Here is a 72089-nt window from a genome sequence, read left to right as displayed (position 1 = left end):
TTTGATGTTTCTATCTCTCTCTCCCTTTGTCTCTAAAATCAATAAAAATATATTAAAAAAACACCTAAACCTAAAATGCATATTATTATGCATTGTCTGATTTATTTACTTTTTTTCACTGCATTATGTGTACTTTATTTATTTATTTATCTATTTATTTATTTATTATTAGTTAAGGTATTACAAATGTGTCCTCATCCTCCCCATTAATCCTCCCCATTAACCCTCCCCCGTGCCCGCACACTCATGCTCCCATCCCCCTGTTGTCCATGTCCATTGGTTTGGCTTATATACGTGTATATAAGTCCTTCGGTTGATCTCTTCCCCTTACTCCTGCCCTCCCCTACTTTCCTTCTGGGGAATGACAGCCTGATCTCTGTTTCTCAGTCTTTGGATCTGTCCCTTTTCATCAGTCTATGTTGTTCCCTATAATCCACAAATGAGTGAGATCATGTGGCATTTATCTTTCTCTGACTGGCTTATTTTACTTAGCATAATGCTCTCCAGTTCCGTCCATGCTGTTGCAAATGGTAAGAATTCCTTCTTTTTTTTTTACTGAAGCGTAGTATTCCGTTGTGTAGATGTACCACAGTTTTTTAATCCACTCTTTTGCTGATGGGCACTTAGGCTGTTTCAAAATTATCAGTGCATGCTCATCATATAAAAATGAGTAAAGAAAAGTAAACTTTGGGCAATAGACTGAAACATCTCAAAGGTAATCACATTCTAATTTCTGGAACTTCTGTGTTTCCTTATATAGCAAAAGGGCTTTTGTAGATGTGATCAAATTAAGGATGTTGAGATGCATAGATTATCTTGGATTATCTGTGTGTGTCCAGTGTAATCACAGGCAGGATACAGGAAAGTGAGAGAGGCTGACAGAAGCAGAGATTGGAGTGATGCAAGTCACAAGCCAAGAAATTCCAGCAGCCTCTGGAAGCTGGAAGAAACAAGAAATGGATTCATTCCAAAGCTTTCCAAAGCTTCCCAAAGGCACTGGGTTCGCTGATACCTTGATTTTAGCCCCACAAGATTTATTTCAGATTTCTAACTCCCAGAACTATAAGAGGACAAATCTATGTCTCTAAGCCACTAAATTAGTTTGTGGTAATTTGTTACAGAGGCTACAAAAAAACTAACATGGGGCATCTATTATACTTTTAAAGCACAATGGAGTGTGAATTATTTTATTATTGAATTAGATGCCCAAAGTCATGTTTATCACGCAGTGGCAAGATAGATGTGGTAAAAGACTACCCTATGTGATGGTATTACCAGAATGAGCACTCATCACAATATGCCCAATGCACAGGAAAGCAATGGTCAGGAAAACTAGAAAGTGTTACAGGAGTATCTCATTTCAGTAGAAATTCTTCACAATAGTGAAAACGAAACGTGAAGCTGCAAACAGCCAACTTTAGAATGACTTATTTGTTAACTAAGCAAGAAAAGTGACTTACCGATAGTGAGTTAATCATCACATCAGTTTGACTGGAACAGCCAAAGTAATGTATCTACACTAATAAAAGACAAACATGCAAATTGACCGTACTTTTGCTATGCATTAAGCCACGCCCACCAGCCAATCAGAGTGGCTATATGCAAATTAATCCAACCAAGATGGCGGTTAATTTGCATATACCAGCTGGGAGAGAAGACTGAAGACACTATGGAAGTGAAGCGCTACAGAAGGGAGCAAAGTAGAGGCAGCGGAGACAGGAACGGAGCCGAGGCTGCAGAGATGGGAGGCAGGAGGGGAAACCCAGCCACAGCGGCTGGGGGTGGGAGCGAAACCCGCCTCAGCGGGTTTTGCTCCCTTCTCTGCTTCGCTCCAGCCACAGGAAGCCCTATTCTTACAGGAATCTTCCTGCAACGGGCCTCTAGTTTAAAGATCATAAACTTGTTTAAGACTATATTAGCTTTTCAGAGAGAACAGTTAAAGAGTTGAGGTCATTTGAAAAACATCAAAAGTCAATTATAAAGTAAGGCAAACAATTTTGAGTGGATTTCTTTGGTTATTGGTGAGTTGACAGATGTTACCCTACTGCTCAGTTATTTATCTGAGGAATCAACACTACGTTTGAAGTCACTGAAAAGTTAGTTTGCATGGAATATTTACAGGCAAGAATTTTTTAAAAAGATTGTAAGAAAGCACTAACTCAATAGTGTATGAAGTGGAATCTGCTAAGCTATGTTATAACCGAAGGTGGTAAAAATATGTGTGGAGCAGGAATAGATTTAATTGGACAAATTTAAAAAGTTTGTGAAAATATGAAGTGTTTAAATAGCATGGTTATTCATTGTGTCATGCATTGGTGGGTACTTTGCAGAAAATATTTGAATCTATCATGTGTTATTAATCTGGTATTCTCATTGGTGAACTTCATTCACTCTCATGGACTTAACCATCATCAGTTTTGTGAACTTTTGTCAAAAATAGAAGTTAGATATCATGACTTACCCTACACTCAGGAGTCTGATGAGCTTACAGGAATAAAGTTTTACTGCATTTGTTTGAGCTCAGGATTGAGACTGAACATTTTCCAAATAAGAAGAACCATCTTGAACTTTTTTTGCAACACTGCGCATTTTGAAGATTAATTTGTTTTTGCTGAAGACTTGATAATGTTGTGTAATAAATTCAAACTAAAATTACAGAGCAAAACAGCACTTATATATAAAATTATTCTCCAATAATGATAGTTTGATGACAACTAACATTGCTTGAATCACAAGTAATGTCAAGTATCTTTATATACTTTCTGTATTATTAGGAGTTAAAACAAGAAGTAAGATCTTCAATCTGGCATATATTTACAACAGATATATTTTTCAAGCTCATGCTATAGATCTAGCAGCATTTTTGGACCTTAGTGCAAGTGAGAAGGAAATTTCCATGTTTCAAAATCCACTTAACTGTATAACTGAGTAGCTTCCACTTAACCTTTCAGTGGAAGTGATTAATTTACATTGTAATGACATGCCAAAAGACAAACACCAAGAGAAGAATCTCACAGAATTTATAAATGTCTTCCAAATAATGAATATCCTCAATTAAAATTATATGCTCATGAATTGGTATTAGTACTTGACAATACCTATCTCTGTGAAAAGACATTTTTAAAGATGAAATTGGTAAAATCTCATTACAGATCAGCATTAACAGATGAACATTTGAAACTGATTTTTATTTTAGGGAATACATGTCACATTAACTTTATCTCTCTGTACATTTATCTGTCTTTGCTAAATCATTTGCAAGTAAATTACAAACATAAGACCACTTTATGCCTAAATATTGTTGTGTGCATAGTCTCAAAACAAAGAATTCTTATGTATACCTAAGAACACTAGCAATAATTCATTAATATCACCAAAATATAGTCCATAGTTGAATTTCCTTTTTGTTTCATTTAATTTAGAATAGTTCCTCACATTTCTTTTTCCTTTTCTTTTATATAATACTAGTGACCCAGTGCACTGATTCATGCACATTGAAAGGAAATTAATTAAAAGGTGGCGGGTGGGGCAGGAGTGGGCGAGATGGGTGGGACATGCCCTTCAGCCAACCTCCCATGGTCCCTCCCTGGCCTCTGCAGAGTGAGCGGGGGTTCCTCCAGCAGGTGGGGTTAGCCTGGCCTATGGGGATTGGGCTGAAACTGGCTCTCCAACATCCCCCAAGGGGTCCTGGAGTGCAAGAGGCCACTCTGCAAAGTTGCTATCATACAGGGTAGGGAATGCAAATGCAAGTGTGCAGTAAACCAGATTTGGGCCCCCAGTGCTCCAGCAAACAACATAACCCACAGCCCACGGTGGAATTGTGCGGCCCTGCAAGGAATCGGGCTCCCTCCTCTCTGGTTTCGGGGGGCATCATCTGAGAACCGCCACTGCCAAGTCACTGCAGCTTGGCAGCTCCTGCATTGAGCATCTGCCCTCTGGTGGTCAGTGTGCATCATAGTGACTGTTCGGACAGTCAGACACCTAGCATATTAGCCTTTTAAATATATAGATTGACTTGTGAGGAGATCTGGTCCGTTGTCAAGCAAAAAAAAAAAAAAAAAAAAGCTCCATTCTGTACTGGTCTCTCTATTTCCCCATGATGTGAACTTTCCCATGCCCTGTCTTTCTTATAAATATAAATAAAATTAAATAAGTTTACAAGGATGGGACCCCAATCTAATAGGACTGTTGTCTTTATAAGAAGAAGAAGAGACACCAGGAATGTACACAAACAGCAATAAAAGGCCATATGAGGACACAGAGAGGAGATAGCCTTCTGCAAGGTGACGGACAATCTCACCAGAAACCAGCCCTGCTGGCACCTTGATCTTGGACTTATAGTCTCTGAATTGTGAGAAATCAATTTCCTCTGTTTAAGCCACCCAGTCTGTGTTATTTTGTATGGCAGCCCAAGCAGACTGAGAGATCTAGTCATTGCTTCTTTAGATTTAGCAATCCACACACCACTTTCTTTTCTCCCCACTCCTTCCCCTACGTGTTCCTTCTGAGTTTAACGTCCTCTTCCATGATGTGCATACTTAAATAGTTCTTGTAGCAAACTTTCTCTCATTCTTGACTAAAAATGCTTTCATTTTTTCTTATTCTAGAATAATAGTTCACCTGGGTAGTAATTAGCAACGATTTATTTTAATACGTTACTTTTATTTCCATCTATTCTGTATTTTATTGTTGCTACTAAAATTTTATTAAAAATATAATTGTCTTTTTTTAAGGTAATATGTTTCTTTCTATTTAGCCACTTTTAAGACTTGTTCTTTGTCTTTAAATTCCGAGAGTCCAGGGGTGGATTTTGGTTTGCTTTGCTTCCATTGTATTCTGTACATTTCCCAAGGCAAAGGATTCTTGCACTTAGTCAGTTATGGAGAACTTGCAGTTGTAATCTTCAGTATATCCCCTTTCCTATTCTTTGGATTCTTATCTTTGTGTATGACTACTAAATAGTATGCGCTTAGCCCAGTGGTTCTCAACCTGTGGGCCACAACCCTTTTGGGGGTCAAACGACCCTTTCACAGGGGTCGCCTAAGACCATCGGAAAACACATATATAATTACATATTGTTTTTGTGATTAATCACTATGCTTTAATTATGTTCAATTTGTAACAATGAAGATACATCCTGCATATCAGATATTTACATTACGATTCATAACAGTAGCAAAATTACAGTTATGAAGTAGCAACGAAAATAATTTTATGGTAGGGGGTCACCACAACATGAGGAAGTGTATTAAAAGGTCGTGGCATTAGGAAGGTTGAGAACCACTGACTTAGCCTCAATCTATCCTCCATATCACTTAACTTTTCTTCCAAGTGTTCTTCTATTTATGTGTGCTTATTCCTGGGTTATTCCTTTACATGCACAGTTTTCAAATTCTCCTTTCAGTGATTTTATTTTGTTTACTTTCAGAAATTTAACTTGTTTTTTAAATTTTGTCAGGTTTTTAAAATTGTTTCTTTTATTATAACTTATGCCCTCAATGTTCTTTTCTCATGAATATAATAATTTCAAAATACTTGACTCTGAGATCTTTATTATCTGAAGTTTTTTGTGTTTGTTGGGTCTACTGACTTTCTTCCTGGTCTATTGTTTCCTTGAATGTTCTGCAACTTTGTCTTTTTGTGGCCTTATTATTAGAAGACCTTTATTTGTAATACTTCATCTTTGTGTTTGCTTCTGAAAAATGTCTTAAATGATGATCATTGCTTCTTTAATATTAATTTTTCAGCTTGGTGTGGTCCAGATCAAGCAAGTAGATTATAATCAGAACCTCTGACCTATGAATTTTCAAAGAATAATTAAAAAAACAGAATCCATACATTTTTTTCTTACCTCCATATATGAGTTGTTAGGTGGTAACTCGTTTGATAGCATTTTACTGATTTAATAACCAGTCAAAAGTCCTGTCTTCATTCAAGACTCCATGTGATAACATCTCTTCCTTTTTATGATCCTTAAATCCTAAATCCCTTGATTCTGAGACCAATAACCTTCCATGTAGCTTCTATGGAGTCAACTCACATGCCAGCCCTGGATTTCCAGATTTCTTTTAGTTTTTGTCTCTTGGGAGATCTGAATGCATGCACAAGACACATGCAATATGTATACTTTTAAAAGATTGCCTGTTATATTCTAGAACTTCTTGTACTTAACAACAGAAGGTGTTCACTTAATAATACTATAGAAATGGAAGTTCGTAGTGGTTGTTACACAAATCCCCACTTGACTGGGCTCCCTTGAAAAAATCAAGTTCTCAGTTGAAAGAAATATCTGCACAGGGCTAAGGGCCACTTCACTGGAAATATGTACAGGGTTGAGTGAGATCATGTCAACTCTGAGATTCTTTGACAGAACTTTTACTTTATAATTCATGTAAAGATCCAGGACCTTTGCCTCTGCTCTAGAAGGCCATGATTATTGCTTCTTTACAACAAACTTTTGTTGAAATTTCTGAGAGATGATAAGAGAATCCTGGTTTCTGTTCCCTGGCTTCTTGAACCTTTTCTGCAATTACCCAACAAAGAGGTTTTCTCTGGTATTGTTGAGCTGGAACAGTCCATTCAATTCTGAAATCTTTGACATTATCTTTACAATAAGTGAATATATGTCATTATAGGAAAAAGATTTGATTTCTAGAATTTTCCTTTCAAAGTATCTTTGAGATATTTGTTTTTTCTTTTTTGACACTTTGTGATGGCTCCCCAAGTAAACCAAAACATTAGAACATATGGATTATGCTGTCCTTACCCAAATGCTTGAGGTTATTAATTTTTCTTTATATAAGAATGTTTTTACATCCTTACAAACAGGACTTAAGCTTACTTCCAGTGGTAGGTGAGGCTTTAAACCCCATGGCTTAACTGCTTTATATTATTTTAAGGACCGTAGAAATTGATGGACTATCATCAAGAAAATAAAAAGAGTTTTCAGAACTACTTTGCTGGGAGAATTGAGCCTTTTAAAACATACTCCCTTCTCAAGCACCAAGTATTATGTGGTTTAAGCTTCTGTTATTTCCACAAAGATCTTAAAATACTGAGAGACTTACATGAAAAAGCAATAGAGCATTAATTGAAATGATTTAAAATAACTGAGTTCTACGTTTGTTAAGAACATAATAAAGGATGTTATCAAAGTTTCACATGTGGCTATACCATTCTCAAAACTGCTTATGAAAATAATAGACTTTGATGCTAAGAATGAAAAAAAAAATATGTGCCCTAGAAATTCATTAGGAAACTTCTCATAAAAATGAACCATAGATATTTCTTCCTGACAGGCTGCAGTCATCAGTTTCCAGATTTGTGTATCATCAAAGCAACATTGCTGAAGATACAGGGCATTGTAGATTGAATATAGAAATTCCATTTCCTAACAGAAGTCAGAAATAGCAATGAGATCACATGAGATCAAATGAGAGAAGGAAAATGAAAATGAAAAATGTGTTTTTTTGTGTTATTTTTTTTTAATCTATAAACTGAGTCTAGGCAGCAGAATGGAGATGGTTGTCAGGTTAAACAACAAGAAATTAGAATCAAAGGCACTATATATATGTATATTCTTTGTTAAGTGATCTCCATGCTAGCTTATTTTAACTCAGAAATGTAGTCATCACAACTTTCAATTGATAACTATTTGATGTAAGCTGTTATTTGAGTAGTTAAGAAATCTACCTGTTTTTAAAAAATGAGAAATAGCTTTAAGATAAAAATCAATGCTTTTGTGTTTCTGACAATTATGCTGAATTTGATAATATCTTAAAGTCTCATCAAAAGATTTTGCTGCTGTCTTGGTGAACACTAAGAAATAAACATCTATTTTTTTTTAAAAAGAGTAATGATAATCCACACAGCGCATATATTCAAAAACAAAAAGCATTTTCTACAAGCCACCAATGGCTTACTTATAGAATATTATCTCTGGGTTATCACCCACGAATGACTAAACTCTATAGTATATTACTTCTCTTTGTGATAAAAGGACAAACCAGTTTACTTTTAAAATAATGTGGCATGCAAGGAAGGTATTCATCCATTCAATGAGCAAATGTTGAATGATTGCCTCTTTGTTCCAAGCAATGGAAATACAGCAGTGAATGAAACAAAGCCCATGTTTTCCTGGAGCTTATAATACAATGTATTGAGGAGGGGTTGGAGAGAAGAGAGTAAACAAAGAACATATACATCAGTTGATAATAAGTGTTAGGAAGAAAAATAAAGAAATAAAGACAGAATGTGGTTGCAATTTTACATAGGTAGTTAGAGACGTCCTTTCTAATGTAATATTTCAGCAAAACTGAAAGACTGTGTGATGATTAAGTTTATGTACCAACCTAACTGGGCTGAAGGGTGCCTAGATATTTGGGCAAACATTATTCTGGGTGTTTCTGTGAGGGTGCTTTTATTGAGATGAACATTTGAATTGGTAGACTGAGATAAGCTCATTGGCCTCCCTATGTGGGTAGGCCTCATTCAATCAGTTGAAGGGCTGAATAGAACAAAAAGGCTGACCCTTCTGTGAGAAGGAGAGAAATCCTCCTGACTGCCTTTCTTACAGCTATAGGCTTCTTTTTACTGTCTTTTGGCTCAAACTGAAACATTGGCTCTTCCCGGGTCTTGAATTGGCAATTTGTATGTATTATATGTTCATCCTGTCGGTTCTATTTCTCTGGAGAATCTGACTAACACAGATTGTGAGCAAATGAGACATTTGGAACTGGATAAGATGAGAGCTTCAGGCAGAGGGAGAGGAGAATGCTAAGACACTAAGTGGGGTGGCAAAGAAGAGATGTAAAGTTGTGGAGGTAGCTGAGGTGGTTTATCCCATGAAGCAGTAGGAGTTAGATTTAGAGAAGTAAGTAGGGTAGACTTGTTAAATTTTGTGTTGTATGCGAGAGAACTGGACTTTATCTAGAGTTTAGTGAGGAAGCATTTGATTCTGAGTAGGAACTGTTATATTCTAAGCATTAAGAAGAGTAATCCTATATAATAAAACCCTAATACTCAAATCAAATGGTGGAATGATGGGTTGCTGTGATGTGCACTGACCACCAGGGGGCAGATGCTCCCCCTTGTGGTCAGTGTGCTCCTACAGGGGGAGTGCTGCTCAGCCAGAAGCTGTGCTCACAGCTGGCAAGTGCAGCAGTGGTGGCAGGAGCCTCTCCCACCTCCGCTGCAGGTGGACATCCCCTGAGGGGTCCTGGACTGTGAGAAGGTGCAGGCTGAGCTGAGGGACGACCACTGCCCCCCCCCCCCCCGCCGCCATTACATGAAATTTCGTGCACCAGGCCTCTAGCTTAATAATAAAATAGTAAAGTTAGCAGAGATACAACACACAACTAAATATTATTGAAATAGCATTTCATTATTTCAATGTAGCTATAGTTGCCTGCTATTAAATATATTTGAAATTTTGATATTCTGCCAATAGCACGTTTTAAAAACCTGTCTTTATATATTAGACTGAGGTACATATGACAAAAGGTATACCAGGAAAATCTTGACAGTGGTTTACCCTAGAGGCTCAGGTGGGTTATGTGTAACACCTGGCATCCTTTTATTTATTTTAATTGCAACTGAGACATACAGGACATTTCTGCCAACAACTATATTAATGGCCATCATAGTTATGGTTACCTTGAAGCAATAGACATGCCCAAGGAAACTTATTACTTTATAAAAAGTTCATCTTTAAGTGTCTTCCAGACATGATAAAAACATTTAGGGTCTTGTTTATGTCTCAAGAGTATAGCAGGAGTATAGTAAATGGACTTAGAAAATGCAAAATTGCTACATTTCAGATGGTTGCCATAAGTCATCTGTTACATGCTGACTGCACCCATAAAACACCTCAATTTTGTATATTTCCTTAGGGACTGCATCTCTTCCACATACAAATCAGAGAGAGATTGGTTGGGGAAAGTTGTAACAGATGACCAAGCCGGATGGTACAAGTGAGAAAGATGGGAACTCTTTATCATACAGATGTTTTTCTCATCTTGCCTACTTAGAGGGCGAGGCCAACAGAATTCCTGTTAGTAACTTGTATCTGTTATATTTCTAAGAACTTTGTTGGCTTTCTTTGTTAGGGCCTATTTGGATCTAAAATATTCAGTTGTTAGTTTTCCTAAACCCACAAAATTGCACAAGCTATTTCTGTTATGTAGCCAATGGGCAGCTGGACTGATTTGGATATTTTGATGTGAAATTGTTTAGGCACAAAGTCAGGTGATTCCCATGCTATGAAGAATATGAGGGGCATTATTCAAAACAACAGTAAAAACCCTAGAAAGATTATGTTCACATCCACTGACTGCTTATACATTTCAAACTCCAATTAAAGGAAAAAAGCTTAGATCATTTCCTTCATTTTTACCACCATACATGTACAAGAAAAGATGGCTGATACAGCTCTCTATTGTAGAACTATTGCATTTGCCTTGATGTTTAATTGCACACTGATTGTCTAGAAAGAATGTTAGAATTCTGTAATTTTAATTAATTCTGGTTCATTTTCTACAAAGAACAACAATTAGCATTTAGTAAATTTATATTGTGATACCCATTTTCCTGCTACAAGAAATCCCCCATGAATATAGTGGAAACACTACCTGATACTGAATATCTTGTGAGCCGATGGGAATAGAGCCATGATTCCCAAAGTGGTCGCTACCGCCCCCTGGTTGGCGCTGCAGCGATCCAGGGGGGCGGTGATGACCACAGGTGCATTTGTTTTAACTTTTTTTGTATTACCTTTCTATTCTGAGTTCAATAAATAGTTTCATAATTTCAAACTTCAATATTTCTAATTTACACCTTTCTTTACTATATTTTATGAAAAAGGTAGAAAGATTAATACATATATCTTTCTGTTTAATTGCTATTAAAATTTTTAAAAAATTAATTTCCAGGGGGCGCTGAGTAATATTTTTTTCTGGAAAGGGGGTGGTAGGCCAAATAAGTTTGGGAACCACTGGAATAGAGCTACTTTCTGTTTACTTTAAAAACCTCTCTCAAGATAGCCAGTGCGGAGGGGCTCAGGATGGAAGAAGGGGGTGAGAATTCCTGGGAAGCACATTTTTGTTTTGGTAGATAGTGATAGTTTTACACAGGACTTAAATCTCAAGTCTGCAGTAGGTGATATGTGACTTAAGACCCTCAAGGGAGATGATTTCTCACTGAATGTCAAGTGCAACTCTTCAAAGGGACTAACAGGTGAAGTGGAAAGATATAATACTCTTGTCTTTGTTCAGAAGGGACCTAAATGAGCAGTTGTTCTGAAGTGGAGTGGTGGGTTTAGGACAGGATCACCACTTACCTGGATTCTTGCTGAAACATGCCACACGGTCATGTGTTCATTCCCTAGGAAGGGAAGAGTGAGGAAGCTTTTAGTTCTTACCTCTTTTGCAGGGATGGATTTTTAGGAAACTCGAATTGTCAGTGCTGTTGTTGTTGCTTCTATCCCTATAGAAGGTGCCATGGTGGCAGTTGTCTGGAGGAAGTCCAATAATTTGGCTCTTGTTGCATATTATATTTTTCTCTAACATAGCGTATCACTTTTTATATTTTGGGGGAAGATCAAGATGACAGGAACAATGGACTCTGTTTTCTTCTATGACTTTACATTAGTAGTTGTAATGTAATGTAATGTAGTTACACATGTGTTGATATGTCAATAGCCACATAATAGTAATTAGTTTTACCTGTTTCATTAAAAGAGTGTGCAGGAGTCTATAGTTTTATAGAGTATTAAAATATGTAAGTACACTTTGAACACTTTATTTAGCCTTTTGTGTGTGGATGGAGTAAATAGATGTTAAAATTATGTATTTTTAGTTAAGAGGGCATGCAGTGCTTGCTGATAAAAACTATTATCTGCTCTACCATCATCTTGTAAATACCAGGAATTCTAGCAATAGTGGTATGTTCGTTTGCAATATGCAGTATTTTTTTCAAGTGGTTTCTTAGGATACAATTAAAGCAATAATAAAACCAGAACACTTTCTTTAAGGAGGGAGTGTTAGAGACACAGCATGGACACAGACTACTGATTTTGTGGTAGATGAAAGGTATCCATGATGTTTCATAATTTTGCCTCTATTCCTCATTCTACTTACAATCAAGGTCTATCTATCATCTATCTATCTATCTATCTATCTATCTATCTATCTATCTAAATAAATAAATTGTGTGTCCCCCAGATTTATATATATATTTTTAAATATATTTTATTGATTTTTTACAGAGAGGAAAGGAGAGGGATAGAGAGTTAGAAATATCTATGAGAGAGAAACATCGATCAGCTGCCTCCTGCACCTTGACCAGAATTTAACCTGGGACCCCTCAGTCTGCAGGCCGACACTCCATCCACTGAGCCAAACCGGTCAGGGCCAGATTTATATTTTGAAACCCTGATCCCATTGTGATGGTATATAGGACCTGGGATCTTTGGGAACTAATTAGATCTTGAGAGTGACACTCATGAGTAGGATTAGTACCCTTATGAGAAGAGGTCAGAGAGCTAACTACCTCTTTTTCTGCCATGTAAGGTCACAGCAAGAAGGCCACCAGTCTGTAAATCAGGCAGAGGGATTTCCTTGAGAACCCAAGCATGCTGGCACTCTGACCATGGATGTCCACTTCCTAGAACTATAAGAAATAAATGTTTGCTGTCTAAGCCACCCAAGTTATTCTAATTTGATATAGCAGCCCAAACTATGACAGCATACATATTAGCAGTATCTCAATTTTAAACCTCCTTTAGTTTATATATACATTTTTAGAGCTTCTCCTCTAATTATTAATGGTTTGGCTATGAACCCTAGTAATTTTACTTCAAAAAGAGAAGGGGTTATTTGAGAACTATACATGGGATGTTAGGAGGACTATAACTCCCTACAAAAAAAGACACATACTATTCATTAAGGAGTCCTGTACTAGGAAGATAAAAAGTCAGCCTGTGGTTAAAAGCAACATGAATAGGTGGAATATTTCTTTTTGTCTTTTTGTAAGGCAAGATAAGTAGGCACAAAGATTAGAGAGAAGAATAAAGTTCTCTTATTTTTAATTTTGCACTAAATATTTATTTAAGTAAAGAAGCAATTTAAAGAAAAGCAGAAAAAAATCATTAAGATTATCTCTTTAAAGTAAATGCTCAGCCAAATGAAAGAACAAAATACAGACAGTGGGCATAGATTTCCTACAATCCTGGGCCAAGTGTTGGGGCTATAAATTATGCAAGTAGCCACATCACAAAGCAGCATGAAGCCCACCTGTGATTACAAAGGAACATTCTCACCAGGCCCTGGCAACATGAACCTAATTTGTACTGAGACTGAATGACTGATAAAAGATGATTGCTGGAGGGTATTATGTGTTTATCTTTAAAGTGTGACATATCTTATGGCAATGCAAGATGTTCAAAAACTGCTGTATAGGTAAGCAGGCCAGTCCTCATTTTGCTATGCAAACTACCTGAAGCTGGGTCTGCAGACCTGGTTTAGTTGCTCCTCCAGCAGATTTGCCCAATAGGGCACCCAGCTGATTATGGTGAGTGTAACCATTGCTTCCATGCGATTGTGACATTTGACAAACTCTGTGGTACAATGGTCATTACTGAAAGGGAGGATTTGACTGTAATCTGACTTTATGAGTTCCATAATTTTTTTTCTTGCTCCTGAAGCAACCTGAAACTTATCTGCTATCTTTTTCAAGCTATGTCCATGCTCTTCCCAGCCCTCACATTCTTTGTTTTTTTCCTTTTCTGTTCCTTTCCCTCCCTCTTTCTTTCAATCTTTTTCCTTCTTCTCGCCTCCCTCCCTCCCTCCTTTCTTCCCTTTCTTCCTCCCTTCCTTCCATCCTTTTTTCTTTTGAGAGAGGAGAGAAAACAAACTAAGGATTCCTTTTCAAGGTACAGATGATTAATTAATGTTGCACTCTACAAATTTAGCATAAGGGCACTCACCAAACAAGATTGATTAGCTTTAATCCTGTAACAATTCATCAGGAAAACAGAATATTTTGTTTCCCATGGCCTGAAACTCCTTTGCTTAATTTTTCTATTATTTCAGTTAAAAACAAATCTCCATCAGGACCAATATTGTGCCGTCCCCACCCTGTTTATGTTATTAGACTGCTTGTTGCAGGAGAGAGTCATATATTACAATCTATTTTATGAATATTTTATCCTATATAATCACACATAAACATGAATTAAGCTTATTTTGTTATTCTCACAGAGGAGTACAGGTTATGATAAATTCTTAAAAATCTTTAAATTGAGCAGAATTGCAGGGGATTTATTTTTAAGGATATGTAAATGCTAACAATGGAAATGAGTTATATGTGTTCATAAACATTAACAGTGTTTATAATATTGGCCAATAAGGACTGTATGAAAGTCTTGATTATGTTCATAAAGATATCAGAGGAAAAAGAAAATGGCCTGTGTTTGAGTTTTATGCTTATGCTGATCAGGATTCTCAATCATCAGTGGGTTATGGAATAATTTTACATGTTCTCTATTGTCTGGGCGCTTAATTTATATTTATAAGTATAGACTTCCTTTTTCTGCTTCCTTGTCAAAATAACTTACAGTCTATTGTAATGTAGCAAATGGAACTAACTTGGAGGCAAGACAGTTTTTCTAATAAGGTATTAAGCAACAAAACACAACACATTTTACAAACTCTCCCAACTGTCAGGACCCCTGTAATACATCAAAATGAGAAACACACAGTGATTGTGTTATTAATTATAAAGAATAAAATTGCAATGGCTGAAACATAAAATACTTTTACATCTCTAGGAATAATGTCTCAGGAAGAAATGATAGTAAATTTCAATTAGAAAATAAATCCCACACTATAAATTTTGTTGTTCTAAAATGGAAATATACGTAGCGTAACTGCTGTTTTATTGAATGCAGCCATATGCTTGAATGTTTACCTCGTCATCAAGGAAATAATGGGCTTCAGGGGGAATGCTGCTGTGAATAAGTCAGGGGTGTTGTGTATACACTTTAGATTTTTCTATCCCAGGGTTTGGAAAAGGATTTCTTGGTCACCTATCAAGTTGAATGTAATAGTTTTGATGAGCTTGAGGTTGAAAGTTGCTGTGACTTTGAAATGTGTCACAGGGGTTAGTGTTTCTCAAGCTCTTCTCTCTGTCTACATTAATCACTATTTGGAAGGCTCATATGCAAATATCTTAGCATGCCTGGACTGTTATGACCGGGAATTGAACCTGCAACCTTGAGGTGCATGGGATAACGCCCAACCACACTGGTCAGGGCAACAATTGCATTCTTTATATTTTTAAAATAATGTTAACTAATTCCTAGGAAATATAGGATTAAGTAGGGACATTGGAATTAAAGAAACATGATATGAATCATGTCCAGTAGCTTTCATGCCTAGTATCCTGTGGTGGCTACTCATGTCACATAAAATAAAATCCACATGTTTTTATCACCGTCTGTAAGATGTTCATGATCTGCTTCAGTTGTTAACTCTTATTTTATTCTCTATTATTTACCCCTTGCTCACTCCAGACACCAGCTTTTCTGTCTGGGCCTTGAACAACCCAAGCAAGCTTTATCCTGCCTTACGGGCCTTTGCACAGTCTATTCTTTCTAGAATTTTCATCTCCCAGTTTTTGTATAGCCCTCTTCATGTCATTCAGGTTTTAGCTCACATGTCACCTCATCTGAAAAGACTTTTTCACCACCCTAACTAGATAGCAAATTCCCACTCACAGTCTCTTCCATTGTTAGATTCTGATGCTATTCCTCACAACATTAACACGATTTGAAATTATGCTGTTTATTTGTCTGTCTTCCCCTTCTTCATCCACCTGGACTTCTATTGAGTATAACCTACATGAGGGCAGGAGTCCTGTCTGTCTTGCTCACACTATTATCCCAAGAATGTATCTGACACAGAAATGAACTGTTCATCCACATTTGTTTACAGGGAAATATTTCAAAAAGGAAATTTTTAGAAATGTTTTTAAGGTCTATTATTGCTGAATATAATATATATCCAGATGCCTCCCTTCTCGTTGAATGCTACCCAGGCCTCCTTGGGAAGATGAGCAAGCAGAGCACTTCTGATAACAAAGTGTTAGAAATAGATTTGTATTCCTTTATCTCAAAACATTTACTGAAACCCAAGAGTGAGGCTTAAAACACACAAATCCTATTCTTTTTTACCCCCAAAATAACACATACTCTAATACCTCTACAAATGTGTCATCTGAGATTTCAGACTTAAGTGAATAATGTTTAGCTGTTTCCTCTTCTTATTTGCCAGGTATGAAAATATTTTAAGAGTGAGAATTATCCACATCCCACAGCTTGAAAGTGCATTACTGATACCAAAAGTACTTGCAAAGCCAAGTAATAGATAAAAACTCCACAGAACTAGATTTTATTTGACAGTCCTGAGACGCTTTTTCAATGACTGCACAAAAGCATTAAATAGAAATAGCCTAAAGATAGACATTGAATCAATACGCACCAGTAAGTTTGTGAAATCAATTTTTTTTGCTCCTCAGATACAGGAAAATTGATGTAACCGATGCTGTGTAACTCCTATTAATTGCCCACTGTGACAGAAAATTTATCAATTGCTTATTGACTTCTTCGGGACCATGGGAGAACGGTAGTGGCTCCAAGGTGAAGTGTATAATATGGAAGTCTTCCCTCGCTAAAGGGAAGTGTGGCTGGAAACCAATCAGATTTTAAGATGTATATCTCTATGGTTGGTTTTACACACACGTGTCTCTTTCCCATGCATGTCTTGCCTCAGATATTAGGTATCAGAGATGCTTGTCATGTAAGGTTTGTGATAGGACCCCTGCTCATAATATTAATAGTACACATTTTATGACACAGTGTGCTAAGCATTGTGCCAATGAAAAAACACAGAGATCGGTACAATTATGTTCTTCAGATAGAATCGGAAAAGGAAACTAATAGAATGTGGTCTGTTTCAAGGAATGGGAAACGCAGAGAACAGGAGCTTAAGCAAATGAGATGTAGTTTATAGGTACGGTGTCCAGGACTGGTGGGTTTACTCCATTGATGTTGGGAGAAATCCTTTGATCTTCCTTCTTCTCCATCCTTAGTAAGGGATGTGTTTCCTCATGGGCAATCCGGCTGCTTCTCCTCCAGGTACTGTGTCTACATCCTCAGCAAGCGCCAAGGGGAAAGGTAAAGAACGAAGAACCAAAATGCAATGCCAGGGACTCTGCCCTTTTTGGAAAGATTTATTGGAAGCTCCACTGAGAAACATCCCCGTACTTCTCACCGACTCACCCAGGGAAAGCTGAGTACTAACTGGGCGCACCGATAACCCCAATTAATTGGTGTTCATATCTAAGGACAAGAGGAGAATGGATGGATTAGGCAACTTAAGAGCATTTGCTACTGAAACTGAGACTCAGGTGAAGTAACTGGCCAGAGTCACGAGGCACGTGGAGGGAAGGCAGAGCTGGGTTTGGGGCCAGGTCTGTCAACCTTCAGAGCACTGCTCTCTGCGAGTTTAGGAGTAATGGTTCTGTGGGCTTTGCAACTTTGAAAATGAAGTTGCTTGACAAAGAAGATGAGGATTGTGGACTGCAAACACTCTTGGGGAAAGGAAATTTGAATTATTTGTTATTGACCAGAATAGAAAGAAAATATCTTTTTTAAAAAAAATATATTTTATTGATTTTTTACAGAGAGAAAGGGAGAGAAATAGAGAGTTAGAAACATCGATGAGAGAGAAACATCGATCAGCTGCCTCCTGCACATCTCCTACTGGGGATGTGCCCACAACCAAGGTACATGCCCTTGACCGGAATCGAACCTGGGACCTTCCAGTCCGCAGGCCGACGTTCTATCCACTGAGCCAAACCGGTTTCGGCAGAAAATATCTTAAAACAGTAGGAATAGGCACAAAATTGAAAATGCAGCCCTGATTTTGACACTCTGTTTTGTTCTGCAATAGGCACTCACCTTTTCTATTGTAGTGTGCGCAGGTGTGGTGAATGTATTTCTTTTCTATTTAAAAAAAATGCATAGTTTGATTAAATCAGTTTAATTTTTGAAAGGCGTTTTCCACTCTTTTCTATTTAAATTAAATAAACACTATAATTATTCAAACATCAAAAGTGACCCAAATGTTCTGGAATAGTTGACAAGTAGGAATAGTGCATTTGCATTGCCGAGGGGAGTTAGCAGAGACAGGTGGCCTTTGACTGATGGTGGTTAAGTGTCCAGGTTGAGGTTACTCTATTGACCGCTGGAGCTAAGATTACACTGAAGATATGCCACATCTCTTCTCTAGATTTACTTGCACTTTATTTACTTCATTCTTTTTAAAAGTTAAATTTTTAATTTTTTAATTATTTCTTATATTCAGTATATTCCTCTTGCTTTTCTAGGTGCTCAATTAATGTTAGTTGAAAAAAATAAATTCTCAAGTTGGTTATTGTTCATAATATAGAATACATTAGTATATATGCACATGTGTATCTCATGCTACTTTACACTCTTCTTTAACTATAACAACTTAATTTATTTATCATACAATTTACTCATTTTAAAGTATATAATTCAAAGTATATTCACAGATTTGTACAGCCATCACCACTTCTATCCTAAAAGAAACTTCTTTTCCATTAATAGTCACTCCTTATTCCTTTTCATCATCCTTCCTTCTGAGGCAAACACTAATGTATGCACTTGCTGTTTGTATAAATTTGCCTATTCTGGACATGTCATATAAATGAAATCATACAATATGTCACAATTTGTGACAAGTTCTTTGACTTTGTATAGTATTTACAAGTTTCACTCCACGTGTAACGGCACTTCTCATTTTTTGTGGCTGAATAATACTCCATTGTATGGATATAACATGTTTATTTATCCATTCTCAGTTGATGGATATTTGGGTTGTTTCTACCTTTTGGGGTATTTAGCTAATGCATTCATGTATAAGCTTTGTGTGAATATAGGTTTTTCTTTCTCTTAGATTTATAACAAGGAGTGAAATTGCTGAATCAGATGGTAACTACATTTAATTTTTGAGGAAATGCCAGATAGTTTTTCAAAGTGACATACTGTTACACATTCCCACAATCAGTGTGTGGGGGTTCTATTTCCTATGGTTTGAATGTGGTTTATCATGAAATGGATGCTTTCTAGAAAACACTGTACACATTTGAAGGGCAGTTTTTCTGATGTTTTCCTGGGGGGTGGGGCAAAGGGGGCAGGAAGCCATTCTCCTTGGAAAAAAGCCAGGTTGGCCACAGGTTGGCCAGGAGAAGAAGATTATGACTGATGAGATCAATTAACATCAGCAATGACTAGAATAGTTCCAAAGGGGGTGTGAGAAGAGGGCTGTGAAATGCCCAAAGACGTGTTTAAATGGCTGAGGACAAGATTCAGGGCTGAAGACCATCTGTGGTGTTTTCATGAGAGGTAGAGTTTGATTCAGTTACCTTATGGCAGAGAATTCTCTATGAAAAAAACAAACTCTGAAGTTTTAGAGCAGTGGTTCTCAACCTGTGGGTCGCGACCCCTGAAAATACATCCTGCATATCAGATATTTACATTAGGATTCATAACAGTAGAAAAATTATGAAGTAATGAAGTAGCAACAAAAAATAATTTTATGGTTGGGGGTCACCACAACATGAACTATATTAAAGGGTCGCGGCATTAGGAAGGTTGAGAACCACTGTTTTAGAATGTTTTTAAATAGATATTAACAAGTCTAGAAATATTATTGATTGAAGCTAAGTAGAGATAGGACCTACACATTTATATTTAGTGAAAGATTCCACATGTGTCCTATAAAATCTCAGCCTTGTAATCATGGAAGCAGAAAAAATTTCCTGGAGACAGTACCTAAAGATGCAGGCTAAAATTCATTTTCAAGGTTCATTGTTGGAAGCTTGGCCAATTAAATTAACTTAAAAGAGTGTTGGACAAAATGACATTTAATGAAATTTGAAATGCACAACATAGACACATTGCTTATTTAGTAAATGCCCAGCAGGAAAACAAAACAAACTTTAGGTGTACTGACCAAAATGTATGGTTAGATTCTTTGCAGTTTAAGATGCTATGAGGTTAGTTTTGTGTTGCAAGAAAGAAAAGAACGGATGCAACAACAAATAATAAATAAAAACTACCTCAAAATAATTTTGTAATACATGTATAACAGATAATACAGGGTAGTATTTATTTTGAACTATAAATATGTTCTGCCATACTATCCGAAAGGTAAATTCTTCCTGTAGAACATACTTCGTTCCAGGAGGGAAATCTCCCTCACAAACGGAGATCAGAGGTTTTCTTTGTTGTTATTTTTGCAAATCTTGCCACTGGTTTTCCCACTGAACTCCTTCTACAAATCCATGGAGTGACTTCCGCTCTCATGTGTTATTTAAATTAGAAAAGCACCTTTTCATCTCCATCTCTGGTTTAAGAGACAGGTCCAAATTCTCTTTTCTTTCATCAGGTGACAGGAAGATAAAACTCATAATTTTATGGGTAGCCACCTAGTTCCTGCTTTTATCTAGGGCCCCTTTTCAACACCTTTTTGAGGTGCTTAATCCATTTAATTCCCTTGCTAGGAATGCATACTAACACCTTGTTAAGTAAGACAATGAAGCTATTACTCTTTGCCAATTTTTCATGCCTTCTAGTATGTATAGGTTAAATTTGACAAACTGATTGAAAAGTAATCCTTAGTAACATGATTTTAATGGTAACGAATTATATCTCTGACACTCCTATGTAACAGTAAAAATCCTCAACACTTAAGTTTGGGGTGCAGGATATATTATATGTTCAAGGATAAACTAAAAACAGGTGTTTCAGCACACAGTTCATTGGTGATGAATGAAAGGTAATGGATGTAGAAATAATTGGTTAAATTAGTGCTTAAAGAGAGATGGAGTTAAATGTGAGTTATTGAGGGGAAAATATTTTATTTAAGTCTTGGGAATACCAAACAACTAGCACAATCAACAGTGAGAAAACTGTGTTGCCTGATTTTTATATGGTTTTACTGTATAATTTATCATACAAACCATGTCACTTTTTAAGAGTAAAATGGACTGGGGCACTATTAATAATTATGCTAGAAAAATAGATATAGAGAGGGATGTAGGCAAACTGGGGCATATGGTCACTCAATAAATGCATAGTTAGCCCTGGCTAGTGTAGCTTAGTTGGCTGAGCATCAACCCAGGAACCAGGAACCAGGAGGTGGATTCCTGGTCAGGGCACATGCCAAGGGTGCAAGCTGGATCCCCGACAGGGGGCATATAGGAGGCAGCCAATTGATGATTCTTTCTCATTATTGAAGTTTCTATCTCTCTCTCCCTCTCCCTTTCTCTCTCTGAAATACATAAAAATATATTTAAAAAATACCCTATAGGGATAAGGAAAACCTAGAACTTGGGGATACAGACCTGTATACCCTACTGAACATTGTAAAGAAGGGGGGGGGGGGAGAAACTTATACATTCTATTGTTTCTTCATAGTAAATCAATAATAATAATAATAATAATAATAATAATAATAATAAACAATTTGCCAATAAGTTATTCATGAATTTCTCAAGAAAATTTCTAATATTGCAAGTATTGAATTTAATACTTATAACATTACAATACAGAAAGTATTGACCCATTTTATAGGTGAGGAAGCTGAGGCTTAATAAATGGAAACAACAGTTCACACTTCACATGGTTAATAGGTGGGGGAAACATTAAATCTAGCTTGCCTGATTGCAGAGCCTGTATTCATAGTCTCCATAGCAGTGATGGCGAAACTTTTGAGCTCGGCCTGTCAGCATTTTGAAAAACCCTAACTTAACTCTGGTGCTGTGTCACATACAGAAATTTTTTTATATTTGCAACCATAGTAAAACAAAGATTTATATTTTTGATGTTTATTTTATATATTTAAATGCCATTTAACAAAGAAAAATCAACCAAAAAATGAGTTCGCGTGTCACCTTTGACACGCGTGTCATAGGTTCGCCATCACTGCTCCATAGCCTACCAACTTCTGGAGCAGCGATTTCAACCCTTTTAATCTCATGGCACACATAAACTAATTACTAAGATTCTGCAGCACATCACAAAATATATTTTTGCTGATCTGACAAAAAATAAGTACGATTTTTATTTATTCACAGTGAACAGCTATTGTTATGTTGTCTGTTTACGTTTTTAAAATTTGACAGTCTAAGGGAAAAGAGGTCAGATATTGTATATTTTAAAAATTCTTGCAGCACACCAGTGTGCCTCTGGTGTTACACTGGTTGAAAACCGCTGCTCTAGAGTACCAGAACCCTGATTATGAACAATTCACCCAGAATATGCTGAACGCCTGTATAAGAGGTTTTTCAATCTTTGTCCTTAAATGGACATAAAAATGAAGTAATGAACACATTTGAAATCATGTGGCATGCTTTAGATTAGAGTTAACTAATTAGTGTCAACACTGAAAATAAATTAAAAAACATCTTAAGATATAAAGGGAGAGGGGTGACTTAGGGTTAGTTAGTTATTTCCAGATTTTCCCATTATTTAAGAGAAGTCAGAATCCAGTGCATTTGTAAAAATCTACAGAATTTTTCAAAGTAGGCAACTTAGTAATTTCAACAACAACCTCAAAAAAAATAATAATGTCTCAATCTCTCTCTCCCCTCCCCGCCCTCCCCTCTCTCGCTCTCTCTCTCTCTCTAATATATATAATATGTGTACACAAGATATGGCCTATAGGTTTCTACTTTCTATCCTCTGATTTAGCATTTTTCTAAGAGAAACAGGTCTGAGAACATTCATACAATTTAATGGGATTACAAATGATTCAAGTAGCTTAATGTTCCCAGAGATATTCATTTTCATTTCTACTATTCATTAATTTTCATTCTTGTTGAGCAATACTATAAAAAGGACCCATGTGTACATTTTTCCTGAATGTTTGAATAACAGTGGATTAAAACGTACTGAATGCAGTGACACTTAAAAACTAATTTCTTGTTACCATAACATTTTTCCTTCATTATTTTTTTGGCAGCCATTAGCTACTTATGTTTTGTGTTTGAGAACTCAAATTTAAATCACTGATTAAAAATGACATCTAAAAGAATGGATCAGTTTTGACTTATCCAAGTGATTTTACTGACCTGTCAGGATTAGCATTCTTCCACTGGGATTTAAATTGTACCCTTGAAGAAGTATGCATATTTCAGGCAAATAATATAAGAAAGAGAAAGTTGTTGTTCATAACAATGGAAAATGTAATGGAAATATTGTTCTATGTGTACCCAGAATTGAAGATTTTGTGAGGAGAATTCATGTTGTTAGAAGCTCATATTGTGCATCTTAAAATAAACTTCATATTATATATAAAGTGATAAACTCTAGCCTTTTTTTGTCTGGAAAGCTCCTTATTTCCCCTTCAATTTTGAATTATAGCCTTGCTGGATAGAGTATTCTTGGATTCAGTCCCTTGGTTTGCATCACTTTGTAAATTTCCTTCCATTCCTTTCTGACCTGATGTGTTTCTGTTGAGAAATCATTTGATAATCTAATGGGAGATCCCTTGTATGTAACTTTTTGTCTCTCTCTTGCAGCCTTTAAGATTCTCTCTTTGTCCTGAACATTTGCCATCATGATTACGAGGTGTCTTGGTGTGGGTCTTTTCGGGTTCATCTTGTTTGGGACGCTCTGTGCTTGTGTGACTTTTTTCTTCCCCACCTCAGGGAAGTTTTCTGACATTATTTCTTCAAATAGGTTTTCTAACCCTGTTCCTCTTCCTGTTGTTCTGGCACCCCTATTATTCATATGTTGCTTAGTTTCATGTTGTCCCAAAGCTCCCTTAGGCTCTCCTCCTGTCTTTTAATTTTTTTCTCCAATTGCTGTCCAGTTTGGGTGTGTTTTGCTTTCCTGTCTTCTAATTCGCTAATTTGGCCCTCCGCTTCTCCTAGTCTACTGTTGAAACTTTCCAATGGGGTAAGCGATCGATTGAGCCAAGTAACAGCTGTCCCCTTCAATAGGGCAAATGCTCACCCAATCTGAAATCATGAATTTTAAGAATCACTGGTAAATGCATGATGAAAGCAATGCTTTTGGAAGCAAATATAGGGACATCAGACAAAATAATACTCAGAAGGAATTGAAAATATAGATCAGTTGGAAATCTATTGTATTAATCAATATTAATTGAAAAATTCTAAATTAGAATCATAGACAAAATGACATAACGTGATTAAAGGAAGCATGGTATCATTTCAAAGATCAAGGGTCATCTTCATCACTCACCAATCTAACAAATGAGAGTAAGGCCCAGATTGGGTAAGTGACATGCCCAAGATCATACAGCTCAAAAAAAGGACAAACTTTGAATCCATTTTTACTGACTTCTGATCCAACTCCTTTGCACCACTGCTTTTTCCCCTTTTAAAGTCACCATATTAGAAGATCATACCCTATTGAGACTATATGCTGACTGCTAAGCAGCTGTGTAAAAAAAAAAGTCAGTAAGTTCTTTTAAGATTGAGCCCTGGAAGAGTTGAACACTCAAAACAAACTGCCTGGCATAGAAATGGCATCCTAGAGATAATTTTTTTGAATGAAGGAGTCATTATTTACCCCAGACAAGTCCCAACAGTTCATTTTAAACTGCATGGTTCTCCTCTGATGTGTGATAAAGCAGACAAGCCTCATAATAGTCCCTTTGAAAGACAGTTGGGATGGATGGAGGGAAGTTGCTTGTATGTGACCTTAAGGAAAGTCACAATTAATTACATTAAATAATTTCATTTAATAGGAAGAGATTTGAAATTATGGAACAAATATTGGCTAAAGTTTAGGTGACACATTTCTCATTAATCACCCCAACTGTTGATTGTGTTCTTTCTTCCTCTTCCTCTTCCTCTTCCTCTTCCTCTTCTTTGTCTTTGTCTTCGTCTTCGTCTTCTTCATCTTTTAAATCCTCACCCAAGGATATTTTTTCATTGACTTTTTAGAGAGAGGAAAAGACCAAGAGAAACATTGATGTTAAAGAGACACTTCAATTGATTGCCCTCTGTACGTGCCCTGACCAGGGCCTGGGCTGGGGGGGGAGCCTGCAACCAAGGTGCATGCCCTTGACCAGAGTCAAACCCAGGACCCTTAGGTCTGGTCCACAGGTCAAAGCTCTATTCACTGGATCAAACTGGCTAGGGCACGTTCTTTCTTCTTTATTTATTTTCTATCTTGGAGCTCAATCAGGATGGAAGGCTATATATACTGTTCTACAGAGTTTCATAATATTAAAGACTGCTTATTCATGCACCATACTGGTTGGGAGAAAATAACTTGTCTTATTGAAATAGGAACTTTTATAAATATTTATAACAGTGGCTTGAAATGATAATAGCCTAAACCCACCTGCTGTTTATCAAGGTATTACAGCTAAGGATAACATGGTTGACATCAACTTTATTGAAAATAGAGGACTGCCATTTTTAAACAAATGTAATGACATGAGGTGAGCAATCTCATTACACTTCAGGGGATTTTTAATTTAGGTGTTTTGGTTTTTTTTTTTTTTTTTTTTTTTTTACATAAAACCACATTCTAGAGTAAGAATTAAACCTACTTAAATTTACCCAAACTAAATTTTGAGGATGGCTTAATTCATTGTTATATATGAGCTAATTTCTCCCTATATTGGGGGAGAGAGGATTTCTCAGATAAAAAGCAATATTGCAGAAATGAGAAAAGAAAGCATATATGCTGTTTCTCATATGTATTTCACGGAAACAATGACCAGAATTGAATTTGCATGATTAGAATGATCTTTCTGTTATTATGTACCAAAGAAATAGCTGCGACCTTGCTCATTGTCTGGAAGGAATATTGTACATATGGAAGATCACATATTTCATTTATAATTTCAGAGAACATCTTGCACAATATTCTTTCTAGCAATCCTATTTTCAACCTAGGGTAATCATCATCATCATCATCATCATCTTGAAAAGCTAATAAGATTCATTAGCGTTATTGCAAGCTTATATTAGTCTTGCCATTTCCAAGGGAAATAGTTGAAATATCTATTAGCACAGTGTTTCTCTCATTCTTTGGCTGTTAGCTTTGCCACTCTAATTCCACAGATAAGAAGTCAATGTCTGAGTATATCTTCTCTCTTGTAGTTAAGTATTTTGTTATGGGTGTTTAGTGGGACTCTTTATGGGGCCAGAAGCCTGAGACAAATTTATTTTAAAAATTTTACTTAATGAAAATTAGACTGGAAAGCATGCAGGTTTGAAATGGACTTAAATTTATTTTATAATAATTTAATGCTCTCTCAGAGTTAGAGGCTCTTCTGACCTAAAAAAGTTAATCAAATTCCATTAGCATATCCTTAGAGCAGGTACTATGGCTAAAATATATTTTAACAGCATTGTCGAATATTGGATCCAAAGCCTCTTGATACATTTATGATGAAAGTGTATACTGATATATTAATGGATGATTTATTATGTGAAATCAACCCTAATAGGTCACCTATTTTCACATGCAGAAACTCACTTGAAGTTTGTTGTGTTTTGATCTTTGTAATTTAAAGATCATATTGTGACTACTCTTTACTCTTTACAAATGCCAAAAAATTAAATTTTTATGATCAAGAATGCTTCTGTATACACTGTTAAAATACAAAATAGAAGTGTGGGTTAAGTTGAAGATGGTTTGATTAAATTTGAATGAATGTGATTTTTTGAGGGTTTTTTTTGGTTTTGTTTTGTTTGATCTGAGCTTCTTCACCAAACCTCATTTGTACTAATTTATTTTATTTTCTGTTATGGACATGCTTTTCTCTGTATCTTTTGACCCCTGAAATTTGAACCTGTTTTGTTGCAACCACTTTTACTTTATATTAAGTTTTCATTACTCAGCTCTCTCCTTCTACAGGAAATTGTATGACTTCTGTTCATTGTTGGATTGTTTTTTTCATGTTGGCTTTATTTTTTTTCCTATTTATAGATGACTAGCCTTTACAGGTTTACTTTTCTGTTCCACAAAGAGTTCCTCTGCTTTCTTCATCTTTTAGCAATACTACCTATAAAATATAGTTTTCTTTCAGAGATATAATCAATATAAAAGCTAATTATATTGATACTAATTACTAGAAGCTACTTATACTTTGTCTGCTATTTCTGTAGCGATATTCAGTGAATATATCTTTCTCAGTTTCTGTTGAAATATAGATTAGAGAATACACTCCCTACCATCTTCATTAGGTCCTTCTTTTATCCTGTACCTTTTCTCACAATAAGAAAAAACAACAAAGAAAATTAAAGGGGAGAGGAAGAAGAGAGAAATTATAAGAAAGAGAATTAGAAATATTGATTAATGAAAGGCCAATGAAACATAGACAGGAAATGGTGAGAAATGAAATGTGGAAGAGACTAATGAAAGGCCAATAAAACATAGACAGGAAATGGTTAGAAATGAAGTGTAGAAGTTTCCACACTGCTGTTGAAACACAAAGAGGAATAAAACAGGTGCATAACTTCTCTGATCTTTGTGACTATGCACAGGCTTCTGCACAGAGATGCAGCCACTGATTATAATTAGTTGAGGATTTTATTTCCAATTTCCCACCTTTCAAATGCAAATTAATGGTTTCTATGACAAAAAATAAAAGTGCTTGACACCCTCTTGAAAAAGGACTAAAGTAAAATGAATAATCATTCGAGATGAACAGCCTAAAGTTACCAAGAAAAGATTCACAGATTCCACTTTTCCAATAAAGCAGGAGGAACTATTGGAAGGTAACATTTGTTTCAAAAGAACCGTTTTATTATGGGCAGGCAGAATAATAACATCTGATCAAGATCTAGTGAAGTGGAATGCCTATGTGTGCCTGGGCTGTGTCCACATTATTTTGATTATGCATGGCTCTACCTTTACACCAAACATTCAAATATTCTTATTTATAGGTATCTCCCAAAAGAAGTTAATCCTAAAATATTATATTACTGGAAAGAACACTTCCATTCCGTCTTTTTAACAGCAGCATGTGCTGTTAAAAAAATAAAAACAAAACAAAACCATAATTTAATTGCTTTTCTAGGCAGGTAATTATCTTTCCAGTCTCCTCTAACTTATGCTTGATGTTAATTTGATTGAAATATTTGCACGATTCTTCTACCCCTCCCTCACAGGTTTTCTCTTTTCAATGCATCTGTGACAGATTAAATTTCTATGATTTATCTTTGTTTACTTTCTCTTCCTATATGTGAAATGCTTTTCCACAAATGTTTCCAATAAGGATGAGGTAACTTCAAAATGTTAAGAGGTTTCCTTCTGGTAGAACAAGCTGACATACTCGTGAAGGACTGACAAGATTTCTCAAGCTAATTCCAAATGGTATAAAAGCAGGTGTAAAAATTTAATATCTCCACAGATTTTACTCCTTTCAATGGAAACTTATTTTTACTGTGTCCGAAATAGTTTCTTTAGGGGTTTGTGCACATTTGGCTCTTATGACAGATAGTTATGAAAATGAAAATATATTAATACTATCATTGCAAAGAGCTACCATTTGGTAAGTACCTATGATGTGTTAGCAACTGTGAAAGGCATTTTGTGCATATTATTTTATTGAAATATCAGAGTCCCATGAAATAGCTTATATTATTCAATTTTTATATAAGTAAAATAAAATGTAGAGAAGTTAATACTACTTGTCCAAGATAACATAGGCAAAAAACCCTATACTTTCAAAAAATTTTTACACATATACATATACACACACATATATGTATATATATATATTTGAAATATGCATATGTATTTAAACTAAGCCATTATGACAGCAAAATGCATGCTAATTCAGCTGAAATAAGATTAATTATTTTTAGAGAAATAACCCTATGTGACAATTACTAATGGAGGAACTTCAGCCATCCACAAAAATATATGTAAGTATCTTAAAAGGCTGAGAAAGATTGAATATGTGGGTTGTATAGTTGTTCTGGTTATGTATGGCTGTACAGCAACCATCTAAAACTTAGTGGTATCAGCAACAACCATTGACTATGCCCACAAGTTTGTGGATCAGTAGAGTAGGCACGGCACAGTGGGGATGACTTTACTGTGCTCCGTGATGACGTGGGCTTCAGCTTGGCCAGCTCTAATGTGGCCATATGCTAAGTGCCTTGGTATTGCTGTTGACCAGATTCCTCTGTTGTTGTTTTTTTTTCATATCATGTCTGTTGGGTCCAAGAAGGCTTCCTCTCGTATGTCTAACTGGGACAGAATGATTAAAACTTATCAGGCATCTTTTTCTTTTTTAAAAATATATTTTTTATTGATATGAGAGAGAGAGAGAGAGAGAGAGAAACATCAACGATGAGAGAGAAACATTGATCAGCTGCCTCCTGCATGCCCCACACTGGGGATTGAGCTCACAACTCAGGCATGTGCCTTGACCTGGAACCAAATTGTGATCTCATGGTTCATGGGTCAATGCTCAACCACTAAACCACTTCAACCAAGCATACAGAGTCTCTAGATAGTAAGCTTAGACTTCTCCACAGCATTTTAAGTAAAAAAGATATAGTGGTTATATATTATATATTTATAATACACATTTATATGTATTTCTTTTTTTTTTTTTTTTTTTTTTTTTTTTTTTTTTTTTTCTTTTACGTCAGACGGGTCATGTGCCGGAAGCGTAACAAGACTTATGGGTGGCACATCTCACACAGCAGCGTGAACACCCAATCATCACGCTTATGAACTCCGAAAGGATCTATATATGTATTTCTTATATATTTATTCTGTAGTATATATAAATGTAATTTATAAATTATATATATATATATATTTTTTTTTTTTTTCAATTCTCCACTCTGACTCTTTCAGTTCACATAATGGAATATGGCCAGATAAGAACATTTAGCTTCTATTATAGTTATGAGTCTGAATTTAGAGAATGACATAACCTCTGGAACAGCTGCTGACTTGGGGGGCAGGTTTTATTTTACAGGGTATGGGTGAGGAGGCATGTGTAAAGAAAAATCCATTTCATGGAGAAAGACAAAGGCTAGATGAGGTGAGGAAGAGAGGAGATGCCAGACTGATGACTCCTTTCCCATTCTTGGTTCTAAGCCTTCCTAAGGATTAGCCTTATTTCGTGATGTTGACCTCCATTAGATAATTATATATCCTTAAATGCAGTCTACATGGCAAATGACAAGTAGAAACAACTTAAACAGGACACCAGGTTGTTTATTGGAAATTTCTGCTAGACATGTCTCTAAAAATATTCTTGGTTTGAGGCCAACCTACTGTCTGAAAGCAACTTCTCTGGAAGGGAAATGAGGTGGCCAGACCACTGCTACATCTAAAATCATATAGTATCTATAGAAATGGAAAAATGTCATTTTTCATTCCCAGAAATTATACTTATCAGAAACTGTTCTATTTTTCTTCCTCTTTTAGGCCCCTCTATGATTGAAATGGACCAGAATCTATCAAAGAAAAATTCTTATATTTAATGTAATTGTGCTAGCCAATCAAGGAGCTGGGGGGAGGGGGGGAACAGAATATATCATTGTTATAAGAAAAAATCAATCTTCCAACTCTCTACGCTGTTTTTCTTACTTATTTCCATTTGTTCCTATTTGCCATTACCTGTTGACTTCCAAGGGCAGTGCCAGTATTTATCTTTTGATGAGGTTACTTTATTTTGGACCCAGAGACTGGAACAAACCATTATTCACTAATAAGTATCATTTATTTTCATTTGGGCTCTTGGGTTCTTACTAGGTGAATGCTTATTGTATTGAAAATAATAAATACACTTGAGGACTAGCATATTGCCAAGCATTTTTTTCTCTCGGTGTTCTTGAGATGAAAACATTTATAAGCGTGTGTGACCCCTGGATTTGATTTTCTCTACCGCTGCTCATGAGTGACCTTGGGCAATTATCTCTCAGCTTGCTGTGGCTGCATGTCAGCTGAACTCCAGAAACCAGCTAGAAACTTCTGAGCCTCGGGAGCTCTTTAGAGATCCTGAGATTGAAGCTGTTAACTTTAAGCAACAAAACTGGAATTATGGCTCCATTTAGTGACAACTAGGATGTTGGTATTATTGACCATTTGGGATGCTAAAAAGGGCGTATTCCTATATATTCAACTGGCTTTGAGTTCTCTTTTAGCTCAGTTCCAAATGAATGTTGCATGCTTTTTATATTTATACTAAAGGCCCAATACACGAAAATTTGTGCAAGAATAGGCCTTCCTTTCCCCGACTGCCGGCACCGGCTTCCCTCTGGCACCTTGGCTTCCCTCCTCTGGCCACCCGCAGGCACCTGGGACCCGGGCTGGCTTCCCTCCAGTTCCGGCTTCATCAGGAAAGATGACCAGAATGACGTCTGGAAGACATCTGGTCTAATTAGCATATTACCCTTTTATTATTATAGATTTGCTGAAAGATTCCCACCCCAACATAGAAAAGCATCTATAAAACTCCTTGGCCACCTTCTCCAGCTTGAGGATGGTAAAGGGGGCGGGTAGAAGAGGGCAGGTCAGTAATTTCTCACATATGTTTGTAGCCCAAATGTATATATTTGACTGATGTATTAGATAAGTTTAGAACTAATTTATAGCAAGTATTATCTAAAATTACTGCTCTTATAATTAGACACTCAAATGTTCTTTTACAAAACTCAGTTGAAACCTGCATTTCATGTCCTGGTAGACTGTAATTAATTTGCTTTCCTCCAACAGTTTTGTATGGTTAGTGTTTTCATGAAAATCAAGGGCATCTGCTATTCTGATGTGTCAGTCACTGGACTGGACAGGTGATTGAATATACTTCCAGTCCCTGATTTCATTTTCTGTCAGTTATTAACTTTTGTTGGACCTTTTTATTTCCCCAAATAGTTCTCAGATTGTGTTCTGGAATTTTGAGATTTTGATTTCTCTTAATGGCTTTTCACACTGCATATAGCTGAAAGGGGATGGGGAGAGATTGCAAAGGTTGCATTTGCTATGGGATGCTAATTTTCACAGAAGGAACTGTCAGAGGAAGAGCCACTGGGGACATTAACTGTTCTACAGAGGAAGAGGCCACTAGCATGTGTAGCTGGTCTGAATTAGGGTCTCACTGTCAGTGTACAATATTTACTAGATTTTTTTTAAAAAATTTGTTTTTTGTTTTTTTAAAAATATATTTACAGAGAGGAAGGGAGAGGGATAGAGAGTTAGAAACATTGATGAGAGAGAAACACTGATCAGCTGCCTCCTGCATGCCACCTACTGGGGACTGAGCCTGCAATGAAGGTACATGCCCCTGACCGGAATTGAACCCTGGGCTCTTCAGCCTGAGGGCTGATGCTCTTTCACTGAGCCAAACTGATTAGGGCTATAGACTAGATTTTAAACACAGTACCAAAACGGTCAAATGTCTCAATAACTTTTATACTGATAAGCCATTGAAACTATGATTTTAATATATTAACCTATATAAAATGCAGTATTAAAATTAATTTCACCTCTTTCTGTCCACTTTTCAATATCTATTTACTATGTTGTTTTTTTTTCAAATGGCACATGGGGCTTCCATTACATTTCCACTGGAGAATGCTGCTTAGAAATTATTGTATGTACTGAGTGAGTTTAAAAAGTCATAATTGGTTAACTGTGAGGCTTGAATGATTTAGGAGTTAGACTAAATAAATCTGGTGTATCATTAAAAAGGAAATTCTAAACTATGATTAAAAAGAATTCCACTTGTATATACACCGAGCTCCAAACTCATTCAGTTGCATATGTTAGATATGTACAGTTTCTCTATGTAAATCAGACCTTAATTATTAAATAGTTTTAAAACATGAAAAGAATCCCAGTTTTATCTGTCTATGGCTACTCAGAAATTCATACATAGGTATTTGTGTGTGTGTATGTGTATTAAAGGTCTCAATATCTGACATTCCTAGTTTGCTTGGTTTAAAATTATTTAAAAGAAGCTACTTCTATAATAAAATCACCTGTGTATCACACTTAAACTAACTGTAACTAAAACATTATCCACCTGGTTCTCTTATTTTCAAGTTAATTTAGCCAGGGTAACTAAGTCCTGCTGTCCCTGTTTCATTTTGCTTGTCCTCATTTCTTTTTTTTAAGTGTTATGGACAAACCTAGAAGTGTACTTGGTGATGCTTCTATTTGAATGCTTCTTTTTTTTTTTTTTTAATAGGATATTATATATATATATTTTTTTATATTTTCTTTTTTTTTCTTTTTTTTTAATTAAATCTTTATTGTTCAGATTATTACATAAGTTACTCTTTTTTCCCACCATAACTCCCCTCCCCCCAGTTCCAACCCCACCCTCTGCCCTCACTCCCCACCCACTGTCCTCATCCATAGGTGCACGATTGTTGTCTAATCTCTTCACTCACCCCCACACCCCTTTCTCCCCCCCCCCCCCCAAGAATAGTCAGTCCATTCCCTTTCTATGTCCCTGATTCTATTACAATCACCAGTTCATCAGATTATTTATTCACTTGATTTTTAGATTTACTTGTTGATGGATGTGTATTTGTTGTTCATAATTTGTATCTTTACCTTTTTCTTCTTCTTCCTCTTCTTACAGGATACCTTTCAGCATTTCATATAATACTGGTTTGGTGGTGATGAACTCCTTTAGCTTTTTCTTATCTGTGAAGCTCTTTATCTGGCCTTCACTTCTGAATGATAGCTTTGCTGGATAAAGTAGTCTTGGTTGTAGGTTCTTGGTATTCATCACTTTGAATATTTCTTGCCATTCCCTTCTGGCCTGCAAAGTTTCTGTTGAGAAATCAGCTGACAGTCGTATGGGTACTCCCTTGTAGGTAACTGATTTTCTTTCTCTTGCTGCTTTTAGGATTCTCTCTTTGTCTTTTGCTCTTGGCATTTTAATTATGATGTGTCTTGGTGTGGTCCTCTTTGGATTCCTTTTGTTTGGGGTTCTCTGTGCTTCCTGGACTTGGAAGTCTATTCCTTTCACCAGGTAGGGGAAGTTTTCTGTCATTATTTCTTCAAATAGGTTTTCAATATCTTGCTCTCTCTCATCTTCTGGCACCCCTATAATTCGGATGTTGGTACGCTTGAAGCTGTCCCAGAGGCTCCTTACACTATCTTCATATTTTCGGATTCTTTTTTCATTTTGCTTTTCCGGTTGGGTGTTTTTTGCTTCTTCGTATTTCAAATCGTTGACTTGATCCTTGCGACCCTCTGGTCTGCTGTTGGGAGTCTGTATAATATTCTTTATTTCAGTCAGTGTATGCTTAATTTCTAGTTGGTCCTTTATCACAACATCGAGGGTCTCATTAGTTTTCTTGAGGATCTCACTACATTTATCGGCGGTCTTACCAGTCTTTTCGAGGGCTTCTAAACAGTTCTTTAAAGACCTTTAAAGTGTGGTTTTGAACTCTATATCCAACAGTTTGCTTTCCTCCAATTCTGTCGTTTGTGTCCTGTTTCTTTGTCTCGGCATTTTTTTATGCTTCGCTGTGTCGATAGAGTGCCTTTCTGTGCTAAGTGTCCCAATTACCTAAGGTAGACACTCTTGGTGCACCCCCTTGTGGGCTTTGTGCACAGTCTTGTTGTGGTTATGCCTTGATTGTTGTAGTTATCACTGTGAGGAATTGACCTCCAGGTCAATTGGCTGTGAGAATCAGCTGTGTCTGCGGTGGGAGAACTTCTGTGCTGGAGACACCCCTCTGGGGCTAGACTTGCTTCAATGGGGCTTTGGTGCTCACTGAGTCTGCCTCCTGAGTGTGTCTTTTATGGTTCCACGGAGCTTAAAGCTGGATGGTCCCACTCTGACCTCTGGGCTTCCTGGCTCCTGGATCTCTAGGGAGGTGCTAATCTAGCCTTTGCCTGAGGCTATCCAGCAAAAGCCTCCCTGCAGGGCTTGGGCGGGGCGGGTCCCACGGGATCAAGAGGGCGGGGTTAGCAATTATGGCTGCTCTCAGTCTTGCCCTCAGAGGCTCTGCTTCTCAGTGTCCCAGTAGTCGCTGCAAGCCCCACGGAGAGAAAGCTGCCCTAGGGTTCTGAGCGATGCCAGATAGTCCCGCTTCTCCCGTATGAGTCTGGGTCCTTAGAGACTCGCCCGGAACTGGAGCTCAGAGCCTGAGACTCCCTCCCGATTGAAAACAACCGCGCCCAGTGCATGAAATTCGTGCACTGGTAGGGTCCCTAGTGGCTGCCGGCTGCTGGCTGGGTACTCCCTCCCTTCCCCCGGCCACCTGCTGCCACCACTGGCCAGGGCCTCCTTCCCTTCCCCCAGCCAGCCCCGCCCCCTGGTCGAATTCCCGGACAACTCCTGGTTGAGGGGACAATCTGCATACTATGTTTTCATTATATAGGATAATAATGTGATTTAAATTCCACAGAACATAAAAAATATATTTAAATATAAGATTTTCATATAGGCTAGGCACATTTTGTACATTTCTGGTTTTGAAATTATACACCTGAAGGAAATAATTAGAATACTTTGTGTCATTGTTAATTTTTCTCTACAACAGAGAGGTGTGAAAATAGGACACAGAACTTCAACAGAAAGTCCCCAATTACTTTCATTGGTCTTATTCTCAAGTAACATGACAGCTTCATACAATGCTGTTCAGTTCAACCCAATTGTGCCAGAACATGTTTCCCCAGAACACTCATGTATGGTCCAACTGATGTATATGGTGTTCCTTTTTGTGTCTAAGACTTCATTTGAAGTGCTATACCTTGGAATAGGAAAATGATTGACAAGACTGGACATGACCCAACGCATTTCTCCTCCCTACTCTTAGCCTTGTCACTTAGGGTTCAAACTAGTTCCTCAGGCCTGAGAAAAACAGGAGCTACTGGGGAGCAAAGTTGGGACCCTTGTGGCCCTTCCTCTGGTTGGCATCCATATAAGCGTTTCTGAACTCTCAGTGTAATTTATTATTCTTCAGCAAATATTTCCCGTTCAGTCAGTAATAAATTGTGCTTGGCCCTGTGTTGAATCTTTTACATATTTTATTTTTATTTTATTTATTTTTGTTTATCCTCACTGGAGGATAATTTCCATTGAACTGTCTTTCATGGACAAACATTCCATGTTCTCAGGACCAAAAGTGTCTAATCAACCTAGAGTGACATTATTTCTGAACATAGGCTCATCTTAATACAATCATATGGTTTCATTTATTGTATCTCTCTCTTTCTCTCAATATATGTTTCTGTATCAGAGAGAGAAAAAAACTCTAGTGAGGCCAGAAGGAAATTCAAATAGTAAAGGGATTATGATGTACATTCTTTATAACACTGCATTATTCATATATGACATTTAATATTTGTGTCTATATGAAGAGCTTTAGCAATGGCCCTTAAAGCACTCTCTAATGGTGATCAGGTACAGATTTATTCTCAATAGTTAGCCCTATGGTATCCCATCTGACCTTAAGAAAATGCCAAGTAATTCACTAGAAATAGAACTATAAAACGCTAACCTCTTAGAACGACAGCTGTCCCTATAAAGGATCTGCTAATCACTTATATTTCTCGGTAGAAATCAATAGCTAACTATTATTTAATTGGTGAATGTAAGTGTGACCTAATCATCTCCATGAAGTCCTCCTCTCAGGAAATTTATCCCGTGGGATACCAGGAATGAGCCTGAGGAATGGGAAATTAATTGCAGAAAGATAATGAGCATGGTTTCAATCAGGCTGAAGGGAACAATGGGATAGAGAATTTAAATCTCAAGGCTCTGATTTATCTATTTTATTATTAATTAGAACAAAACATTAATCAAGCGTGACATCAAACTAGGTACTGTGCAAAGTTATAGACTAGACTTAAAAGCAGAGTCAGAAAGAGACACACTTAAAAATGAAACCTGGTCTCAGAGCTTTCATTTAGATTCTGAGTAGGAAAAACTGCACCCAGTGTATGTAAAGATTGGAGATGCTTTCAAATTCCTTCTTTTCCATAGACACTGCCTTCCCCTCTTCTTTGATCTAAGTGGAGTGTCACAACTTTGTCAGAACACAGAGGTAGGCATTGTCTCTCCAAAATACCTTTAATTTGCTCATGTCAGAAAACAAAACATAGATAAATAAGAAAAAAAAAGATTGTGATTAGTGATGGTGAGTGCCTATTCATATACCTGTGGCTGTTTGTTTATTAGACATTTGGGCTTGTCATATGTGGCTCTTATTATGTTAAAGTACATTCTTTCTATACCTTGTTTGTGGAGAGAGTGTTGAATTTGTCAAATCATGACAGAGTGTTGAATTTGTCAAATGCTTTTTCTGCATGTATTGAAACTATCATGTGATTTTTGTCCCTCATTTTGTTAATGTGGTAAATCACATTAATTGATTTACAAATGTTAAATCATCCTGTATCCCAGCGGTAAATCCCATTTGGTCATGGTGTATGCCAGTATTTTCTTGAGAATTTTTGCATCTATATTCATCAGGCATATTGGCCTGTATTTGTCTTTTCTTGTAGTGTCTTTGTCTGGCTTTTGTATTAAGGTAATCTGGCCTCACAGAATGAGTATCTAGAAATGAGGTAAAACTTAGCTGAGAAAGTTCTTGAGTTTCTGAACAATCCAATCCAACTTTCTCTTAGAAAGTTAACACTGATAGTGATAAAGACAAAACTTCATCAAGAGGAGATATTGGGGGCAGGAGCTGAGATATTTCAGGTATAAACTAGAGCTGGACTAAAGAGGAGAGGAGAGCTTCTGAATTTGGCAAACAGGGGGTCATTGACAAGGCTTTCTAGCTAAAAGTTGGGGAATTCTGACATTAGTATTCAGAGGATTAAGAAGGTAAAAATGAGAAGTCTGTGAGAATATTCTATTTAAGGAGTTTGATAATCAAAAAGAAGCAGAGAGGTGGGGGTAGTAAGCTTGAAGTGAGGCTGAATAGATGAAAGCTTTTCTTTATAGGAGAGACTTGTGATATTTGTAGATAGATGGAAAAAGATAGAGGGAGTTAGGATGCTAGCAAAAGTAGGTAATTGATAAAGAAAATTCTAGGAGAAGTAGAATAAAACCAGTGGCAACAATGCCTGCCATGTCTTGGAAGAGATTGGGATCAGATTTTTTTTCCCTAATAGATAAATTGGATGTTAATAAGAGTAATCTTACCTCCACTATTATTTTGGTTTCTTTTTGGATACATTTGATGCGATGAAATTCTGAACTTTGCACATAGAAAGCGATTGAACTACCAAGTCATGCGGATATGGATAACAAGGTAAATACGTTTTAGAAATGAAGGAAAGAAGCAGTTGGTGTGGATCGCAGCTTGTGTTCCTTTGTACAATCAGCAAGAAGCATCAAGTCATGTGTTAAGTCCAATTTCAATTATATAAGCCCCAGGAGGTAGCATATTTACATGTTGTACCTCTCCACGGCCCTGAATTCCTTTTTATGTTTGTTACAGTTACAAAATTTATCTCCCTTGTTATAAGAACACTTCAAGTCCCTTTGAGAAAGTAGTGGATAAAATATGAATAAACACTGAAGATGTTTGAGAAATAGTCTAGATATGGGAGCGATCGGGGGCAGTATCGCTGTGACTTAAAAATGATCAAAAATTAGAAGAGATACCAGGGACCTTTGTGTTCAATCTGGACATCTTGAAGGTAAGAAAAGGCCTTGAGACTCTCGCAGGCGTCTGCCACAGAGCAGCGGCCGTCTGGGAGAGCACAGAGAATCCTGTGGCACTCAGAGCTTTGAGGGTTATTGTGTGTCATGGCTTGCTCCAGCAATTCAATAAGTCAAGTTCAGGGTCTCCTAAGACCATCCAACTCTCAGTCCTAATTTGTTCCTCTCTGTGGTGGAAATTACCTTTAATGCTCAAAGATACAAACCCCTCTTGGTATGGTCATGAATTGACTGAATCCGAAGCCAGCGTAACTGACATGAAGTTTAGCACTGTCCTTTCTAAGAGACGAAGCACTGGCATAAATCTCTAGACGTGGAAAGATACAAGAAAATTATTTTTCATAGTCTGATTAAACACAATAAATTCGTTTAACGCTGCCACTGAGATTTGTGCCGTAGAAGTTGAGTTCAGAACTCCAAGCTTGTTGGGCACCTTAAGAAAGGAATAAATTGCATCTGAGAGAATCTTACCTTTCAGCAAAGAGATAAAATAGATTACAAGTACTCGTGGAGATACGAGAAGCTGTAAATGGGGTTTTTTGTTTGTTATAAAAATCTAAGGGGAGGGCCTTTATTTTGCAGGGAGGCTTAAGATGACATTGCAGGAGCTGGAGAACAAGTGGCGTAGACAATAGCATTCTCCAGGCATGTGCCCTCCAGACAAGAGTCATTTAAAATGACAGAGGAATCACAACACCCTTTCAAAACAGTCATGTCATGTAATTTCTTTTGCTTTCAAACATCCCTTCACTGATTTACTATGATCACTAAGTGAGCATTACCCCCCTTTTCATCCCTTTTATCAATAATACCCAGGTGGTTCTTCATAACCCCTCCCGTCAGGATTTTAAGTGCCCCCCCTCCCAAACCCAGGTCTTCTAGTTCCATAAAAATGAAATGAGAAGACAGCCCTTTGTTAACTTTCTGTAGGAGTTAGAGTTCCCATTGGGCTGCAATTGGTAACCAGAGCTGAAGGCTTAGCAATTAAATCCCCCCCGCTCCCCCCCACGAAAATAGATGAATAAAAGTAGAAATGGTATGGGCTGATTTTTTGACTAACCTTCTGCCAGCTCTTGCAATGTTTTATGAAGAGATGTCAGCACATTCAATAAATCTCAGCTGGCTTTTGTCCAGGAGAAATTATCACCAGCCTGGTGAAGGCTCTCTGGCTTCTTCTTAAGAAAGGGAGGGGAGGAAGGATTGTTCTGGATCATTCTGAGTGGTGCATTATACATTAAATTAAAATATATGTTTCACCCATTTAGCAGCCTGAATAATAAAAGCTGTATACAGCTGCAACAATTCTCTGCTCTATGCATTTTAATGACTGATTTGTGAATATACTAGAATTATAGCTGCTATTCAAATATTTTCCTTTTTTTTTAAGAAGTCACAAATCCCTCCCTTTCAAAATTCACAGACAAACACTTTATAATCTTTTAATAATTTGTACTAAAGAGTTTTAAAGCCTAGACTGTGTGGAAATTACTTGTTTTAGGACCAGTAAATATAATGGGCTTGTCAATATGGTATTTAAATAACTGTCAAAATATTTGGAGTGTCTCCAAGGAAAGGAACCTAATTTGATTTTTGCATCCAAATGAATTCCAAATAGAAAGAGAGACACACAGTTCAAAAGGAAGCATTAGGCTATAAAGCACCTTTCCATTTCTCTGAAGAGTTGTGATCACCTGCTCAAATAGACTTTTAAATGGCTGCCAAGTTTTCAGATATTCATACTTAAATCAGTTTGAACTAGTTAAGTGAAGTCACAATTAGAATAGTAATTTCTTTTCTTTCCATTTTAAGAAAGCTAATAAAATTGGGGAGTGAGCATCTTACATCTTTAATATGATAACTAGGTCTTGGAGGGGTAAAACAATGCTTTCTCCACCTCCAGAGGTGGTTTTTCTAAGCATAATGCCAGTTTTGACATAGTGGCTCTGTACTTTTTGTGTGATGACCCATAAACCACAAACCAGAAGCTTTTCTCTAATGAGTTCTAAAAACCAGGACATTTAGATACAACGGATAAGAAAAAACATGACATGTTATGACAAAGGGGATAATATTCTCAATTTCTCATAGAAACTTCCAAAAATATTATTAACGAAGCAGCCAAAAGTTTAGGATGCCTATGGTCAATGAAAGGAAATGGTCAGTAATTTACCACTATTTCAGATGATGTTCATTCTTCGGTTGGAAACATGTTAGGAAAACACGATGCTCTGTGGAATCTTTTCCAGAGCAAATGATTGCTAATTACAGCCTCACATAACCCTCAGTCTCTTAACACTGTCCCAGGATCATTTTACAAAGCATCGTTTCCATAAAAACTAGTTGAAGATTTTAAAAAAATATATTGATTTTAGAGAGAGAGGATGGGAGAGAAATAGAAACATTTATTTTTTCCCCCACTGATTTATGCATTTATTGGTTGACTCTTGTATGTGCCCTGACCAGGGGTCGAACCTGCAACCTGGTGCATTGGGACGATGCTCTAACCATCTGAGCTATCCAACCAAGGTCAATATGAAGCTATTTAGAAGCTGGAAAAAAAGTGTCTTATTTCAGAACGTATTAGAGTTTTGTAGCACTGATGATTCAAGTTTTGTCCTGAGCAGGTTTTGCATCTGTAAACTGATCTAAATGTCAGCTACAAGGATTAACTTAGAAAAACTCATTTAGAATTGTTTTTCTAGAGCGGGAGTCAGTGAACTTTTTCTGTCAAGGACCAGTTAGTAAGTAAGTTGGTCTTTGGGGAGCCTGGCTGTCACAATCACTGAACCCTGCCATTGTGATGCAAATGTCTGTGTGTGGCTGGGGGATTTGGCTCCTGGGCTGTTCTACAGCAGCGATTCCCAGTTGGTGTTTGTGTGTGATGAGGAAGGAACCTGGGGAAGTTAGTTCACAGGAGGGTATAGGTCAGGAGAATCTCTACTGAAAATTTTCATCTTTTTTCCTATCAACAGTCAACAGGAAAATTTCTTTGGGCTGAAATAATAATTTGGTGGAGTCTATAGTTCATTAAAAATTGTGTAAATAATGTGAGGGTCAGAAATCACTTTAAATATTGCAGTATCATAAATATGTGTAGTATAAAATAATGATGTCCAATAGAAATATCCTATGAGATATATGTGTTTTCAAATTTTCTAGCCACCACATTAAAAAAGTAAAAGAAATAGGTGAATTTAATTTTAATAATATACTTTATTTAACTCAATATATTAAAATTATTGTATTGTATAATCAGTATTAAAATTATTAGTGTTTTACATTATTTTTTGTACAAAATCTTTGAAATCATATATATATATATATATATATATATATATATATATTACTTAGTGTATTTCAAATTGGACTCGTCACATATCCAGTGCTAAATGGCCATGTGTGGCTAGTGACTACCATATTGGATAGTATAGGAAAAATATAATTTAATATTTATACTCACTGAATTATATTTTTTGGAACAAGTGATATAGGACATAAGGCAGATAAATGCTCTCTTTCTCCTCCTCTCTAACTAAGCCCAGCAGCAGCCTAAAAATGTCTTTATTACACAGCACTTTGGGAAGTCACTGGCAATCAAGAGAGCTGGCATTTAGGATTAAAACTCTCTGTCAGTCTATATAGAGGCCTTAAGATTAATTCAACCACACAATTGATTGTTTCAAACCTCAGGACTCATTTCTTTTATTTGCCTACCAGGGCTCAAAAATCTCAATATCAGGAAAGAGCAGAGAGATAGACGTGAGAGAATCCAGCTGGGTGATGATAGTAGTGCGTGACAGAGTGAAGGGACAAGTGACAAGTATGTGACCTCTGCAAAGTTCTAAAAACTAACCACTCTGTCACCAAGCAAAGCACATCTGCAAAGCCACCACTGGCCGCTCTAGACCTATTGGTTTGCATTGTCTGGCCACACACACCTCGCCTGAAGATGTATTACTAACCTGAAAGAATGGTAACACAATCAGGCTCCAGCAGCTCAGCACTTGCCTGATCTCTGACAGTTTTGTAGCATCAGGTGATCTAACTGCAGCGTCACCTCTCACAGGGATAAGTATCCTCCTGCTCACTTCGACCAGAGAGTCTGTCCCAAATTCCTTTGTGCACAATTTCCACACTCTTTACCAACCAGGAAATAATGCCCCTCTCTGAAGCCTTCCCGATCTCTCTCCAATGTTCATAGCCGAATAGGTCCTCAAAGCCAGAATTCAAAGAGCTCTGGAAATGAAAAGCTTAGCGGGAAGGCTGGGGAGGGTTGGGGGCTGGGGTGGGGGGAGGTAAGAGATCAACCAAAGGACTTGTATGCATGCATATAAGCATAACCAATGGACGCAAGATACTGGGGGGGTGGGGGGTGAGGGGATGGGGAGGTAGGGAAGGTCAATGGGGAAAAAAAGGAGACATATGTACTACTCTTTGCAATACTTTAAGCAATAAAATAAAATTAAAAATAAAATAAAATAAAATAAAAACTCATCTGCTGATAACATCTTTACCTGACCTGAACTCATTTTTTCCACAAAATCTGACTTGACTGGACTTGAGTCTCTTGATAGGTCTTTATTTGTAAGAATCTATCCTGCAGAGATATTATGTGTGACCCCCTGCTGCCCCAGATCCCACTGGGATGACTGTGTCATGGATGGTGTTCAAGCCATGCTATCCTTCGAATATCAGAAAAATTCTGAAACACAACTGGTTCCAGTAATGCCTTTATTAGTGAACCTTTCTTTATTAGTAGTAGAAGTAATGCTAGAGGTAAGGAGTCATTTAGCACTAACTATGCTCCAGGTACTTTACCCCTTTATTCCATGCAACAACTCTATTAGGTTAATGTTATTATTACCTTCTTCAAGAGGTGTGAAAAGTAAGGTGTAGTGGAGTTAGGTAACTCGCCCCAAGTCACACCACTGCTAAGGGAATGCCAATAATCAAAGGCAGGCAGCCTAGTTTAGAGTCTGTGGTCTTTACTGCTGTGCAAAGTGCCTCTCCACGGCTTTGTTATGGGCCCTCTTCACTTGACATTTCTTATGTGGATGTCTGTCTCCTGAACTAGAATCCCTGCTCCTTGAAGGCAGGGACTATCTCCTTGATGCTTTCCAGCTGATAGGCGTGAATATAACAGCATTGACAGCAAAGAGCCACTGGGTTTAAAAAAGACTTAAGAATTTCAGGAACCTACTATAGATTCTACAGATTGTGTTCCATCTCCTACAAGCAGTTGTTCAGGAAACTCAATGAAAACAAGCACAGGCATGACCACAATACATAGCACGTCGACTACAATGAAGATGAGTTTTGTTTCTGGTTGCACCTACTAAATGTTTACCTTGAGCTATGCAGTAAGAGCTCTCTGTAGGTATCTTACCTCAGCTTATCTCCTACAGTTTCTGGGGAGGTGCTATTTCTCTTCTCCAGTTACAGATGAGAAAACTAAGATTTGGAAATGTGTAATCATGACGATAGGAAGTGCTGAAATTGTATTACATTTTAGGCAGTTTGACCCCACAGTCCATAATCTTTCCCAGTTTCCTTCTTTACCTCTGGCTTTCTATGGAGACTACTTTCTAGGATGCTGCTAGAGTCATCTTTCTAAGATACAAGCCACTTCCTAACTTTGGTTTTCTTTCTACTCACATCTCTTGCCACTTCAATAACATTGGAGGAATTAAGAGTCTCTGAATATTCTGTTCTCTCACCACAGACAATCCTCATAATAATATTATGGATTTATGCTGTTGGTGTGTCCATTTAACAGATTAGGGAATCGAGGTTCATAGATAGACTTTAAGTCATTTACTCAAATTCACTTAGATAATTTTTAGCTGAACTGGGATTCAAGCATAGTTCAGCTGATCTAAAATTTCACACTCTTACAGTACACATTATACTGCTTCTCACTGAACTAGTTTCTGTAATTTCATCACTCCAAGGAAAAAATTACAATTATTAAGAAAACACTAAAATAAACTATGGAACTTGTTCTAATTGAAGTTCCTACCTACTCTCTCAATGAAGAAACGTGAATTTAATTGGCTATTCTCAGATTCACAAGGGATGTATTTTTTTTTTTATCTTTACACAAAATGTTTCCCTGTGCCTCTGTTCATTCTATACATTTCATTTTTAAACCCAGAGTCTTTTTTTCCATTAATAATATTTATAGCAAAATACAATCCAAGTCATTGAAATACAAACTAAATAAGAGGACAAAGTTGAACAAAAAAAGTTCTGGACAAAAGCCTTTTGACCACAGATGGATGCAAAATTGGGAATTTTGTTTTTCTTCAAAAGTGATTAACCATAGCAATCACGAGTAAATAGTAATACATAGTTGCGTGTCATTTCTTCATGCATTTAAAAAAGATCAGAAACACTCAGCTCCAACTCATCTGGTTTGACTGTGGGGACATCAGTGTAGTTAAAAAATATTTTATAAGTATTCTGATTGATTGGAAGTGAAAAAGAAGAGCTTGGTCTTGAGTCCTGTAGGGATGTCTCCATATCTTCAAATAAATTCCTCCAAGGGAGAAAGACTCCAACATTAACCATATGCATCTTCAGTGCTTGGGGACTCCCTTCACCTCCAGTTGGAAGTGTTCAGTGAGCTATGCAGATCTCGAAGATTGGGTAATAAAATCTCACCACCGTCCAACCAGGGAAGTCTATTACTCACCTCTTCTGTTAATAGAGTTAGAGCTTCGATTTCACACTGCAAAAAGCTCAGATTTATTTTGCTTACTTGGATCTCAAAGCTTGAATGGTCTCTGATTTGGGGAATGTAAATTCTGCTTCCCTTTAAACAAAATAATAGTTCTATTTACAACACTTGTCATAGCCTTTATACTCCTGTTTGCATATAAAATGATGCAATACATATACCCACTCTACTGTTTTCAGTAGGGTTTGTTTAGCACACCAATTTGCTAGAAAATATCCAAAAAAAGAGAAAACCATGCTCACCTGGGTGGGGGAAGGTGGTGTCCATTCCACCAACTTACAAATGAGAGATGAAAATCCATTCTGTCCATTTGTAAACACATGTGGAGTCTTTCTTTTTTGTTGAGCTTTTTGATTTGATAGCAGAAATGTGCTGAAGGTTTTTTTTTTTTTTTTTTTTTTTTTTATTTTCCTCTTAAAGTATTACAAAGGGTATTACATAAGTATCCTTCCCCCCCCCCCCCCCCCCGCCCTTGACAAACCACTACCCTCCCTTACCCCCCAGTGTCTTATGTCCATTAGTTATGCTTATATGCATGCATACAAGTCCTTCGGTTGATCTCTTACTCCCCTCCCTCCTGCCCCCCAACTCTCTCTGGCCTTCCCACTGCAGTTTGACAATCAGTTTGAGGCAGCTCTGTCTCTGTATCTATTATTGTTCAAAAGTTTGTAATGGTCTTTATTATCCATGAATGAGTGAGATCATGTGGTATTTTTCCTTCATTGACTGGCTTGTTTCACTTAGCATAATGCTCTCCAGTTCCATCCATGATGTTGCAAATGGTAGGAGTTCCTTCTTTTTAACAGCAGCATAGTATTCCATCGTGTAGATGTACCACAGTTTTCTAATCCATTCATCTACTGATGGGCACTTAGGCTGTTTCCAGATCTTAGCTATGGTGAATTGTGCTGCTATGAACATCTGGGTGCATATATCCTTTCTGATTGGTGTTTCTGGTTTCTTGGGATATATTCCTAGTAGTGGGATCACAGGGTCAAATGGGAGTTCCATTTCCAATTTTTTGAGGAACCTCCATACTGCCTTCCATAGTGGCTGCACCAGTCTGCATTCCCACCAGCAGTGCACAAGTGTTCCTTTTTCTCCACATCCTCTCCAGCACTTGTCGTTTGTTGATTTGTTGATGATGGCCATTCTGACAGGTGTGAGATGGTACCTCATTGTTGTTTTGATTTGCATCTCTCGGATGATTAGTGACTTTGAGCATGTTTTCATATGTCTCTTGGCTTTCTGAATGTCCTCTTTTGAAAGGTGTCTATTTAGATCCTTTGCCCATTTTTTGATTGGATTGTTTATCTTCTTTTTGTTAAGTTGTATGAGTTCCCTATAAATTTTGGAGATTAAGCCTTTATCAGATATGACGTTGGCAAATATGTTTTCCCACGAGGTGGGTTTTCTTGTTGTTTTGTTGATGGTTTCTTTTGCTGTGCAGAAGCTTTTTATTTTGATGTAGTCCCATTTGTTCAGTTTCTCTTTAGTTTCAACTGCCCTAGGATCTGTATCAGTGAAGAAATTGTTTTGGCATATGTCTGAGATTTTGTTGCCTTTGTATTCTTCTAGAATTTTTATGGTTTCCTGTCGTACATTTAAGTCCTTTATCCATTTTGAGTTTATTCTTGTGTATGGTGTAAGTTGGTGGTCTAGTTTCATTTTCTTGCATATGTCTGTCCAATTTTCCCAACACCATTTATTGAAGAGACTATCTTGGCTCCATTGTATGTTCATGCCTCCTTTGTCAAAAATTAATTGAGAATATTGGTTCGGGCTAATTTCTGGACTCTCTATTCTATTCCACTGATCTATATGTCTGTTCTTGTGCCAGTACCAGGCAGTTTTGAGAACAGTGGCTTTGTAATACAGCTTGATATCTGGCATTGAGATCCCACCTACTTTGTTCTTTCTCAGGATCGTTGCAGCTATTCGGGGTCTTTTTTTATTCCAGATGAATTTTTGGAGAGTTCGTTCTAGATCTTTGAAGAAGGCCATTGGTATTTTAATGGGAAGTGCGTTGAATGTATAGATTGCTTTGGGTAGTATGGACATTTTAATGATGTTGATTCTACCAATCCAAGAACATGGTATGTTCTTCCATCTGTTTATGTCTTCCTCTATCTCTTTTTTCAACGTCCTGTAGTTTTCTGAGTAGAGGTCTTTAACCTCTTTAGTTAAGTTTATTCCTAGGTATCTTAATTTTTTTGGTGCGATGGTAAATGGGATTGTTTTTCTGATCTCCCTTTCTGAAAGTTCACTGTTGGTGTATAGAAATGCCTCAGATTTCTTGGGGTTAATTTTGTATCCTGCTACATTGCCAAATTCATGTATTAAGTCTAGTAGCTTTTTGATGGAGTCTCTAGGGTTTTGTATGTATAATATCATGTCATCTGCAAATAAGGACAGTTTTACTTCCTCTTTTCCAATTTGGATGCCTTTTATTCCTTCTTCTTGCCTAATTGCAATGGCTAATACTTCCAGTACTATGTTGAACAGGAGTGGTGAGAGTGGGCATCCCTGTCTTGTTCCTGTTCTTAGGGGAAATGGTGTTAGTTTTTGTCCATTGAGTATGATGTTGGCTGTGGGCCTGTCATATATGGCTTTTATTATGTTGAGGTATGATCCTTCTATTCCCACCTTTCTGAGAGTTTTTATCAAAAATGGGTGTTGGATTTTGTCGAATGCTTTTTCTGCATCAATTGATATGACCATGTGGTTTTTTTCTTTCAATTTGTTTATGTGATGTATCACATTTATTGATTTACGGATGTTGTACCATCCTTGCATCTCTGGGATGAATCCTACTTGGTCATGGTGTATGATCCTTCTGATGTACTGCTGGATCCGATTTGCTAAGATTTTGTTGAGGATTTTGGCATCTATGTTCATGAGGGATATTGGCCTGTAATTCTCTTTCATTGTGATGTCTTTACCTGGTTTTGGTATTAGGGTGATGCTGGCTTCATAGAATGAGCTTGGAAGCGTTCCTTCCTCTTGAATTTTTTGTAGTAGTCTGAGGAGGGTAGGTTTTAGTTCTTCCTTGAATGTTTGGTAGAACTCCCCTGTGAAGCCGTCTGGCCCTGGGCTTTTGTTTGCTGGAAGCTTTCTGATGACTGCTTCAATTTCTTCCATAGTTATTGGCCTATTGAGGTTTTTAGATTCTTCCTGATTGAGTTTTGGAATGTTGTATTTTTCTAGGAATTTGTCCATTTCCTCCAGGTTGTCCAGTTTGTTGGAGTAGAGTTGCTCGTAGTATTGTTTAACAATCATTTGTATTTCTGTGGGGTCTGTTGTTATTTCGCCTCTATCATTTCTGATTTGGTTTATTTGGGACCTCTCTCTTTGCTTCTTGGTGAGCCTGGCTAGGGGTTTGTCAATCTTGTTTATCCTTTCAAAGAACCAGCTCTTGGTTTCATTGATTTTCTGTATTGTTTTTTTGGTCTCTATTTCATTGATTTCTGCTCTAATCTTTATTATCTCCTTCCTTCTGCTCACTCTGGGGTTTTCTTGTTGCTCTCTTTCTAATTCTTTGAGTTGTAGAGTTAGATGATTGACTACCATTTTTTCTTGTTTTTTGAGATAGGCCTGTAGAGCTATAAACTTCCCTCTCAGGACTGCTTTCATTGTGTCCCAGAGGTTTTGGATTGTTGTGTTTTCATTGTCATTAGTGTCCAGGATGTTTTTAATTTCTTCTTTGATGTCATCGGTAACCCAATCAATATTTAATAACATGCTATTCAGCTTCCAAGTGTTTGAGTATTTTGGGTTGTTTTTATTGTAGTTTATTTCTAACATTATGCCATCGTGGTCTGTGAAGAAGCTTTTTATGATTTCAATCTTCTTGAATTTGTGGAGACTTTGCTTGTGACCCAATATGTGGTCTATTTTTGAATATGTCCCATGAGCACCTGAGAGGAATGTATATTCCGCAGCTGTGGGGTGAAGTGTTCTGAAGATGTCAATTAAGTCCATCTGATCTAGTGAGTCATTTAGGATTGCTGTTTCTTTGCTGAGTTTTTGTCTAGCGGATTTATCCAGTGATGTCAGTGGTGTATTAAAGTCCCCTACTATGATTGTATTGTTGTCGATCTCTCCCCTGATTTCTTCCAGAAGTTTTCTTATGTATGTGGGTGCTCCTGCATTGGGTGCATATATGTTTACCAGGGTTATATCTTCTTGTTGTATTGATCCCTTTAGTATTATGAAGTGGCCTTCCTTATCTCTGGTTATGGCCTTCACTTTGAGATGTACTTTGTCAGATATAAGTATTGCTACCCCAGCTTTCTTTTCCTTTCCATTTGCGTGAAAGATATTTTTCCATCCCTTCACTTTCAGTCTGTGTGAGTCCCTTCTAATGAGGTGGGTCTCTTGTAGACAGCAGATGTATGGGTCATGTTTTTTTATCCATTCAGCCACTCGATGTCTTTTGGTTGGAGCATTTAGTCCATTTACATTTAAAGTTATTATTGAAAGGTATTTGTTTGTAGCCATTTCTTTTTGTGTGTGTGTGTGTGGCTGTTTTCTTTCTGAGCTTGATATTTCTTCTTTTTACACCAGTCCCTTTAGCATTTCTTGCATGGCTGGCTTGGTGGTGATAAACTCCCTTAGCCCTTTTTTGTCTGTGAAGCTTCTTATTTCCCCTTCAATTTTGAATGATAGCCTTGCTGGATAGAGTATTCTTGGATTCAGTCCTTTGCTTTGCATCACTTTGTAGATTTCCGTCCATTCTTTTCTGGCCTGATGTGTTTCTGTTGAGAAATCATTTGATAATCTAATGGGAGATCCCTTGTATGTTACTTTCCGTCTCTCTCTTGCAGCCTGTAAGATTCTCTCTTTATCCTGAACATTTGCCATGGTAATTATGATGTGTCTTGGTGTGGGTCTTTTCGGGTTCACCTTGTTTGGGACTCTCTGGGCTTGTGTGACTTTTTTCTTCCCCACCTCAGGGAAGTTTTCTGATATTATTTCTTCGAATAGGTTTTCTAATCCATGTTCATCTTTCTGTTGTTCTGGCACCCCTATTATTCGTATGTTGTTTCGTTTCATGTTGTCCCAAAGCTCCCTTAGGCTCTCCTCCTGTCTTTTAATTTTTTTCTCCATTTGCCGTACAGTTTGAGTGTGTTTTGCTTCCTTGTCTTCTAATTCACTAATTCGGTCCTCTGCTTCTCCCAGTCTACTGTTGATACTTTCAATGGAGTTTTTTATTGAAGCTATGTCACTCTTCATTTCTTCTTGGGACTTACTTAAGTTGTTGATTTTTTCATCTGTTTCTTCTAGCTTCTTGCATAAGTAGTTGAGTTTTTCATCTGTTTCTTCTTGCTTCTTGAACATGTGGTGCATGTACTCTAGGAACCTTATTCTGAATTCTTTTTCCGTCATGTTGCATATCTCTGTCTCACTTAGCTGCTTTTCTGGCGAGTCCTCCTTTTCTTTCCTTTGGGGGTTTCTTTGCCTACCCATGTTTGATCTCGCTGACATATGTAGATGTTGAGATGTTCAGTGGCTGCTCCCTGGGTGGCAGGGGCTCCTTGGGTTGTGGTTGCTGCTCAGACGGTTGCGGTAGCAGCTGCTTTCCAGTTGGCAGCAGCTCCTCTGGTGGGTGTTGTTCACAGCTGTGTTGGCTCTTCTGGCTGGTGGGGGGAGGCTTCACGTACAGTTGCTGTTCCACAGACAGAGGGTGTGGTGATCAGGAGGCTGTGGTGATCAGGAGGCTGCGGTGATCAGGGGGCTGCTGTTGCTTGGATCTGCTGCGTTGATTTAAAGGCACAAAATACAACAGAGCAAGGCACAACGTACCAGGCACTGAACACAAGTATATTCACAATATTAATAACTCCAAATAAAGGTGACCACCCGAATTAAGAGAATTAGGGGATAAGGGAGAAAGAAGAGAAGAAGATAAAAGAGAGAACAGAAAAGAAAAATAAGAAAAAAACAAACAAAAAAGGAGTGCAAAAATAGAATTGGGAAAAAAGAGGGGGGAAAAAAAGAGAGCGAAAAAAGAGAATGAAGTAGAAGTGGGGAAGAGACTCCCCGTATGAGGAGCAAACTCCAATAGAACTGCCACTAATCTCAACAAATTCCAGCAACAGATCCCTGGAGATGAATGCAAACTACAAACCACCAATAATATCCAGAGGGGTAAGGGAAAACAGAAGCACAAAAATAACTGGGGTGGGGTGGGGGAGGGAAGGGAAAAACCAGCAGAAAAAAAAAAGAAAAAGAAAAAGAAAAAGAAAAACAACCTCACAACCAGTCCTAAAAAAGAAGAAAAAACACAAAACAAAACAAACAAACAAATTAAAAAAAAAAAAAAAAAAAAAAAAAAAAAAGCCCAATATATTCGACAATCAAGAAAACAATAGAAAGATAAGAGAGAAAAAAAATGGTTGGAAAGTGAAGAAGGATAAAGAATAGGTGTATAAGGATTTAGAGCAGTAGATTGGAAGTAGGATATATAAGTAGGGTGGAATTAGACAGGGGGTAAAAAGAGGGAATTGGGAAAGTCTGGACCAAAGTCTTACCCTTAAATAGGGTAAGAGAAACAGGACACCAAAAGGGGAAAAGTAAGGAAGAGGGTTTTAGCAAAGAGGTGGAATTGAGATAGGGAAAATTAATGCTAAAGGAACGATGAAAATAGAATGGAGAACACTAATCCCAAAAGAAAATAAAGAGAAAATAAAATGGCACTTCAAAAAATGGCAAAATGGTAGGAGCAACAATACTGGTCAAAAACAAAAATGTGGTAATTGAAAGGGTAAAATCAGGTGATGGAAAAAGAAGAAAAAGAGAAAAAAAAAATTGGTTTCTTAGTAAAAAGGTGAAAAAATTAAAAAGAAAAAGAAAAAGAAAAAATTTGCAGTAGTGATGGTCCTTCGGCTCTTCCACTCTTCAGCCTGGTTCGCCTTAGTCCTGCCAGGTATTTAGGAGAGTGTTGAATCTGCCTGCATTACACTGTTCCTCCGTGTTGCAAATCACAGTCCCGATTTTAAAGCAGGCCGTATTTGTGATCCAGTCTGCCTTAATTTGTATTCCCCTAAGAGTCAGTTTGTGGCTCAACCTCTGGGTGGCAGTGTTTTTGGGTTGGCCTCTGAGGCTATACAGCTTCTCTATCCTTTTTTAATCCTTACCCTGCTCTGTGTTGTTGGTGGGACTGAAAATCCCTCTATAGGCCAGACCCTGGTAACTCCCAGGGACTAATCAGCTTGTTTTAGTCCTTTATCTCATACAGGGTGGAATCTGGGTGTGGCTGTGCTCCTTGCCTGGGGGGCTGGAGGGAGGAATTCCACCCTCTGGAGGAATGGCTGCCCCAGTCCTGGGCCCAGGGGGGTCTCAGCACTCAATTCGCTGCCACCTCCTCCGGCTCCCCCTCTTTCCTCAGCCTCTCCCCAGATTCCCCTCGTCTGCACCTTCACCCTCTCTTCAGCACAGGTGAGTGTCTGTATCCGAACTGTCCTATGAGCAGGGTTCAGTGAAAACAAAGAAACAGACAAACGCCGGCCGGCCGCGGAAACGCTCCTCTTACCGGTCTGGGAAACGCTCCTCTTACCAGCACTGCATGGTCTGGGAAACGCTCCTCTCTTATGGACACTGCATGGTCTGATCAGTTCCTCAGGATGCCCCCTTTAGTCTCAGTTCTCCGCAATCACAAAATCCAAATCTCAAATCTCCTGGCGCCAGCAAACCCGCGGAACTCCTTACCCTGGTCAGGGTCTGTGTCTGTCCCAAGAGACGCGGCTGTCTGCCATGCGGTCTCCCTCCGACCCTCTGGGCTCAGGTCTGGCAAACTTTCCTGCCCAGATCCCTGGTTTTTAACCTTTCCAGGGGAGGTCTGCCCTTCCAGGCTGCAAGCCGTCTCACCAGCTGAGTAAATTTGCCAATTCGGGGTGGGTGTTATTAGTTTCAGCTGCTTACTCCGTTTGCTCCGGGACAAGACCTGGGACGCGTCTGCCTATATCGCCGCCATCTTTCCATCCCCCGTGCTGAAGGTTTTAAGACAATCCAATTTCTCAGGATGCCGTCTACCTTTTGTGTATCTATCATTTAGAAAAATGGTGAATAATAGCTTAAGCAGCTAATAGCCAATTCCAGTTCCCATCTTTTATCTGTGGAAGACAGTTTCTGTGGTAAAATGGTGAGTTAAATGCAAAACTAACCTAGCCAGCCATTGGGTGGCACTGTTGCTCCACTGAGTTCTTGGTTAAAGACCATTTCTCATACTAAAAAGGAAAAAAAGAATGAAGCATGATTGTACCTTAAAGAAAATAGCATTGGTTGCATGGGGCAGTTGGTTCTTACCTGATTCTTTTATCTACTAAACACTCTCTGACTCAGGAATGACAAGTAGGTTTAAACTCAAATGTGAGTGTCTACTGTTTGGCAGTTGCTACTGTAGAGCCTTGTGTTGAGAGGGATTCTGATGTCATACCTGAGTCAGTGGGGAGAATGTTATGGATGGATGGACAATGTCTGCTATGAGTGCAGAATATTGGGATGGTGCCCTGGCCGGTGTGGCTCAGTTGGTTGAGTGTTGTCCCATGCACCAAAAGATCATCTGTTCAGTTCCCAGTCAGGGCACATGCCCAGGTTGAAGGGTCAATCCCCAGTAGGAGGTGTGCAGGAGGCAGCCGATTGATGTTTCTCTCTCATGTCCACATTTCTGTCTGTCTCCCTTCCCCTCTCTTTAAATCAGTAAAAAGATATTTAAAAAGAAAAAGAATATTGGGATGATGACATACTTTCCATGCTTGCTTTAGCTTACATTTTGAACTCTGTGTGCCAAGGACCTGTGGTCAGGATAAATTCTGCATTTTCATTGGGGCTAGCTAGAGAACATGTGAGTGGAATATAAAAAATGTAGAGTAATGACAGGTGATATGTAGAGAATCAGCATATTGGAGCATATTATTCATTCTTTATCATGTGAGCATGACCTGAATTATGCGTCCTCTTTGCTTGCCTCACCTAATCTAGTCAGAGTTTTAAAGATGATGAGAAAATGGTGTCAGTAACTACAAGGAGCTAAATAGATTTTGGCTGGCTGGTGCTAGAGGCCCCCCCCAAAAATGTTTTTACCATAATATCAGAAACCTCAAAGTCAAAACTATGTAGTCATCTTAGATTTTTTTAAATGCTGTTTATTTAATTTCAGATCTATTGTGGTTTTAAGATTTATCATGATAAAGTATGACTGCCACATATGTGGGATTCTATGAGTACATTAAATTTTCTCTAACTACTCCCACAGTTGTACAGCATTCCTTGACACTGGGGTGCTTACTGCATGGGCTACTCAGTAGTGTTTCCTGTGGTAATGGAAATGGTTTTCATTTGTACTGTCCAGTAAGGTAATCACTAGCCACATGTAGCTATTGAGCCCTTGAAATATGGTGAGTGTGATTGAGGAACTGGATTTTTAATTCTCGCGTAATTGTAATTAATTTCAATGTAAATGTAAATAGCCAAATGTGATTATTAGCTGCTATACTGGAGAGGCAAGTTCTAGCCGCTGCGGAAATTACTAACAGTGGGGTTTGAAGAATACACAGCCCATCGAGCCAGATAGCCCTGTTTATAAGCACAGTAATGCTCAGGAAGGATAGTTAAGGATTATTAAGCATTCACTATGTGTATGGCATTGTTTTAAACAGGTTACATATTTAATCTCAACAACATATGAGGAAAAGCGTTATCCCCATTTTACAGATGAGGAAATTTACAACAAAGTTGATAAGTCCCCCACTGGGTTATGTGGGCCCGCTGCACCGGCTGGTAGTTAGGTTTCCTTCCCAACACATGGTGCTTAAATGTGTATTCATGGTTTATTTAGAAAGGGATTGAGTCTGTGGTGGGAAAGGGCAGAGAAGGATGTCAGTGGCAGCCTCAGGTCCACTCTGAAAACAAAATTCTTCCTTAGAAAACAGTGTAGTGTCCGTTATGTTCCTTGTGAGGCCCATCTTCCACCTTCTCCTCTAATCAGCTTATCACAGTATTCTCTCTAACCAAGCAGAAGTCCTTCCTGGGAGGTTGTGTAACAAGTACAGTTTCCTCCAACTCATTACATTGACAGTGTTGTTCTAGCATGCTTTATAGATAAGCTCTGATAGGAGCTCACAGCCAAGGTTCTGTTGTAGCCAGAGGATGGCAGAGCTCTTGTCTATGGAGGTTTCTGTGGTAGACAGAATAATGTCCTACTCACAGAGGTGTCCATGTTGTCATTTGTAATGCCCAGAACCCATGAATATGTTACTGTGCCATGCAAAGGGAACTCCGAGCATGTGATTAAGCTAAGGACTTTGAAATAGATTATCCTGGATTACATCTTTGGGCTTATAAGAACCTGATAAGAGAGAGGATGGGGTCAGCTGGAGAAGGGAATGAAAGAGAGAGAGTTGAGAAGATGGAGGAAGGAGCCAAGAGACAAGCAGCATAGGTGGTGTCAAGAAGCTGCAAAAGGCAAAGAAACAGATTCACCCTGCAAGCCTACAGACCCATTTTGGACTTCTCACTTCCAGAGCACTGTGCGGTAATAACTCTGTGTGAAGTAATTTGTTGCAGCAGCAATAGGAAACTAATTTCTGAGAGAGGGAGACTTTGGAGCAGTCCTACAGGATCGATGAGTATTGTCAGATAGAGACAGGGTGTTCCAGCGGAACCAGCAAGTTCAAAGGCACGAAGCTCCAAAAAAAAAAGTAATCAGTGCATTGAAACCATGTGTATCTCAGGTGTCCTGCAGCTTAGGAATATTTCAGGGAAATAGAAGCTCCAGTGCCACTCCCAGAACTCGGTGGTGCAAGAAAGGGGGCCTCTGGTTTCAGTGCTAATCACGAGCAATATGAGACCACTCCCCGGGCCAGGCTTTCTCTCCTGGACCACATGTGAACTGAGGACTCTTCTGTGGTTTTGCTTCACGTATTTCTATTCCCACAGAGATCAAGAGAAGAACCTATAAATATTCGCTACAGGGAAGGAGGCAGGATCCAGAGCAAAGGTAACCATTAAAAATAAGAAAGTAACTTGAAAAAGAGAGAGCCACTTCTAGTACCCGAGATAGAAATTTTTGCTGGCATTAGGAAATGTATGAGAGGACAGATAATTATTAATTTCAGATTGGACAAAGGCTCCTAAAGGAAAACTTTTTGACCCTTATAACGTATGTTATACTTTCTAGCACATTTATATATACTATATAGCAGAATGGTGAAGAATAAAATTAGTTAAGAGATTTCTTCTTAAGGAAAAGCCTTTTTCCCTTTTGGGAAATTTTTTTGATAAGCCAGTTCTCTTGGGGGAGAAGCCAGTTCTGAAACCTGAACACATGAGCCCCACGTTTTCAGACGCATTTGAAGGGGCTGAAGATGAGGGTAGAAGAGGAGCAGAGCGGAGGCCAAGCGGGAGTTTACACTTCATGGTGTGGACTTCTTGACTTAGGCGCCTGCAGGGAAGGCTCCAAATGTCATGGAGTCCTTGGCGGGTCTCTTGTAGTAGCTGGTGAACACAGTGAGCTCACATCTGGGATCTTTCAGGGAAGAAACAGAAAGCACAATAGGTCCCATGGGACAGATTTTCACATTTGCTGTTTTCACACTTGATCTAGTGAGTTTTTCTCTGCTCTTCTTTTAATCTACATCCATAATGCCCACCCTACTTTCTTCAGAGTTCCTAGGGGATTGGTTAGTAGCCAGGACAGGGGCTAGGGTGAGGCAAGTGAGGGGAGTGAAGTAACTACCTAGCATGCAGCTTTTAAAGAATACCAAAACATCAGTCGTCAGGGTAAATAATGTTTAAATCTAATGTTTTTAAAATCAAAATCAATGTCCCCCATACCCCCCAATAACAATTAAAAAAACAACCCACAGGGCCATGCTGGAGCCGAAGGCAAAAGGCAAAATCAGTAACACCCATCCTGTCTTTTAAAAATTTTTTGACATTTTTTGTCACCATGGATTTTGCATTAGCTTTGATTTTTACAGAAAATATTGCAATAATATATGATGTGAAGGCAATTCAGGGTGGCAACCTAGGTCTGTGCCCAGTCAAACCTGCATTCTAGGGCAGCAGTTACCAACCTTTCGGACCTCACGGACCACCAGTGGTCCACAGACCACCCGTTGGCAACCGCCGCTCTAGCGTGTATATGTATAAGCCTATAATTAAGCCTCAACCCCTTTTCTGCTTGTGCCCTATCCTTGAAAAACCTGTCTTACAGGGGCCATGAAACTGTGCAAAACCCTCGCAAGGGCAGCCAACTCCTGGCGTCAGATAGAGTCTTGGTCGAAATCTCACTTCCCCCCTTACAACCGTCACAGGGGCTGCAAAAGCCCGTGAAAAGTCCAGAAGCCTAGTCCATATTTGAGGGACAAAGACACTAGGGGGATGGAAGGGAAAGCCCCACCATATTCAGCACCCAGATTTGGGAACCAGTTCCTCTGAGCCATTCAGCACCGGTGCTCCTGCAATAAAGTGCATTTCCTGATATTCCAAGTGCTGGTTGTGTGTTCTCCGGTAGACTGGTAATTTCTGCAACAATGATTTATCTTGACTGTTGAATTTTTTGGCACCGCTTTTCATGGATACTAGATGGCCAATAGCAAGCTGGAAGATAGAGAAGTCGAAAAAGATAAGAATAAGGATTTGTGACCTAAACTTGGCAGGTTTTCTAAACTTTATATGTTAGTGAAGTAAAGCAGGTCAGAAGTGATGCTCTTGGCCTCATCTGATGCAGAGAACAAGGCACAATGTGGTTGAAAGTCACTAATTCCTAGGTCTATATTCTTACTACGGTTTAGGCAATTTCTTGGCTGAGATTTGTGATTTCCTTCTCTTACTTTTATTTATCTTCTTATCTGTTTCAGGGATTTTGATACTTCGTTTGGACAAGAGATTGAAAATGTATGTGTGTGAATTTGTCTTACTTTTTCCTTGTTTATGTTGCTCTCACTCAAATGGAAAAGCAGAAAAACATTTGCTCCACTATTGCCTTTTTAAGGGGAAAACTTCTTGCCTACATATAACCACAGCATCTAAATACAAGAGCTGATAGATTCTGGCAGATGTCATTATTTAAATTTTGGTTGTGATTACAGTTTAATTAGAATTTGGCATTTTACTATTGTTTTTTATGTTTATGGGTAAAAAATTTAGTAATGAATTTAGATAGGTAGAGAGATAGAAAGATGGATGAGTAGATAGATAATAAAGTGAAAGATAATAATAGATAGATCATAAATAGATAATAAATAGAGTGATAATAAGTAGAGTGATAGATAATACAGAGAGTTAAATATTTCAATTTAAATGAGGCTTACATTTTGTTTTTCCCAAATTGTTTGCCTAATTATAAAAATCTCAACATTAGCTCTCATAAGTTGTATTTATTAATGAATTTGGAGCAACTCATATTATTCATACCTCAGATAGTTTTTGCATGATATAGTTTTTGCTATGTGATTTAGTCCTGATACATACAGAAGAAAATAAAAAATAATAAAGGGAGAAATTGCTTTGACAGAGTAGCAAATACATGTCAAACTGGTTTTTGTTTTGTTTTGTTTTGTTTTGTTTGCACATGATGGAAATGCTCCAGATAGCTGAACTCATGCTAGACGTGTAATGATGAGGGACATTTGCACTGAGCAAATGAAGACATAAACAACATTCACAGAGACTAATGAGGAGACAGCCTATCGCTCATGCATCTTGGTTGTGTTCAGAAGGCAGCAATGTGATCATAGGTCAAGGAGAGGGAGAATGGATGTATTCAATCCCAAGTAACTAGCCCAAAAGCAATGGAGAGAAGACACTAACTCTAAAATTTGGCTTTGTGTGCAGAACTGTGGGCCTGACTTGATGTGTTATCATCATAACTAGCTAGTTTATTAATGTTAATAATAGGAAGAGAGCAAAGGGGAGACCAGACATTATAAGTATGGTTACACGGGTGGCTTTGCTAGGAAGCTACAACTTCATGCTTCCCAGGGAGACACTGGTCCATTCCCTGTAGATCACGGGGCGAAGGGTTGAACAAAGGGGGCAATGGAAGTCTGGTGATACAGGTATGGTACTTGTCTTTCAGTCTAACCTGGGGAAAAGAGAATTGGTGAGGGAGGGGAAGCCACTGCAAGTGTACAAAATGTTTATTTTTAAAAAAATATTTTCCAGAGAAGAAGGGACAAGGAGAGAGCGATAGAAACATCAATGATGAGAGAGAATCTTTGATCCACTGCTTCCTGCACTCCCCCTATTGGATATACAGCCCACAACCCAGGCATGTGCCCCCACTGGGAATTGAACCTTGACCTCCTGGTTCATAGGTTGATGCTCAACCACTGAGCTACACTGGGAGAGCGTGTGTGTGAAATCCTGAAGGCTTAATTGGTTAAGCTTTTGGTTATAATCCCCAAAGAGTTCGTGCTCTCTTGCTTTGCTCTTGCCTGCTTGCGGCCTCGCTCTCTCTTGCTCCTTGACTTTCACTTGCCCACCATGTGGCCTTATGTAGCCACCTGGCCCAGTGCCATGTGGGCTCCCCATGCAGGATCCTGGACTGGACTGTGCTTTACTATAGAGCAGAGGCTCTGGGCAGCGGCCTTAATTATTGTCCTGCTGAAGACAAGATTGGACTTTTTCCATAGTGGGACGGAGGGAGATGCAACATTGGAAACCCATGGATGTAATTCCACGAGATAAAGATCATTCATCTTCCAGTGCAAGTCTTAGGAAATTCCTTTCCTTGCAACATCGCGAGAACTCCACTTCCACTGGAGGCACAGAGGGTATCCCACCGATAACAGATGGTGGGATGACGGATCCTCTTAAAATGAAACTTTTAACCTGTGACATTGGAAACCGATTGCCTTGAATCTGGAAGAAATTTTAAATAATTGCATCATGTTTGTACTTCACTTCCGGTGTTATAGTATACTGGTGAAGGTCACTGAGGGTAGCTGCGACGTCAGCTCTTTCCCTAACTAGTACCTTTGACTAAGCTTGCCTAACCTCTCTACAATGGGAGTACTGATAGTGGTGGTGGTGGGCATTAAGTGAGGTAATAGAATTTAAGTGCCTCCCCACAGGATAGCCACAGGGTAGTGATATTTTAAAACATAAACCCCATTATAGGTACTTGAGGTCCATACAGATCTGACCCCTGCCTGGCTGACCTCATCTATGAGCACATTCCCTACATTCTCTGGCTTTAGTTTCTGTTTCTTGTACCACAAAGTCATTCCTACAGCAAAAATCTGATGCTGGCTGTCTCCTCTGCCTGCATACTCTCCTCTGAGCTGGTTATAGAGACTGTTACTGAGTGCTTAACTAAGACACAGCCCTCGCCACTCCATGGGGACCTTCTATTCCTTTATTCTATCTACGTTATTTTCTCTACTGCACCGGCCACTCTTTAAAATCATCTATTTCTTTCTTATTTCCTGCCATTACCCTCCTTACCTCAGTTAGGATGTAAGCTCTGCATGAGTGGGGACTCCATGTAAGAGCTTTAACATGGTACGCTCAGGGTTTAGAGCTGTGCTTGGTAGTAGGTGCTCAAGGGAGGCGAAGTGAGGGGAAATAGGGTAAATATGTAATAGAGTCAACAACAAAAAAACAGAAAGCAGACTTTGCTTGTGGTGGTGGGTGCACAGTGCATTGTGCAGATGATGTTTTGTTGAGTTGTACACTTGAAACCTGTATGTATGGTTTTGCAAATCAATGTCACCCCAATAAAAAAAAATGTACTGCCTACCTGCCTGAATGTTGCTCAGACAGGATTATCTTATGGGATCTGTGTTGATGATACCATTTACACCAGTGGGGTGGCGAATTGGGGCCTTGTGAGGGCTGTTCCATGACTATGCTCAGTGTGATTCCTCTCTGGGGTCCAGGGGAGAAAAGCCTTTTGTCTCAGGATTGGTTCTCTACTTGCATTTATGGCTGAGATTATGTACTGTCACAGTCGATGATTTGAACTTTCTGCTATTCAAGTGCTGATGCAGGTATTTAAGACCATAATAGCAAACGTATAAAGAATATTTACATAGTTCATAAAGGACACCCTGTGCTTCCTGTCTGCATTTTACGGCACCTCTTCACAGTGGAGAGTGGGGTCGGCGATGCACTACATTTTATATTATCTCCGACTTGCACCAAAGTCAAATGACCACCCAGCTTTAAAACTTCTTGAAGCAAATCACACACAGGGCCACTGATACTCAAGTGAAACTTCTTCCATAAATCCCAGTAAATCCCCCAAATGTTATGCAAATTGAAAAATACCTTTGTCAAAAGACTGTCAGATAACACCTGTCATTCCCAAGGACTATTAGTAAGCATACAGAAACATCCAGAAAGAAGTAATAAATTGTTCTGGTACCCTGTTCTGGCAGCCATTAATAAATCAATATGAAGGGGAGTTCTGAAGGGCAAAATGTTGCTGTCGGTGGGTGTCCGATTTAATTTTGCTCTAAATTAATATTTCGAATATGATAAGTGAGCTGGCAGGAGCAGATTTCGTGATTAATTCTGTGGAGTCAAAAATGCTTTGATGGCACTTTAATAGCGACTCCACTGATCTAAAAGCGCTGGAACCGGGCTCATGTGGGCAAGCTCACAAGTTGCATGATAATGCGGATCCCACCCAAAGAGGAGATTTACTTTTTATTTTCAAATCTCTGGTGTACCTTGGGATAGACTGGTTTCATCATGCAGGCATAGACGTTGTTATAGCACTGCGAGGCATGGCTGAACGGTGCGGGTGGTATGAGTGAGTGGAAGGGGCCTTCGAACCCTTCTGTGGGCCTGCCTTCCTGAAGCCACAGAAATCAGCTTTCAACAGAGTCACTGCTCCCCTGAAAATGAGGCTCCTTGGGATGGATAATTCTATTCCAAAAAGACCAGTAAGATACATACAACCTGAGCTCACGAATGAGAAACAAGAACGGGACCTGAGTGTTGACTTTCGAGTCAATATTGACCTTCAGTTGTTGCTGGCATGGGCCTATGATTTTGTGGACGGAGAGGCTACCACTGTTCTCTTGTACTTGTAAAGATTATTGAGTGCATCTGGAACACTCAGGTTCAAAATCCTATTCACATCATTCTGAAGAACTACCTATGGTCAAAGATGGCATGAGTTTAGAAACTGTTTTGTCATCCTTATGCGGTGTATTATGCTATAGTACAGTATCTTTAGTCAAATGGGGCTTAGTCCAGGCTTTTTAAAATCACAGCATTACTTGAAGTCATGTCACAGTTTGGGCTTTGGGGAACTAATTTTATTTTGTATTTTCTTCAGTTAGATATTTAAAATTCATTTTTGTTATTATCAAAGGACATGCATATACTTAAAGTATTTAAGTACACATATAATTTTATGAAGTATATACATATCATTGCTCTATAAGACATTTTATGAAAAATAATTGATCCTTCACCCCATTCCCTAAATTATTTTCTACTTTTCAAGGTTACTACTTTCAATTTACTTACTTCATCCTGTTGGTTATTATTTTCATATTTTTAAATAATATAAGTATACTGCTATGCTTTTTGAACATTATTTATTGACTTTTATCTAAAGAAGATCAGCATTTTACCTTCTACTCTCCCCCAAACCTTCTCTGCCTACAAGAGTACACACACAGATTTCTAACCTTTCTGGCCTCTTAGTGTACAGATATGTCATAATTTTCTTTAGCTCAATATTACACATTTATATTATTTGACTATGCTAATGCTATTCTCAGCTGATCAAGGTAATGATTAATTTTCCTTTCTGCCAAATTTTTATTTTTCTGGGATTAATTGTTTATTGCTAATTTAGTTGCTTAGCACCCTATGGATTTATCACAAACTCAACTGCAAATTGAAGAAGGCATGGGATAACCTATACTTTATTGTAAAAGCAACTGCCCCTGGAGCTGTCACCTGTTTCCATCTAGACTGGATGTTCTCTAGGCATCTACTCAGCTGTGACCTTGGGTACCTCCTTGTGATTTTCTGGGGACTGATTACGTTTTTCTCTTTTTGAGTTGGATTTTCTGTTCCCTGATTCCTTGCCTTCTCCTTTCTTAAATTATGCCTTTTGGGAGAAGTCCGTGTTCCAATAGCTTTCAGAGAATGATCTCATGAAGAGTGCTTTTTTTTTTTTTTTCCCATTTTTAAGATACAGCATTCTGATGTTTCCTTTTATCAGAAGTCTGTTCCTTATCTCCATAGGGATATTTGGAGCATCTTCTTTCAATCCCCAGTGTTATAAAATTTCATGATGAAATTATAGTGTCTATGGTTAGTGCCAGTATATTGTTGTCCATTATATTTGGTGACTCAGTGGAATTTTACAATCTCAAAATCCAAGTCCTTATTTCTGGAAAATTTTCTTGAATTTTATTAGTTCCTCCCTTCCTTTCTCTTTCTTTTTTAGCAGAATTCCTAGTACACCAGTGCTGAGCCTCTTGCCACAGATTTTAAATTTTCTTATCTTTTAATGCTATTTTTCCATTTCTTCATCTTTTGTTCTACTATTAACACTCTCATTGAATCTGATATGTCTGCTATCATCATAATTTATAAGAGCTCTTCCTTATTATATGAGCATCCCTTTTTTAAAAAATAGATTTTTATTGATTTTTAGAGAAAGAGGAAGGGGAAGGGATAGAAATCGAAACATCAATGAGAAAGAAACACCATTAATCAGCGACCTCCTGCACACCCCCTATTGGGGATTGAACTATAAAACTAGGCATGATGGGGAATCAAACCGTTGACTTCTTGGTTTCTGGGTCAACACTCAATCATTGAGCTGCACTGGCTCGGTGAGCAGACCCTTTTTTTTTTTAATAGAGTCTTTTATTGCTTCATCTAATAAATGTATTCACTTATCTTTCTGAATATATTAATGACTATTTTTTAATTTTTAAAAATTCCTCCACATGACTCTTATAAATTTCTGGTGGGAATGCAAAATGATACAACTGATTTGCAAGACAGTTTGGTAGTTTCTTATACAATTAAAAATACTCTTTACCATCTGATCCAGCAATCATGCTTCTTGGTATTTACCCAAAGGAGCTGAAAACTGATGTCCACAAAAAAGCTTGCATATGGATGTTTATAGCAGCTTTATTCATGGTTGCTAAAACTTGGAAGCAAACAAGATGTCCTTTAGTAGGTGAATGGATACATAAATTGTAGTACATCCAGACAATGGAGTATTATTCAGTGCTAAAACTAAATGCGCTATCTAGTCATGAAAAGATCTGTAGGAACCTATTACTAAGTTAAAGAAACTAATCTGAAAAGTCTACATACTGTATGATTCCAACTATGTGACATTCTGGGAGAGGCAAAATTATGAAAATAACAAAAAGATCAGTTATTGCCAGTGGTTGGAGAGTAGGAAGGGATGAATAGATGAGGCACATACTGATGGATACAGGTCATTCTATATTTGTCCAAACCTATAGAATATAGACCACCAAGAGATAGACATAATGTAAATTATGGACTTTGGGTGATTATGATGTGTCAGCATAAGATCATTAGTTGTAAGGCATGTACTACTCTGGTGGCAGATGCTGATAAAGGGAGACCTGTGCATGTGTTGGGCCAGGGAAAATATGGGAAATCTTTGTTTCTTCCCATCAATTTTTCTGTGAACCTAAAACTGCTCTAAAAATAATTTTAATTTTAAACAATTTTAATGAACAGTTTGAAGGAAAAAAACAGTAATGTGATGATTTAATTCCTGTGACTACATGATTAATAACAAATGATTAGTATATCACAGTTATTTTTAATAATAACCAAGAAACAATTGTCTATATAAATATCTTTATTCTTTGGTACTATGCTAATATATATATCATATAGTACACTATAATATATATTGTATAGTACATATATATGCTATACACTCTGTTATATTATTTATATGGTATTCTATCTATCTATCTATCTATCTATCTATCCATCTATCTATCTATCTATCTATCTATCTATCTATCATCTATCTATCTATACTGGCATACTACCAAGGAGAAAATAAATAAAGAAGCATAATGAACACACAGATGTTTCTCATTAAGACATAAATTTAGGTTAATTTAAAAAATCTAGAGTTAAGAAACAACTTTTGGCTATTATTTGGATGGGCACTACCCCAAAATCATACCATCTCAAGCAGAAAATGCATGTGATCCATTCAGTGTACTATTTTCAGTTTTCTCAAATTTCCTTAAGTAACAATCTACTGCAATCTTTTGTATATTTCTTGTCTAGTAGTTATATCAAAGTTTTTAAAACATGGTAGCAGTAACATGTACATCACATGTAATGAAAAGTATTCTATTTCATAAGATAATCTTATATAATTCATATTTACTTACTCATACCACTGAGGGACAGCTGGCTTGGTAGTATAATATATGAGAAAACAAGCTCCTTGCAGATATTAAAAATGACTCCTCATAGAGATTCATTCCACTTAACCACAAAAGAAAGCCTATTAATTAGACTTTTGAATCCCATTAAGAAAAACAAATACCAATACTTAACTGCTCAAATATGACATGATGGAAAATTGCTAACATAATTAGATTTTTAATAGTGTTAATGACTCTTGTATCTTATTAATAAGAATTAAAGCTAATGTAATATTATATGAAGAAAAATTGCCACTGAATGTTCTTCTACGGGGAAATGTAGCACAGTTATGTCTATTTCCACATGAAGGGGTTTTAATTTTTATTCCCTTGCAGTTGTAATATAACTCACATGTTCCTTGACTTAATATATTACCCCTGACATTATGTGACAGAAGGTCCTACAAGTACACCATTTAAGTCTGTAGTCTCATTAGATATCCCAAGTCAAGCATGGTGTTTACTCTGGTTGTAAAACTATCCATATTGAAGCTTGAAATGTCTTTTATCTGCCCTCTTTCTCTAGCTTTTTATAGATTATCACTCCTTCAATGCCTTACTTCAACCCCTTTAAATTTTCCCATATATTAGTCAAATTACATTAACTGTTTATGCTATGCAATTTGTCATTTTTAGCATAGTGTCTCCATCTTTAGTTATTCCATGGACATAAAAAGCATGTTTCATTGTCCAGCGAGTATGTCTCATTAATTAGTTAATATACCAATATTCATTTAGCATCTTCTTTATGTCCATTATGAGTGTCACAGGAGACATTATTAAAGAGGAACATGATCTTTGTACTCAGTTGATTTGCCCAAATTATATAAATGTGTTAGAAAGTTTTCTTTTTTAGAAACTTGAAAGTCTGATATTCATATTTCTATGAATCCCTTCAGCTAGCTAAATCACCATCCTAGCTGCCACAAAGACAAATAGATCTTGGTTTTCAAACCAAGCACCAAGCTCAACATCTGAGAAAACAGCCAATATCTGAGACAGATGGCTTGCCAACCAATTTATAAACTACACCAAATACATACAGATTATTTAAAAAATCAATGAAGCAGCGTATGATTCAACCAAGACAGTACTCTTCTCTCTCTCTCCCGGTACTTCATTTTAATGTGATTGTATCAGCATGTAGTCCTTCAGGTTTGGTCTGTGGGACCAGCAGCATCAGCATTGCGGAAGCTTCCTGTAGGTGCAGAATCCTGAGTGCCATCCCAGAGGTTCTGAATCATGACCTATAATTTAACAAAATCCCCAGGTTATTCATATGCACCGTCATGATTGAGACACAGCAGACTGTGTTTGCTTGGACAAGGCAGAACAGTTTCCTGCACTAGGAAAAGGGGTGGTGATGGGGATTCTGCTCAGGTGGCAGTGAGAGCACAATATTTATCTGAGAAGAGCTATGATTTGGGCAGTGCTGTTAGAAGCGGAAGTTATTTAGGAATCCAGTAATCAACATAATAAAAATTGGAAATATGTACAGTGGTTCTCCAGCTTGGGTGCACATCTAGAATTGCCTGGAGAGCTTTCAGAAACGTCAGTGCCAGGGTCCAACTTCCAGAGGTCCTGATTTCATTTTTCTTGTGAGTTTTCTAGGCATCGGGTTTTTTAAAAAAGTTCTCAGATGATTTTTCTGTGCGGCCAGTATTGAAAACCATTGATAAAATATGAAAAATGAATGAGGGACCTTGGGTTAATTAGTTTGAAGAAGAGAAAACTTATGTGGGCGATCCTAGGACAGATTGCTTTTGTGTAGCTTCAGGAAGCAGGATTGGATTGCTGTGGTCAGCAAACTGCGGCTCGCAAGCCACATGCGGCTCTTTGGCCCCTTGAGTGTGGCTCTTCCTAAGCCTTAGGAGTATCCTAATTAAGTTAATAACAATGTACCTACCTTTTTAGTTTAAGTTTAAAAAGTTTGGCTCTCAAAAGAAATTTCAATCGTTGTACTGTTGATATTTGGCTCTGTTGACTAATGAGTTTGCTGACCACTGGATTAGGGAGAGACACTTAATGATTGAAAACGAAAATAAAGGAATTGTGGTCATTTGAGCCATATGAAACCAAAATGGGCATCTTTGGGGGTACCTGGTGAGGTCAGGTAGAGACTGCACCCCCAAAAGGCTGTCAGGGACTCTGCAGAACACGCATGCATTTAACATTGGGCTTTGGGTCAGACTGCATTATAGTGGAGTAATAATAAATGTTTAATAAACCCTTTCTGTCTGGGCATTTTATTTAATTACTGAATTTCATTCTGACCACAACCACGAGGACAGATCCTGTGAAATGGAGGCTTAGAGAGTTGCAATAAATTATTTGAGATGACACACTAGTGAGTAGCAGGACGGGTTTGTCAGACTCCAAATCTTGGAGTTAAAACCTCAGGCAGATTCTACCATGATGCTCGCTGCTACTCAAGTTCTATGACTCTTCGATGTATGTGCCATGCAGCGGTCACAATGGCTTGTATCTGAAGATCAAATTTAATGGCCAGGGTGGCTTTTCTTAGCAAACTCTCCTAAACAGTAGAGAATATTTGTTATGATCGCTTGTTCCAAACTCAGAAAATAGATCATTGGAAGAATGAGCCCAAGTTAAAGGACCTAGACTCTTAATTTAAATAATAAATAAACAAGTAATACAACCAGGTAATTTGCAGTAGGAACACATTTTATTGTAATTCTGCTTCCCCCCTCTGCTGTGATTGAAAGCATATTTGTTTTTACTCTGTCTCTTTTAAAAATGGTAATCTGTGTTAGCATTGCAGAACTAATTATGAGTCACCCGAGTGTAACCAAGGAGTGCCAAGGACACCTGAAATAGGACAAAGGAAATTCATTAAGAAATAACATCGAGCTTATGGTTTCAAAAGGCCATTAGAAATGCTAAACCAGAGAACACTGTTGCCTGAGCTGATACCAAATCTATTTATCAGTCCCAGGGTTATGGAACATGTGGTTATTATCGAGCTCCTTAAACCCCTAAGCAGAAAGTCAGCTGCTTTCTACAACTTGAGTCTAGGATACTTTTTGTCTGTCTCAAGATGTCATGTTCTGTGCTCAAGGAGACATACTTTAGGATTGAACCTGAGTCATCACCGCTATTTTCTCTGTGAAAGGACACTGTTGGTAGCCTTTTATGAGAGAATTTCTTTAATGGCAAGCAGGGTGTAAAGACCTATAATCAAAAGGTGAATATTTCAATGTCATATTTCAATAACTCCAGGTTCTCATATTCAGAAACATAGAATAGCATAGCATAAGCATAGCATAGCAGAGCATAGCATAGACAACCATTACCAGAGCCATTTTGCTGGGTGTATAAGGGGACCCAAGGGCATAAAAAATGACTTCTTCCTAACAGCCCAGTAACCCCAACACTAATATACAGAGGCAAGGAAAGCAGGAAAGGTTTCTGTAAAGAGCCACACAGTAAATGTTTTCAACTTTGTGAGCCCTACGTTCTCAGTCTCAGATACTCAACTCTGTCACTGTAGCATAAAATAGCCATAGACAGTATGTAAACTAAACGACATGACTGCCTTTCAGTAAAAGTTTATTTATGGATAATATATTTTCAGTTTCTTACAATTTTTATGTGGCACAAATTATTCTTCTTATGATTTTATCTCGCAGCTATTTAATATGTAGAAACCAATCTCATCTCATAGGCCATACAAAGCTCATTGGCCTGCTGGACTTGTCCCATGGTCTATCCTTTGAGGATACTTACTCTTCTCTCCTAGTCATGCTTTGGTTTCCAGAGAAGTCGAATTCTGAATCTAACTCTTTAGGTTGATTGCCTCATTTTCTTGTCTATTTGTTTCTATCAAGTTGCTACCCATATTTCCTTCCAAAAGATTTCAGAGATAAAAATTTGTGGTAAAATTCTCACCTCCCTTGATGGTGACATGGTTTGGATTCCTGGCTGAAACAATATGACTTTACAATGTAGTAAATGACTGGAGTGTCAGGGCCTGAATTTGACACACTCCCTACACCTATGACTTTGAAAAATTATGTTTCTGACTCTTAGATTTTCTATCAGCAAAATAGGAATAATGACTATGATAAAGTAAGAAGCAAAGAAGATTCTGTATGTAGATTCTTTGTCATTTATGGAGTTTTGTACAAAATTTAATTTATTATTTTTGAATGTGGAAATGATAATAGATTATATTTGCAATAGCAACAATTAATAATTACAGTTCAGTTCCTCGTATGGGGTACGCATTGGTTTAAGGGTTTTTGCATCTATTGACCCATTTAATTCACATAACAACCATATGAAATGGGTCCTTTTTTAAAAAAAAATAAAATTACCCGCTTACATACTTGCATTCTAGGGTGCAGAGGGATTGAGTGATTTGCCCATAGTCTCCCAGCTAATAAGTGGCAGAGGTAGGGTTTTGTTTCTGAGCCCACAATCCTCACTGCTTCTGTTTTATATCTGGTCATGTGCCACACACTATTCTAACCGTTTTACATATATTATGTAGCTGAATGCCCACAAATATCTTATGATATGGACATGACAACTTAGTGATTGAATGTGTGGGTTCTGGAGTTGGGCTTCGTTTGTTTTCTCTACTCTGTGACCTTGAGCAAATTACTTGTCTTTAAGTCTGCTTTTACTGGAAATAATAATAATAGCAGGCACCTTATTGAGTTTTGCAAAGATCAAATGAAATGGTGCATGTGACATAAATAACATAGTCCCAGCTTACAATTTTATATCTGCTCCTTCACTCACTTGCTCACACATTTATTCATTTCTGTTTTTCCCTCACCACAATGGAGACAAATTTCTGAGTGTGTTGTTAAACAGTGGGGTTAATGAAAAATTCAAATAATACAAGCTATACTTTTTTTCCCTAAAGTATGGTATATTACATATCTATAGGTAGGTTAATCTGGTACAACTCAATTAAAAACATACTAATATGGAGACTGATATAGATTTGGGTTTAAATAGCTAGTTTGCTGTTGTGATACACACCTGAAAATCCAGTGTCAGCATGTCTGATATCTAAAACAGTATGCTGTTTTGACCTTGACAGATATATCACTTGAAAGATGTCTACCTTGAAGTTGAGTACTGAATGTATTAATAGAAACTTTCATTAATTGGCTTATATTTGATGATCTTATTTGAAAAAAAATAGACTATCATGTAATAAGAGTTTAAGCATCTTGTGTTTTGACAAGGTATGTAAGAAAAGACAAGTCCTACAGTATATAGGAAAGTTTAAATGTATTTCTCAGTATCTTTCCATAGATTATTTTAAAAAATATATATTTCTTTATCGATTTCAGAGAGGAAGGGAGAAGGACAGAGAGATAGAAACATTAATAATGAGAGAGAATCATTGATCGACTGCCTCCTACACACCCCCTACTGGGGATCAAGCCCACAACCCAGGCATATGCCCTTGGCCAGAATTGAACCTGAGACCCTTCAGTCTGCAAGCTGATGCTTTATCCACTGAGCCAAGCCTGCTAGGACTCCATAGATTATTCTTTAAGATGGTTAGAGTTTGCTACATCTTGGGGAAACATTCGATTAAAATATTTGGAAAGCAGATCTTGGTAGGTAATTACAGAAGCATTAGCTATGCAATCTAGCTAACACTAGTAATATTTGCACACTTTGATTTGAGTCACAGAATGGAAAGTAAACTTAGAAGATATGATTCATATCTCTCATTTTACAGATGAAGAAAGAAAGAAACACAGGCAAAATAACTTGCCTAAGGTCAAACAGGTTTCATAAAACTAACACTTTCAATGAATACTTATCAAATATTGATCCCATAATGACATTTGGCACTTGGCAATTGGTTCTATATCTGAAAATTTTAATTGTGTTGATAGGAAATACAGTTTTACAAAGCTAAGTATCAGTCTGATACCTGACCTTTTTGCGATCAGCTCCTACCAGCTGCAGGCTCCTCTCCAATGGCAGTGCTAATGCTAAATTGGACGAGGGAGTAACAAAGGCAGCCTCTGAAACAGTGAAAAAGGAAAGTATTTTTGCCAAGACAATGGATAGTGAGAGAGAAAAGAGGACTTTGGATAGAAAATTGCAGGCGTTTACAGGTTATTCCTCAAGGGAGTGGTGAAAGTTATTGTCAAGGAAGACAGCAGTCTTTGGACAAGATACAGATAT

The 72089-nt window shown here is 37.7% G+C and overlaps 1 non-coding gene across 1 annotated transcript; it reads right to left on the bottom strand.

Annotated features, from left to right (window-relative positions):
- Nucleotides 1–29736: 29736 nt before the first annotated feature.
- On the bottom strand, nt 29737–29840 carry LOC139011955 (small nucleolar RNA U13). Its single transcript, XR_011471756.1, has one exon. It is a non-coding gene; the product is annotated as a small nucleolar RNA U13 (small nucleolar RNA).
- Between the last annotated feature and the right edge of the window lie 42249 nt (nt 29841–72089).

The sequence above is a fragment of the Myotis yumanensis genome, unplaced genomic scaffold (assembly GCF_028538775.1).
Source record: "Myotis yumanensis isolate MYYU_CA2020_CCGP unplaced genomic scaffold, mMyoYum1.0.hap1 SCAF_5, whole genome shotgun sequence".
Classification (NCBI taxonomy): Eukaryota; Metazoa; Chordata; class Mammalia; order Chiroptera; family Vespertilionidae; genus Myotis; species Myotis yumanensis.
Note: the sequence above shows the minus strand (reverse complement) of the source record. Positions and strands in the feature narration are given on the sequence as shown.